Source organism: Lolium perenne, chromosome 4 (genome assembly GCF_019359855.2).
Source record: "Lolium perenne isolate Kyuss_39 chromosome 4, Kyuss_2.0, whole genome shotgun sequence".
NCBI lineage: Eukaryota > Viridiplantae > Streptophyta > Magnoliopsida > Poales > Poaceae > Lolium > Lolium perenne.
Window position 1 is genome coordinate 132,579,745 of NC_067247.2, and position 72,089 is coordinate 132,651,833.

The 72,089-nt window shown below is 41.8% G+C and overlaps 2 protein-coding genes, 1 long non-coding RNA gene and 1 pseudogene across 7 annotated transcripts in view; 2 read left to right on the plus strand and 2 right to left on the minus strand.

The window, feature by feature from the left end:
* Positions 1–27,648: 27,648 nt before the first annotated feature.
* Positions 27,649–35,481, minus strand: LOC127293949 (uncharacterized). 5 transcript variants are annotated; one of them, XM_071818786.1, is made up of 12 exons: positions 34,886–35,474; positions 34,410–34,677; positions 34,202–34,264; positions 33,198–33,253; positions 31,955–32,043; positions 31,655–31,866; positions 31,306–31,503; positions 30,995–31,094; positions 30,296–30,382; positions 29,471–29,681; positions 29,050–29,152; positions 27,649–27,976 (listed from the first exon to the last, which is right to left on the minus strand). In XM_071818786.1, exons 2-7 carry the CDS (start codon positions 34,667–34,669, stop codon positions 31,440–31,442), a joined length of 744 nt encoding a protein of 247 aa, XP_071674887.1. In that variant the 5' UTR covers positions 34,670–34,677; positions 34,886–35,474; the 3' UTR covers positions 27,649–27,976; positions 29,050–29,152; positions 29,471–29,681; positions 30,296–30,382; positions 30,995–31,094; positions 31,306–31,439. The 5 variants fall into 5 exon arrangements, with proteins under 5 accessions (XP_071674887.1, XP_071674888.1, XP_071674885.1 ...); XM_071818787.1 differs by lacking the exon at positions 27,649–27,976 and adding an exon at positions 27,990–28,469 and having other exon boundaries at positions 31,306–31,545; positions 34,886–35,481; XM_071818784.1 differs by lacking the exon at positions 27,649–27,976 and adding an exon at positions 27,990–28,469.
* Positions 35,482–38,696: 3,215 nt separating this feature from the next.
* Positions 38,697–39,510, minus strand: LOC127293950 (uncharacterized). Its single transcript, XR_007846271.1, has 3 exons — positions 39,322–39,510; positions 39,012–39,196; positions 38,697–38,930 (listed from the first exon to the last, which is right to left on the minus strand). It is a non-coding gene; the product is annotated as an uncharacterized lncRNA (long non-coding RNA).
* A 23,153-nt stretch (positions 39,511–62,663) lies between these two features.
* LOC127347197 (heat shock 70 kDa protein 17-like) lies at positions 62,664–64,573 on the plus strand (annotated as a pseudogene).
* Positions 64,574–67,249: 2,676 nt separating this feature from the next.
* Positions 67,250–72,089, plus strand: part of LOC127293951 (uncharacterized) — a 5,925-nt gene continuing 1,085 nt past the window's right edge. The window contains exons 1-10 of the mRNA XM_051323675.2: positions 67,250–67,406; positions 67,869–67,945; positions 68,048–68,123; positions 68,224–68,296; positions 68,388–68,439; positions 68,522–68,583; positions 68,795–68,858; positions 69,818–69,890; positions 69,977–70,063; positions 70,718–70,811. Of these exons, the coding sequence (XP_051179635.1) occupies positions 67,315–67,406; positions 67,869–67,945; positions 68,048–68,123; positions 68,224–68,296; positions 68,388–68,439; positions 68,522–68,583; positions 68,795–68,858; positions 69,818–69,890; positions 69,977–70,063; positions 70,718–70,811 (750 nt within the window). The 5' untranslated portion in view covers positions 67,250–67,314. The remainder of the gene's footprint in view (positions 67,407–67,868; positions 67,946–68,047; positions 68,124–68,223; positions 68,297–68,387; positions 68,440–68,521; positions 68,584–68,794; positions 68,859–69,817; positions 69,891–69,976; positions 70,064–70,717; positions 70,812–72,089) is intronic.

Consider the following 72,089-nt stretch of genomic DNA (forward strand, 5'->3'; position numbering starts at 1 on the left):
AAGTTGAAAGCAACCGCTGAAACTTAATCTTCCTTTGTGTTGCTTCAATGCCTTTACTTTGAATTATTGCTTTATGAGTTAACTCTTATGCAAGACTTATTGATGCTTGTCTTGAAGTACTATTCATGAAAAGTCTTTGCTTTATGATTCACTTGTTTACTCATGTCATATACATTGTTTTGATCGCTGCATTCACTACATATGCTTTACAAATAGTATGATCAAGGTTATGATGGCATGTCACTCCAGAAATTATCTTTGTTATCGTTTTACCTGCTCGGGACGAGCAGAACTAAGCTTGGGGATGCTGATACGTCTCCGACGTATCGATAATTTCTTGTGTTCCATGCCACATTATTGATGATATCTACATGTTTTATGCACACATTATGTCATATTCGTGCATTTTCTAGAACTAACCTATTAACAAGATGCTGAAGTGCCAGTTGCTGTTTTCTGCTGTTTTTGGTTTCAGAAATCCTAGTAACGAAATATTCTCGGAATTGGACGAAATCAACGCCCAGGGTCCTATTTTGCCACGAAGCTTCCAGAAGACCGAAGAGGAGACGAAGTGGGGCCACGAGGTGGCCACACCCTAGGGCGGCGCGGCCCAAGCCCTGGCCGCGCCGGCCTGTAGTGTGGGCCCCTCGTGCCGCCTCTTGACCTGCCCTTCCGCCTACTTAAAGCCTCCGTCGCGAAACCCCGGTGCAGAGAGCCACGATACGGAAAACCTTACTGAGACGCCGCCGCCGCCAATCCCATCTCGGGGGATTCAGGAGATCGCCTCCGGCACCCTGCCGGAGAGGGGAATCATCTCCCGGAGGACTCTACGCCGCCATGGTTGCCTCCGGAGTGATGTGTGAGTAGTCTACCCCTGGACTATGGGTCCATAGCAGTAGCTAGATGGTTGTCTTCTCCCCATTGTGCTTAATTGTCGGGTCTTGTGAGCTGCCTAACATGATCAAGATCATCTATCTGTAATTCTATATGTTGCGTTTGTTGGGATCCGATGAATAGAGAATACTTGTTATGTTGATTATCAAAGTTATGTCTATGTGTTGTTTATGATCTTGCATGCTCTCCATTACTAGTAGATGCTCTGGCCAAGTAGATGCTTGTAACTCCAAGAGGGAGTATTTATGCTCGATAGTGGGTTCATGTCTCCGTGAATCTGGGGAAGTGACAGAAATCTCTAAGATTATGGATGTGCTGTTGCCACTACGGATAAAACATTGGTGCTATGTTCAAGGACGTAGTTACTGATTACATTACGCGCAATACTTAATGCAATTGTCTGTTGTTAGCAACTTAATACTGGAGGGGGTTCGGATGATAACCTGAAGGTGGACTTTTTAGGCATAGATGCATGCTGGATAGCGGTCTATGTACTTTGTCGTAATGCCCAATTAAATCTCACAATACTCATCATAATATGTATGTGCATGGTCATGCCCTCTTTATTTGTCAATTGCCCAACTGTAATTTGTTCACCCAACATGCTGTTTATCTTATGGGAGAGACACCTCTAGTGAACTGTGGACCCCGGTCCAATTCTCTATACTGAAATACAATCTACTGCAATACTGTTCTACTGTTTTTCTGCAAACAATCATCATCCACACTATACATCTAATCCTTTGTTACAGCAAGCCGGTGAGATTGACAACCTCGCTGTTTCTATGGGGCAAAGTACTTTGGTTGTGTTGTGCAGGTTCCACGTTGGCGCCGGAATCCCTGGTGTTGCGCCGCACTACATTCCGCCGCCGTCAACCTTCAACGTGCTTCTTGGCTCCTACTGGTTCGATAAACCTTGGTTTCATACTGAGGGAAAACTTGCCGCTGTACGCATCACACCTTCCTCTTGGGGTTCTCAACGGACGCGTGTTGTACGCGTATCAGTGCTCAACATGCTGCTTTGCAGAAAATTTATAACTTTGACCAGGGAGATGGAGAGAAATTGCCTGAAGCATGGGCAAGATTTTGTTCTCTTATTAGAGCTCGACCTGGACATGATTTGGAAAAGCATGATTTACTTGATATATTTTATAGTGGACTAACCATTGAGTCTAGAGTATATTTGGATAGTTGTGCTGGTTGTGTTTTCAGGAAAAGAACTCCGGAAGAAGCTGAAGAATTATTGGCTAAAATAGGCCGGAATCATGATGATTGGGCTACACCTGAACCAACTCCGATGCCGATATTAAAGAAGAGGGGTTTAATTAAATTAAATGATGAAGATATGAGGGAAGCCAAGAAATCTCTTAAGGAGAAAGGTATTAAATCTAAAGATGTGAAGAACTTACCTCCCATAGAAGATTTATGTAAGATAATTCCCCCTTCATCAATGATTGAGGTAAACTCTCTTCAACGCTTTACTAGGGAAGATATTCCGTATTCAAAACCTCCTGCTCAATGCTTAGATGAGTTTGATAATTATATTGTTAAGCAAGAAAATTTTAATATGAGAGTAGAGAATCATTTAATGGAAAATTCTCAAGCTATTAGTAATTTGCATGATATTGTGGAGAGAACCTCCAATGATGTTAAGATGCTTGTTAAACATTTTCATATGGTTCAAACTCAAATTGGTCAACTTACTAAAGTGCAAAATGACTTGTTAAAAAATAATTCTAAAGAAAAACATGCTTATGAAGTAACAACTAGAGGCGGTGTTTCTACTCAGGATCCTCTATATCCTGAGGGGCATCCCAAAAGAGTTGAACAAGATTCTCAACGAATTGAACCTAGTGCTTCTTCTAAGAAAAAGAAGAAGAAACATAAAAATGTTGTAGAATCCTCTGAACCTGTTGATGATCCTAATAGTATTTCTATTTCTGATGCTGAAACTGAAAGTGGTAATGAACATGATAAGGATAATGATAAGAATGATGCTTCTGATAAAGAAGAGGTTGAAGATGAAACTGAAAAGCATGCTAAAAAATAAAAAGTTTACTAAAGAAGATTTTATTGCTAAGAAACATGGTAATGAAAGAGAACCTTGGGTTCAAAAGCAAATGCCTTTTCCTGCTAAGAAACTAAAATCAAAGGAAGAAGAAGACTATAACAAATTTTGCGATTGGATGAAACCTTTATTCTTGCAAATCCCTTTGACTGATGCTATTAAATTGCCTCTGTATTCAAAGTATATGAAAGATATTTTCACAAACAAAAGGAAAATTCCTAATGAGGAGATTTCCACTATGCTTGCTAATTACTCTTTCAATGGCAAAGTTCCAAAGAAGTTGGGCGACCCAGGTATACCGACCATTCCTTGTTCTATCAAGAATAATTATGTTAGAACTGCTCTATATGATTTGGGAGCGGGTGTTAGTGTTATGCCTTTTTCTCTTTACAAGAGACTTTATTTAGATAAGTTGATACCGACGGATATATCTTTGCAAATGGCTGATAAATCTACCGCTATTCCTGTTGGTATATGTGAGGATGTTCATGTTCAAGTTACTAATAACTGCTTGATATTAACTGATTTTATTGTGTTGGAAATTCCTGAAGATGATAATATGTCTATTATTCTTGGGAGACCTTTTCTTAACACCGCAGGGGCTGTTATTGATTGCAATAAAGGAAAAGTTACTTTCAATGTTGATGACAAGGAGCATACCATTTATTTTCCCAAGAGGATTGATAAAGTTTGTGGAGTTAATACCCTTTCTAATGTGAGAACTATCAAAGTGGGAACTATTGATTGTCCTATATATGAGCCTAAAGAAGGATATCAAAATATTATGATTGGATCCATATCAATACAATTCAAGGTAACATGATTGATTTGAGGTTTATTTCTTCTTATGCTATGTAAAATTTATTTGGTGGCAAGACTTGATCAACCTTGTTAACAAATACTTTTTATATGCATAGAGGAGCTAAACAACATCTCTTTCTTCCTCCACTTATTCTACTTGCTGTAGCACTTTTTGTTTTGCAAAATTCTTTAGTTAATTAGAGATTTTAAAATCTTTTTCTGCCCAGTAATAATAAATTTAATACCTAGAAATGTGCATTTTTCAAAGTTTTCAAAAATTCAAAAAAATTATACCGTTGATCTTATTTTTCGAAGAGGCACCTGGGAGCACCTGGGGATGACCAGTGGGGCACCCCAGGGTGGCACCCCACAGGCCGGCGCGGCCAGCAAGGGGGGCGCGCCACCCTGGTGTGTGGGCCCCTCCTTGCCCCACCACTTCATCTCTTTCTCCCATCTCATTCTCTCTCCCGAAAAAACTCGCACCAGCTTTCTCCCACTCGCGTTTCTGCTCAAGAGCTCAAGATTTCTCGATCTCTTTGCTCATCCCAGATTTGTGTCTGAAATTTGGCACATTTTCTCTCCGGTATGTGACTCCTCCGATTATCCAAGTAGAATTTTGTTTGGTTGAGTATATCTTGAATATTTTCCTGCTGTAGGTAACATGTTTAGTGAGCTTACATGCTTGTTCTAAGTTGTAAGAATTAGTTTTGATGCATGTTTAGTACTCTAGCAAGTTCCTATAGTAGTTTCCCTCAATTATATGTCACCAAATCAAATTTTATATTATTTGTTGAAAAATTTCAGAAAATCGAGTGGAATAGGCACCAACTAAACCAACAAGAATTGGAGGTGCAACAAGTTATGAGAGTTCACCGCGAAGAGGGAGTATACCCTTCTTACTACCCGTGCATAGATTTTATGAGAATTGTAGGAATCTTGTTCAAAATCTAATTTCTAGTGCAGGGTTGGATAGTTTTGTTGTTGGTGAACCATGCCAATATGCAAAACTGACTATGTCTGTAGTGCAGGATTTTGAATTCAATTGGTCTCAATCTAACCCCATGGTTCGGTACAAAATTTATAATAAAACTGTCAGCTTGTCTTTCGATGATTTTTGTGCAGCAATTAGAGTGCCGCAATGGGGATCATGCGAGAAGATAAGGGGACTACCGCAAGAGCTCTTGAGTCTCTACAAGATGATTTGTCAAGGAAGAAGCTTCTCAGAGGATGGTGGTAAAATCAGTAGTATTCAACTCCCAGCTATTCGTTACTTTGCTTATTTCATCACCAAGTGTGTTCTTGCTAAAAAGAATGCAAGTAAGTTATCTATCCAGGATTTAGCATTCCTAGCTGCTGCATTACAAGGTGATAGGACTTATAATTTGGGTGCTTTGATAGCCTATAGACTTGCTACTAACCGTGAGAAGGGAGGAATTTGCGGAGGTCTCATCGCCTCTCATTTATTAGCTATGCATGGTGTAGAACCTCACCATCTTGATATTCCGCTTTCCGTAGAGAAACTTGACATAGTCTCCATGATTAAGCATGAATTTGTTTCTGATTCGTCTAATTTGAGTAAACTGTGTTACAAGATAACATTTTATAAGAAAACTTGGAGAACAACTAAGAAAACTGAAAAACTAGTAGGATTGCCTGCACATGTTCTGTTTAACCTTGATTCCAGGGAGGATTGGTCAGTCACGGAAGGTGAACTGAATGCATACTTAGAGGGAGATGGCCATCATGCAAGAGACGGCACGGAGGAGGCCGAGGAACACCTCGACTCGTCATCCGATGCAGCAAGTTCTTCGCATCAACATTTTGGGCATGTGGAGCCTTCACCCTTTTCTTCTGCACCGGGACCTTATTATGACTACGCCATGCATGATCCACCGGCGTGGAACCCTGACCCTCGCTGGGGTTGAACTCCACTTAGGCCAAAAGCCTAAGCTTGGGGGGAGGTATACCGGCATCACTCATTCTTTGCATATTATAGTTGCTGGATACTTGTATATACTTGTTTAGTTTCTTAAAGTGGTTTTCTAATAAGAGGGAGATGATATTTGGGGAAGTGCTGCCTGAAAACAGATTCTGGACTGATACCAAAAAAATTCTCAAAAACAGCCAGAACATTATTTTGCGAAGACAATTTCTTTTTCATGTTCCCCAGGTTGTTATCTAACTTTCATTAGTTGAACACTTTTCGAGCTGAGCAGCGGAAGAATTTCTTTAAAATCGATTACTGTACTGCTGTCAAGTTTGATGAATTCCTGTTGCTTTGTGTTTATGTGACTCTTCTATTTTCGTTTTCTTGTTTTTTGCTTTGTTTCTTTCCTAAAACACAAAAAGACCAAAAATACTTTTGTTGTTTCTCTTCACCATTTGTTTATTTTGGTTTCTTGCTTTTATTTTGCTTTATTTGCTATCGATGGTTTGCTATAAGAAAATCCAAAAAGATTTTGCTTTGTTTGCTTGTTTCCTTTTGTTCTTGTTTCCAATTCAAAAACACCAAAAATATTTGCTGTTCTTATTTGGTTTTGTAAAGTTCATTATGGAGTTCAATGGTCTTCGGTGGCTGGAGCGTGGTTTTCATCCCCTATTATTCAAGCTACACAAGTGATAGGCAATAATGACGATCTATGACAATTCGACCGTGGTGAGAGGCTGGTATGAACTCTATTTGTTTTCATTTTTGTACATATACTCATCCATGTGAGCATGCTTAGCTGGTTCATGTGAGGTATATGTCATTTAAGAAAGTCTAGTAGTTCATGATCTCTCATGTTTAGCGCCAGTTTATTAATATGAGTAGCATGTCATGGATGTTTGCTTGCATTGTTTTATTCATAAATAGGTATGACATTGTGGTATCCTCCTCTGAATAATTCATTTGAATCGACTTGGCACATGCTCACGCATGCATATGACTGAACAAAAGTCAATTAAGCCTCGATGATTTACTTTGCTTCAGAGTTTTTGTATCACTTTTATGCCTTCGTTAATTTATTTTGCCGCAAGCATGATTATGACAGTTACTGCTCTCTTGATTGTCGCTCCCCAGTCTATTGCTAGCCTTCACTTGTACTGAGCGGGAACGCTGCTCGTGCTTCCAAACCCCTGAAAACCAAGTTATTCCAAAGTGTCCACCATAAATACCTATGCATGGCATTTCAAACCATTCTAAGTAAATTCTCATGCGCTACCTTTAAACCTTCAAAATGCTTCTCAATTTGTGTTAATGTTTAATAGCTCATGAGGAAGTATGTGGTGTTTATCTTTCAACCTTGTCATTTACTTTTGACATACTTTCATAATAAGAGATGGCAACGGGGTGCCCAGCCCCAACTAATAACTTCATTAATAATTCTCTTCACATGTTTTGCCCTGATTCATCAGTAAGCAACTTAATTTTGCAAATAGACACTCCTCCATGGTATGAGATTGATGGAAGGCACCCGAGGATTCGGTTAGCCATGGCTTGTGTAAGCAAAGGTTGGGGGGAATGTCACCCATAATAAAACTAAAGTACGTGTGTAAACAAAAGAGAAGAGGGATGATCTACCTTGCTGGTAGAAATAACGTCCTTCATGGGAGCCGCTCTTGAAAGTCTGGTTGGCGAGGTAGTTGGCGTACCCATTACCATTCGTTGACAACAACAAACACCTCTCAAAATATTTTTACTCCTGTTTTAAAAATGAAAAGCTCTAGCGCATGTTAATTCCTGCTTCCCTCTGCGAAGGGTCAATCTTTTACTTTTATGTTGAGTCACCATCCTTTCTTTGAGCACTTTCTTGAGAGCACAACTGTCATTCTTAGTATAATATGCTTGTCCCAAAATGTGATTGACTGTGGTATAACTTTGATGCTTTTATCTTTGACAATCTCTATTTCTAGTCTTTCCATGAACTTCAGAGGTGCTCGAGCATTTATGTTTTGCTGTACAAATACGGGCAAGCGAGATACCACTTTAGCATATCCTTTTATGAACATTGCAGTCCTGCTGATAGACATGATTCACGATGCTTATTATTAATTTGTTGGTACCTTTTCCATGATTGACATAGCTAGTAGATGATCTTATTTGCATGTATCTTATTATTAATTGCCTAAGTACTTGTCCATATCATGAGAATATTTACATCATATGAACAAATGTGTTCGAGTGAAAGTTCTTTTATCGCACTCAGTTGTTAACTGAATTGCTTGAGGACAAGCAATAAGCTAAGCTTGGGGGGAGTTGATACGTCCAAAACGTATCTACTTTCCCGAACACTTTTGCTATTGTTTTGCCTCTAATTTGTGTATTTTGGATACAACTAACACGGACTAACGCTGTTTTCAGCAGAATTGCCCTGGTGTCTCGTTTTTGTGCAGAAATTCAACTTTCAGGAAAATCCCCGGAATTTATGTCAAAGGGCCTATTTTTCCAGAAGAATCACGGAGCCAGAAAGGCAGACCTGGGGGAGGCCCAGGCCCCCCAGACACTAGGCCGGCGCGGCCTGTAGGGGGGCGCGCCACCCTAACGTGTGGCCGCCTCGGCCAGCCTCTGACGCCCCCCTCTGGACTACATAAGGGTTTCGATCTAAAAACACGAGGGGAGAAGTCGAAGTCGCCAGAAACCATCCAGTACGCCACCACCATCGCGAAACTCCGTCTCGGCACCAGAAACTCCGTTCTGGCACTCCACCGGGACGGGGAATTGGAGGAGATCATCGCCATCATCACCACCGACGCTTCTCCATCGACCAGCCATGCTTCCCCCATCCATGTGTGAGTGATTCCCCCGCTGTAGGCTGAAGGGTATAGTAGGGATTGGATGAGATTGGTCATGTAATAGCATAAGATTGTTAGGGCATAGTGCCTAGTGTCCGTAATTGGTACTTTGATGATATTGTTGCAACTTGTTATGCTTAATGTTTGTCACTAGGGCCCGAGTGCCACGATCTCAGATCTGAACATGTTATTGTTTCATGATGATATTCATTGTTTTATGATCTTACCTGCAAGTTGTATACACATGTCGCTGTCCGGAACCCGAGGCCCCAAAGTGATAGAAATTGGGACAACCGGAGGGGAAGGCAGTGATGTGAGGATCACATGTGTTCACGGAGTGTTAATGCTTTTCTCCGGTACTCTATTAAAAGGAGTACCTTAATTTCCAGTAGATTCCCTAGAGGCCCGGCTGCCACCGGCCGGTAGGACAAAAGATGTTGTGCAAGTTTCTCATTGCGAGCACGTACGACTATATACGGAACACATGCCTATGGATTGCTTAGTACTTGGATACCGTTTTATTATTATCTGCAAATGCCCTGCTTTGATTGTTACATGAGTTTCTCTCATCCATGCAACGCCCGTCATCCATCCCTGTGCCTACAGTATTCTAATCCTGCTGTTTACTATAATCACTGCTGCTGTCTTTGTTTCTCTGCTGCTGATATTTCACCACTGCTACTGCTATAAAACTGTTACTACTGATAAAGTCTTGCGAGCAAGTCTGTTTCCAGGTGCAGCTGAATTGACAACTCCGTTGTTAAGTCTTTCAAGTATTCTTTGTCTCCCCTTGTGTCGAATCAATAAATTGGGTTTACTTCCCTCGAAGACTGTTGCGATCCCCTATACTTGTGGGTCATCACTCCCCGACCGCCAACGCTCGCCGGAGTTAGGGTTCAGTCCCCGGCCACCTTGTCGAGGATGAGGACGACCCTCAGCCATCGATCCTTGTTTTAATCCTACGGCACGCAACGCTGCGTACCGTTTCGCTGGCTAAGACCCGCTGACAAGCAGGGGCCACAATCAGGCGGCCCGCTGCGTGCGAGGTGCGCTAGTTGGGCCAGCCCAGTCCATTTAACCTCTCCCTGGCCCAATCTCGTTTCCCGCCTAAGCCCAATGCTTTGAATTTGAATAAAATCATTTCAATCAAATTCAATACTGATGCTGAGTTAGAAATTGAATATTTTCAAATCCACTGGACCAATTTTGACAAACTTTATATATTTGGAAAGAGCATGAAAAGCTCCATCCAACCCCACTGGTTTGAACCCTAGATCTGTTGTAGAATTAAAGTAGCAAAAATAACAAGGCAGAGTGTTTTCAAAATTCAAATAAATTTATAAAATCAACCAGAAATGCTTTTGAGTTGATTCCAACTCCTATAAATCACATTTTATTTACATTAATTGTTTCTGCAAAAATATAGCATGGTTACTTTGAGTGATCATGGCCTAGTTTAATTAGAGGACTATATGGCTATTCTTAGTCAAAGATATTGTCCAAAACTATTTATAAATCATATGGGAGTTTTTCTCTCATTTAAATCTTGTCACAAACATTCAAAATGAGGTAGAGACCCTGGTCATTTAGGTCTCATATGAAATTGTTTGATGATATTAAATCACTTCTATGTTAGGATTAAATTGTATGAGGTGCTTCACCTCATTTAAATCATTTTCTTAAATGATGAGTATGAAGAGGTTGACTTTGGTCAACCTAGGTCATATATTCTTCATGAAGGAAATTAAATTGTAATAAGATAATTAGAGGAAATTATTTTTCTTAAATAAGAAAACAAGTCCACCAACCTAGTATTAATGTGTGATGCTAGCCTAAGTTGTGTGACTCATGTGTGTGCTTAGTCTAGTACCTAAGTTTGGTATGATGATTGTATACCTCGTATTCGTATTTTAGACGCTAGTACCGAGGAGTATCAAGAGGAGGAGGAGATCTACTTCCAAGGAGAAGAAGACCACTTTGACCAATTCCCCAACCAAGGCAAGATAATACTCTTGCAAAGTGCAAAGCTCACCCAGAGCAAGGCATCACCCCTTTTACTTTATGTTAATGATCCTATTTCCAAGTTTTTACTTTACAAGCTTTACTACTTTTGTTTTATCAAAGTACTTTTTGATTTATGATTCACTTGGTTAGCATTGGATTAGTACAAGAGTATCAAAGTTAGCCTATAAGCAAAGCAAATTACTTAGCACCCCTCATACTTAGATGCTAGTGCTAAATTAAAAATGACTACTCTAGCTGGGAACATGTGTTTGTGAAATGATGGTGAAAACCTTGGAATGATGAGTCATTTCCATTGAAAGATTTTGAAGGTGAATATGACATGAATTTGACTTGGTGAACTGGTTAAAAACTGATGATTGAGTTGGATGTGATACCATTCCAATTCTTGAGTACCCCCACAATACCTGATTATGGGTAAGGCTTAGCTGGAAATTTATGTGTCTTAGTATGGGTTCCCTCTAAACAAGCGTCATAGAGGTTATGCCGAGGCTGCCTCCGTTGAAAGTGAAATGACGTGAATTGAGGTGAATTGTACGGCCAAGCTCTATGCAGTTCCCAGGTGGACAGTTGGTCTTCACTGGGAGAATAAGCTCATGGGGAGAGGTTCCTATACTAGGATGTGTAAGTGAAAGGTTAACGGTTGATGATCCGCGTACTGAGTGACGATGATTCGGGGTTATCCCTGACGGATGTAATCAAATGTTGTGGCACAAGTGTGCAACCTCTGCAGAGTGTAAACCTATTCGAATAGCCGCGTCCGCGGTCATGGACAGTTGGAAAGGCCATACTGTTTCCGTCATCAGAATTTTATCTCCTTTTAACTTGTGAATTGAACTTGAAAGGTGACTTTGAATTTGAATCACAACAGAGTTGTGGAAATGACACTAATGTTCCCACTTGAGTTAGTTAGCACCTGAGGTGGCTTTATTGAAAATGTTTATGAACTAAAATTGGCTTTATGCAAATAACCCTAGAGCTTAGAACACTCTCAATAGAAATGTTAGTGCTTACATTAGTATTAGTTTGCGAGTACTTGAAAGTACTCACGGCTGTGTCCCTGGCTATTCAAATGGCCAGACTATGAAGAGGAGCAGAACTACCAAGGTGACGACCAGCAGGACGCCTACGACAACTAGGAAATCTTCTGACGTCAGACGTTGGCCTGTGGATTAGATAGTCCACTTCCGTTACGCTCCCGCCATGTAATATGTTCGTTGATCGTTAGATCAACTATTTGTGTAATATTGGAACACCTGATCTCTATTTGTAAGACGAGTATGGATGTAATGAATGATGACTTATGATATTCAACTATTATGTATCGCAACAACAATATTCCTGGGATTGCGATGTATGACATAATAGGTATCTGGACTTAAAAATCCGGGTGTTGACATATACCCTGGGTACCTATCGCTAATCGTGCCTCCTTGGCCTCCCTCTCGCTTGCTTGAAGTAGCCGACGTCTCTCTCCTCGAGCCCTAGCTGCTAAACGCTGCCACAATTCGACCTCGAGGAGCTTCACCCCCTTTTTAGTCATCCTCCAATATTCCATTCCCGATTGGGCTTCGGCAACAATGATCTTGACCTCCATAAGGTGTTCGCCAAAATACCCAAGAGTTAATTTGGAACCAATTTGTCCATTGAGTCTTATGCTCTTTGTTCATTGTGGTTGTCGTTGACCTTGACGTTTGGGAGATGAGCTCGACTATGGGTGATTTTTTTTAGATGACTCAGTGCCAAGTTGTGCATCCACTAAGATTTAGAGGATGATTATCTGATGCTTGCTTAGAGGGAAGTTGAGGGTAACATGAAGAGGAAGCATCCCAACCGGTGAATGAAGATTCCCTGAAACATAGAGAATCCATGTCTAGCTCATGCTTGACTACATTGTGAAGATCCTGCATACCCTCCATATCTCTTCTGGCTACGCCTGTGAATTTCAAGGGAAGCTATTTGTGCAGATTGTGAGACTATGAAAGGTAACTAAAGGTGCTTCACTTAGGTGAGGAATGTAACAGGATTTGGGTATAGTGTTTTTCTATAATGTATCGGCGGCAACGCGAGTGGTCACCGATGAAGACAAAAAATCCTGAAGTTTGTGAAGAAGTTTGCATAGTATGCGCTGAATATATTTGGATCTGAGTACCTGAGGGCATCTCATGTCGAGAATACATCAATAATTTTGGTAATGGATGAAACAAGAGAAAATATAAATCATGATCAACTAAGCCCTCTCGAGGGCTTGCTTAAGAATAAGAAAGAAGAATCTTATGGAAATAGCATGGAATAAGGTTTGATCCTATTCATGGGGATTCCCTAAATATTCCATTCCAAAAATCGAAACCGTGGTTAGTGATGCTTGGGAGCATTGAATACATAAACTAGAGAAGAAGAGCTATCCTATATCATAAGATGATAAGTGCATTGGGCATTCATGTCTTAAAGCTCAAACACATAGTTAATCAGTTAATCATGTTGTCATTAACACCCCAACCAGTTAGGTGGATTTGTCCTTCAATAGTAGCAATCACCCTACAGGTGGCATATCAAAATCCTCATTACTTGCATGGATTATATTCCGCATGCCACTAATACGTGACAATGGGTCACAGACACGCCACCAGTAACACAAATACTCATGGCGTATGTATATATAGTGGTACATCAATTATTTAATTTTTCAAAATTTTATAAATTGTCGAATATTTAATTTTACAACATTATCATGTAACAGAAGTATTATTAACACCATCAACAAACTTTGTTCAACATATATAAAGCTAGCTAATTGGTTCACCTTTGATTTCACTAGACGACTCTAAGAATAGGTTCAAACAACAAAACAAGCTAATTTGTTCACCAACAACAAAATAAATAAGTAGAACACCCAACTACTAGATTATGTCAATCACAAACATCACACTGAAGTTCTTGTGTGTGGTGGTCCTAGTAGAGAGTAGCACAACTTTTCCAACCCGCAACTCATATTGTCCCCTATGAAACTCCTTATGCCTCTCTTTGTTGAAGGATATGTGTCCATCGGCCTCCGTCTTGTAAGCAACAACGCCAACGTCAAGGGATCCAATATGTAGTCCCGCAAAGCCTTCACATGTGATGCTAATGGAGGAAGCCATCTTCCTAGGTAATTTCTAGGATTCTGACATGGGAAAAAATTCAAAACAACAAGATGTTAGATGACCGCCACAAGTTGTGGACACAAACACGGAAAGAATAGTAACTTTAAAGAACATACTATATTGTGTTTTAAAACATTTGTGTTTGTCAAATGGGTCACAAATAAGTCCACAATAAAGGAATTGGTCGGTGGTAGGCTATCGAAAAGGTGATCTTCCTCATCCTCGACAAGGTTCCATTTTTTGGCGATAATGGTAGATTTAAATGGGTCTTCCTCGCCACCACTGACATAGACAACCCTTATCCTCGGCCAAAAGAAAAACATAACAGTTCTCCACCTGTGAGACCTTCTGAGTAATGAATCACGCTCATCTTTCACCACCAATGCAGGCCTTTGTCCGTACTTTTCTTTTACATCAAAGTTATATGCGAGTGCTTGTTTTTGAAAGGGCTTACCCTCCCATGTTTTGTCATTGAACAACGACCTCGCATTGCATGGGATGATCTGCACGGAACAAAATAGGAACACATTACATAAATGATAAAAACACTAAGTGTATGAATAAAGTGTATTTCCGAAACACTAAAGTAAACACTAAAAGAGGAAATGGATAAAGTGTATGAATAATAATGGTTCATTACTATAAATCTTCGAACTCCACATACATATAAACACTATATCGTAATCCCTTCAACAATATAGATTCGCACTGACTATTGCAAACTCGTCACAATGACATATGTTGTCAAGAAAAAAAATTTAGCATGAACTTCACTAAATATTAGACATATTGAGTGTTATAAATTTGACAAAACATATATTTTGCCAAAACATTGGCACTCATTTCTACGTACATGCAAATCCACTGAATAATATATATGGAAACCTCTCATGATTAGTAAGACTACTCATTCACATTTGAGATATAAATTTAGCTAAAACAAATTAACTATTTCATGTAAACAGTTTAACCAATTTATCCACAATTTAAATAATTCATGTAACATTTATCTAATCATTTATCTCACAAATCATGTACATAATTTAAATATTTTATATAAAAAATAGTCCAACTCATCTAGCAATTTAACCAAAAAAATTAATCTAACACTCTTCAAATGATCTAAACGATTAAACTCATGCATGGAGGCGTGTGGCCAGTGACGGAGGCGTGCGACGGCTGAAAGGGCATGGAGCCCGGATGTGTGTTTTTGGTAATTCATAAATATCTTATCGACTAATATTTGCATTGAGTTTTAAGGGTTTGTCCATTGACACTGAAGTAACGACCAAAGTGACATTCAAGGTATGATCAAAAGAATTTCCATATAAGAGTTGAGTGTATTGGAAGCATGTCTTGAAGAATATTGTTTAGTGAGCATTCGTGTTCATCTTCAAGGTATAATCATAATAAATAAAGAAGATATGATACAAGTTTGATCAAGATAAAGTGCAAATATTTGGTTCAAGTTGATCAACAAAAAAAGCATTCATGATGTACCAAGTGGGATCAAGTGATCTCGCGGTTTGGTAGCAAAATTTCAATTGTGGGTTGGTAAGAATTTTTCAAATTTTCTTTGGGATCTCATGGTATATATGATGTTTCTAAATGGTCTTAGGTATCTCTACATGGACTTTTACCAAAGAGATAAACGCATGGCGGGTCACAGAACATAACAGAGATGAGCACTTTGGTCACATAAGATCTAATAACGCAGGCGATGGTCACTTTGGGCCAACTTATGAGCAAACTGGTCACTTCCGTCGCTCGGCCGCTAACGTTCCTGACGTGGCACGTTGACTGGCGTTAGAGGACGTCTGACCATCTGTAGTTTTGCACAAACCCCCCAAAGAAGTGAGGAAGTGTTCTTATCAGTCCAGAACAACTCTGCTCGGTTCGGCTCCCGTGGGATAGGACATGCAGGCGACGGGCGACTTTGCCGACGGCGACCCAGGCGGCGGCGGAAGCCGCGACGGGGAGCAACGGCGATCGCCGGAAGACGAAGTCCCTCCTCGTCGGCGAGATCCATGGATGGAGGCGCCAGACTACGGTGAGTGCGATGATCTGTGAGTAGATTTGGGGAAATTTTGTAGGGTTTGATCTCCTCGAATTTATATCAAAATTAGTGGTTGTTTTATGAATGTCGTGTCTTCTAGTAGGCATAAAATCTTAGGGCTAAAGTTGTAACGTCGAATTTTAGTTGATTTTGGTCCGTACCAGTTGGTTGTGTCTCTGCATTGCGCCCGTGGAAAAAATTGTTGATTTCTTATGAAATTACTTGATTTCTGTTGCAAATTAGGTCCAAGTGATGATCGATTCAGTTTAGAAGTTAACCATGGAGGCTTCTTCTGTGGCATGGGAAGGAATAGAACATATTTGGATACAAAAGTGGATGTTTTCGATGAACTCAGCCGGTGTACTTTCAGTTGTTACCATCTGGACTATATTCTCAAGGATTTGGGATACAACACTAGTGATACTAGCTTAAGGGTCTACTGGTGCAAGCCTGGGTGTACAGTTGGAGACGGTTTGGTGGCAATCAAGTGGGACAAAGATGCAGATAAGATGAAGCCATGCTCAATCAAAGAGAAGAAACTGACTGTTTATGTTGATCATGTGAATCTGCTGGAGAAACAGAGATGGGATGATGTTGTTCTTCAGCCAATGCCACTGCCGGCAGTTATAAGTCCATCAAAACCTGTGAAGAAGCGACGAATGGATGATGATGAGGAAGCCAAAAATGCAGCAAAAGGAAAATTGCCTATGTCTGTTGAAGAGGAGCTTGATGATGAAGCATATTGTGCTGCTGATAGTTCGGATGATGAGAAGGCATCTGTTCTATCTTCATGCGGTGGAGATTCAGATTTGGACAGTGACTTTGCCGATTCAGATTATGATTTTGATGAAGACGATGATCAGTTCAAGAAGCATGTCGACGAAGATGTGACAGATGATTTAGTTGCGAAGGGTAGTCAAAAGTTTGTGAGCCAACCTGAGCTGGATATTGGAGAAGAAGAGCTCGAGCTGCCCGAGGAGATGAATGGAGGACTGACATACAAGTGGAAGACTTTCAACAAGCTGACAGATATGCACAATCCAACTTTCAAACTAGGAATGGTTTTCTCTGATATGAAGGAGTTGAGAGCTGCAATTGCAATGTACTGTGTGAGGAATAGAAGGCAGCTAAAGAAGAAGAGGAACAACAAGATAAGAGTTGAAGTTGGATGCAGGCCCAACTGTAATTGGAAATTGATTGCGACTAAACAGACCAGAAAAGATGGGTCTTTTGTTGTGACCAAATTAATTGACAAACACGACTGTGAGAGGGTATGGGAGGTGAAGGAGTTGACTGCTCCCATGATTGCAGAAGAATACTTGGATGAGATTAGAGATAATGAAAATTTGTCTCTCAAATCCTTTGCTAAGAAGGTGCAAAAGCAATGTAACATGCGTCCAAACAGATTTAAATTGGCTAGGGCTAAACTGGCATGCCTGAAGAAGATTAGAGGAGATGAGATAGCACAGTATGGTCAGTTGTGGGATTATGCTCAGGAACCGAGGACACAAAATCCAGGCAGCAATTTCATCTTGAAGACAATAGGGCCTGTATTTAGTTGCTTGTACATGTGCATTGATGCATGTAAGAGAGGTTGGTTAAAAGGTTGCAGGCCTATAATCTGTCTAGATGGCACACACATCAAGACTAAATTTGGAGGCCAACTTCTGACTACAATAGGAGTGGATGGTAATGATCAGATTTATCCTATTGCATGGGCCATTATAGAAGTGGAATGCTATAGCAGTTGGAAGTGGTTTTTGACAACACTTAAACAAGACCTGGGCATCATGAACACATCTCCATTCACTATTATGAGTGACAAGCAAAAGGTACATTACTCTTTTTGTTTGATTATATGCAACAAATATGAAGTGTGTTGGAGCTAATATAAGATGTTAACTTGCAGGGGCTAATAAAAGCTGTTATGGAGCTGTTCCCGGACTCGGAGCATCGATTTTGTGTGAGGCACCTCTACAGCAACATGAACCAACTTCACAAGGGAGAAGTTGTGAAGAATCACCTACGGACATGTGCAAGGGCTAGTAGTCCGGCAAGATGGGAGGAGTGTATGGAAGCATTCAAGAGTGAATGCCCTGCGGCACATGCTTGGCTTGAAGAAATGCCACCCAATACTTGGGCAAGGGCTTTTTTCTGAATTTTCAAAGTGTGACCTTGTGCTCAACAATACTTGCGAGGTTTTCAACAAGTAAGGTTTACTTGGTCCATTTCTTGTTTTGTTCTTCAATCAACTCCATGTTTATAGTTGCTAAGCAAATATGAAATTCTTTTACATAGGATGATATTGGCTGCTAGAGAATTACCTGTGATGAGCATGCTAGAAGATATGTTCGGTCAATTAATGTCTAGGTATTACCAGAAACCCAAAGAGGCACTAGAATGGACCGGCCAGATCTGTCCCAAAATAAAGAGCAAACTGAACAAGATAGTTGACTGGGCTGCTGATTATGAAGCTGCGCCAAGTGGAAAAGGGGTATTTGAAGTTTCTGCGAAACAAAGAAAATACATTGTTGAGCTAAACTTGAGAAGTTGCACTTGTAGACGATGGCAGCTAACTGGCATACCATGCACTCATGCATGTGCTTGCCTCAGACACGAAGGAGTGAGACCTGAGCAAATGGTAAGCAAATGCTACTCTATCAACACATACATGCAAGCATATGGTTCATGCATTAGGCCCTTGAGAGACCAATCAGAATGGGCTAAGACAAATGGACCAGATGTGCAGCCACCTTTGTATGAGAAGAAGGTTGGTAGACCAAAGAAGAACAGGAGGAAAAATCCAGAGGAGATAGAGGGATGAACAAGGCTGAGCAGAGCTAGTGTTACTGTGCATTGTGGGTATTGCAAAGATCCAGGCCACAATAGGACTGGCTGTCCTAGGTTGATTGCTATTAGAGAGGCAGAAGCAGCTGAGCAAGCAAGGAGAGACGCAGAAGAAAATGTGTCTGTACCTAATACTCCACCTGCTGAAGACAATGTGCAGGAAAATCGACCTAAAAGGAGGAAGAGGAGGACACTCCATGAGCAGGTCTATGTGCCAAACCCTACCAGAGGTCCAACATGTGTTGATAAATATGGAGATGCAGACACTCCAGAGATGTTGGATGTAAACACCATGCCTACTTACTTGTTAACTTGATCTCTACATTACTTTCATCACTAACTAACTTGCTTTTTTATGTAGCACATTGATCATGTGGATCTGGATAAACAATTTGATCCCTCTGAGTTGGATGATACCATGATCAACCAACTAAATCAAGAGGTTTGTCCCTGTACAATCTTGCTTTCCATGTTGCACATATTTGTCCTAATTCAAATTTGATGTCTTGTAGGTTCCCACTATGATTTTTGATGAAGAAGAACCATTCCCGGAGGAGTCGGCATTTGTTGCATCATACAGGCACAGCATTCCTGCATCAAGAGCTCCATTTACTACAGCAACTATTGCTGGGAGAGGTAGAGCAAGAGCAAGGCCAAGAGGCGCAACCGCTCCAAGAGGAAGAGGGCCAACTGCTACAAGAGGAAGAGGGGCAGCTGCTCCAAGAGGAAGAGAGGCACCACCTGCAAGAGGAAGAGGGGCAGCTGCTCCAAGAGGAAGAGAGGCACCACCTGCAAGAGGAAGAGGGGCCAGGCTAGGCACTACTGGCAGGAGAACAAGGGTACAAGAGGCAAGCGCACCGCAGTACCCGGAAGAAACCTTGACTGACATTCCAGCAAGAGGGAGAGGAAGAGCAGAGTGGTTGCTTTGGGGAGAGGGACAAGCTACCGATGTCGATGTCGATACATCGCAAGCACCACCAGCTGATTTGTCCTAGCCTTGATCACTAAAGAGAAGACTGATGCATGTTGGAGTTAGTAGGCAAACATATTGGGCATCACTTTTTGATCTGTTTGATAACTAACTTGTAGACAAAATCATGCATTCATGTGTGTGCAAACTGCACCAACACTCCTTTTGTGCTAATCCTTTAGAGATCTCCTCCTTTTATGTGCTATTATCTCCAAGAGGAGCAACATTCCTCTCTCTATGCAAACTAGAGCAAGTCATCTATTAATCTATGTGTTATGCTGTGTTATGCTGTCCATATCTATTACAATGCACCTTGCTGTCAAGTTTTTGTTGTTTAGTGAACAAAAATGCACTAGAATGGACCATGATCTTGTCCAGGAAACATATACATGCAAGAAACTGCAGCAATACATATGTTCTTCCGTTAACAGCATCAATTGGTTCAGCACACTGCTCGACAAATTAAACTGATAGATATTAGGCCAACATTGGCACATTACAGACATATGGTTCATAAATATTTAGCCAACATTGGCACATTACAGACAGAGATCTCTTACAGACATATGGTTCACAAATATTAGGCCATTGGGACATTACAAACATATAGATAGGGCACACACAGATAGATAGCTTCAGTTCAACATCTTCAGTTCAACATCTCCATCTCCATCTTCTCGGCACTGGCAGACCCGTTGCCGTTGTGCCCGCCATAACAGTGAGCGCCGTCCCTCACGCGCGCCGGGATGGTGCCGTCGATGCACCCACCGAACCAGGTGAACTCGTGCGTGCGTGTAGTGTCCACGGTCAGGTCCTGGTACTCCACGGGCAGGTCGGTGAAGACGGGGCCACGGTCCACACCTCTGAGACATGAACAAGCACATCGTGGAAAACTGTCCTCTTCATCGTTGGAGCTCTTGGCGGTGACGGAGTTGTCGGGTCGTCGGAGTCGGGTTCGACGGGAGGCAGCTCGTCCGGCTCCGGCACCTCCACGACGAAGCTCTTGGGCACGTCCGACGGGTTCTTCATCCAAGCGGTCACCGACAGGTACCAGCTGTCGATGGGCTTGAGCATCTCTTCCAGGTGCCCACCAAGTCTGTTGATGAATCGGCCGACGGCGTCGCGCTCCCATGCCTCCCGAGGGAAGCGCTCGAAGGTGAGCTTGGATAGATACTCCAGCTCAGAGGACCGCGCACCGCGACCACGGTGCCAGCGACCAAAGCTGACCGTCGCGCCACCGGCGACGAAGTGGCGGGAACGATGCAGCACCGCCGTGCACTCCTCCTCATTACAGAAGCGAAGAAAAAAGTCGACCGGTGGCGCGCTTACCTCGACCTTCATGTCGCAGCGCCTCACTCCACAGTGCGCAAACAGCGCCGCCAACATGTCCTCCGGCGACACCGGCGGCCGGAACCCCTGTTCGGTGGCCCAGACAGTGGCCTCCAGGGCGCGACCGCGCATCTTCGCCTCCATCCTCAGCATCCCAGGGGTGCGCGACAGCACGAAACGCCCCTGCTCAGGGCGTAGCTCTGGCTCGCCGATGCGGAACAACTCCTCCGGGAAACGGCGGTTGCCAGCCATCGACGGCGACAGTGGGGAATTTGGTTGGCAAATGGGGAATTTGGGATCTAGGGTTCGACCCCTCCCTTTTAACCCGTGGCCGTATTTTCGTTTCGGTCCACACTTACAAACTATGGGGTTGTTTTCGTAAAAATACGGTCCCTGGACAACCGCACGAGAGCAGCACGTGATCTCCTCCAACGCCAGTCAACGCCACGTCAGCAACGTTAGCTGCCGAGCGACGGAAGTGACCAGTTTGCTCATAAGTTGGCCCAAAGTGACCAGCGCCTGCGTTATTAGATCTTGTGTGACCAAAGTGCTCATCTCTGTTATCTTCTGTGACCCGCCATGCATTTATCTCTTTACCAAAAGAAATATCTCATGTACCATGAGATGATGACGTCAAGGTGTGGTTGTCATCCGGTTGAGAAGCCAAGATCAAGATTATTCATTTAGAATATATCATATGCTTGAAGCTGGCCGTCCATTTGGGGGTAACGTACATGTGAAAATGTACCTAAATAGGCTCTCCCATAGTGGTGTGTGAGGGAGTAATCCGCAAGATTTTGCAAAATAAAGCACAATTAAGAACAACATTCCATCTTAAGTTGGACACGATCGCTATCATCAAAATGAACTAGAATGCGCAGGGCAAAGGTTTTAGTTGGCAGACGCGGTTATACAATAGATAGTCGTACTATCAATTAAGGGGGGTCTCTTGAGTGAGTAACTTGATCATATCATTTATATAAATATCAAACCTTTGTATAGCTGGCATCATATTTATTGGTTTTTATTTAATTTTATCCATATGAGGATCTATAGCTTGTAGTTATCTTCATAGCAAGCTCAATTTCATCAAAATTGATTTCTTATGGAAAAATTATTGTGTTTGTTGATATTGGAGGTGTTATTGGTTCTCTTTTATACAAAGGTCAAACCTTTCATCTTGTGGTATTATCCATGTTTGTTGGACTGTGATGTTCCTCTGCATGATAATGAGCTTGTTGCTATCTTCTAAACGAGCCCCTCGTGGAAATCCGAGTTTATATGCTCAAGTAATGGTTGTTTTCGTGTCGGTATTCCTCTAGTTTTGGGGAGGCCGGGGTCTCTGGCGTAAAACATCAAAACTCCACCATGTGTATTTTGACCTGCACCAATTAGTGCGACTCGCATTGACCAGTCTAGAGACTCTGACCAAAAAAATTGGCAGTAAAGGTTGGATTTTAGGGAATCTATTTAAGGGTCCTTCTTCCCCAATGGTTTCCCGTCCTTCCTTGCAAGTTTTCTCCTCCATTGTTGATCTTCTTGATGATGCTATCTCTCAATTCCTCCAAATACTTTTTCATCGTTTTGAGGAAAAATAGAGAGGTGATCTAGATCAACATTTTCACCAATCATTGTCTTCTCTTAATGAGGGAAACCTATTGGATCTAGATCTTGAAGTATTTTTTGAATTTCCTCCTTTGTTCTTCCTCTAATATTACTCCACAACATTAGTTGTTGTGGTGGGATTCAGGAGGGAAATATTTCAGAACTTCTTGCATTTGGTGCATAGATTTGACTTATCCATGCAGATTTGTGGAAGAGAACTTGATAAGCTTGTTACACTTGGGTTATTGTACCCGAAACTTAATCATCTTGTGGTATTGGAACCCTAGACGGATTAGTGACTTGATGGTGTCACAGAGCTCAATCATTGTGGTGCAAAGGTCGGTGGCGATTATTGGGTGTTATATTGTGATCCAAATTCATATACTAAAGAGAGGCTAACTTCTGACGAGCGGAGCGAGGTCCATCGCCGGTAGGTTTATCAGATTATAAGATAACCCACGGCGTTTGTAAACACTCCCTGATATAGTGAAGTTTTGATGGCTGGCGCCTGTGGTTTTTTCCCCTTCTGTGCTGGAAGGGGTTTTCCACGTTAAATCCCGTGTCTCCGCTGCATTTTCTTTTATCGTTCTTCGTTATTTGCTTGTCGTTTTTATAACATTGGGGACGTCCAATTAAGTTCTGGAGATTTCTCTAAGCTTGTATAGGTTCGGTGACCACCTTCAAGGGTTTCATGGTGGATTGTGCCATCCTGCATTGTGCAAGAGCTCGAGAAGAATACAACGAGCCATTCATTGGGGGGTGGGGGGGGGGGGGCATTTGGTCTCTACATAGCTCCAACGGGGATTAGCTTCCTTTGTGACCTGAACTTCGGGATACATCGTCATCTCCTTGTACCTCGATTATTTATATACTTGAGCTCTTCACTTATGCATTTTACTTTATGATAGTCTTTGTGATTGAAGTTATATATGTTCCTATCACGTAGTTGCTTATCTAGTTTACCGTAAGTTATTCACGCACATAGTTGAGCCTAATGTATTTAAGTTTTGTATTTGAAATCTTGGGGTCAGTTATATATCTTGTCATAGCTTAAATGTTTAATCCGAGTTGGCTGTTGTGATGGCCGATCCATTGGCGTACGCTCTGGTTGATGAGTTCATGATGCATGGTTCTTGCGGGCGGATGAATGGAAATGCTAGTACATCTGGTAAGGTGTTTGCTCTACGAGGTTTCTAAAGTCTCTCTTCAAGGAGACGTATGTTGATCATTCTTGTTACACGGTGTGTAGGCGGCATGTTGATGGGCTGATTTTTGTGAAAGGTGTCCATACGTAAGATAAAAATTGTGGGTTGTTTTGTATCACATCGCCTTTCTGAAGAGATATCAATTATCAAACCCATATTAACGTTCAGTGATGTAATAAGACCAATTTAGTTAGTACATTACCAAGGGGCCTGGCCGTGCAAAGGTAGATTTGCGGCCGTTTGGAGCTTCTTCGTCGGAGTAAGATACTGGAGGAGTTGATGAAGTGACAGAGTACATGAACTGCCGCTTCAAGGCCGGCCACATAGTCATGCTCTGAACCGGTACGTGAGCGGAAGAGGCGATTAGGAGAGGCGGCAGCCAGAACCCATCTAGGGTTCCATTCTCCTCGCCGGCGATGCTGTCAGTTCGCTCCGCCTCCTGTGTCCTTGGGGCCTTGGAGGTGTGGCGGACCACCTCGCCGGCGGGAAGTTCCCCTTTTTTTAGGAAGTTTTTCAGTGTCTTTTTCGGGATGGTGAATCATGTAATCAAAATAAGGTACTCTCCGCTCTATCCTCGTTTCGGTGGTGCATCTAGCGCTAACGGAGGATGCGTGGAGTTGTGTGCCCGGTGGATCTTCTAGGATCCACTCGGTTTTCGTATTAGTTGGTATAGTTTCATGTCAGTCTTTCCCGATCTACGAATGACATCATTGGCGATGGTTGCTGCTCTGGTGCGTTGGTTCTTTAGGGTCTTAGCACGATGCCCGTCGGCCTACTACAAGAAGCTCTACTACGACAAGCTTTGCCCAACTCCGATGATGGAGGAGCGAGGACGATGACGCTCCTTCGGCTCGTGCTAGTGTTTGTAGTCTTCGCTGGGTGATTCAAGTACATATTTGTAATTTTTATTACTTTTTAGGTTGTTTGTACTATTGTTGATGATTATTAATATAGGTGGAATTTCCCAAAAAAAAAGTACATGAACCGTCGGCATCTCTCTACATTTCGTTTTTCCTTAAAGTATGAAGAAACATTAGCTCTACCGTCATCTATAAGTCACATAATTTTCGTTTAAACATGATTGGAACGTTAATAGAGTCTATATGATTTTCCAGTTCAAGTATAATGCGGCGAGATATTGGCTCCAACTGATTAGAAAACAATGAGTCAGCAAGCGGAGCACCACATAGGCACCTGTTACGGCGAAACAAAACACAAAGATACAATAATGAGCACGATAAGTCGGGACGCCCCATGAACTAGGCCATGCACACCAACCAACCCTGAGACGGGACCCCACAATAAGATACAATAATGAGCACGATAAGTCGGGACCCCACAAAGATACAATAATGAGCACGATAAGTCGCGACGCGGTAAAATGCACATGTCTGTCCGTAAATAAGTGAACGTTTAGCCTCAAATTTTATTCTTAAAAGACTGTACTTCTACTTTTTCAATGTACTTTAATGTAGCAACAATTGCTTCTGTTTCATTGCACGAAAATCAAACCCAATAATATTCGTCACGGAGTAAGCTAGTACTCTCATGTGTGTTTCATATTAGTTGCCGGTGATTTCAACTGAGTGAAAACTAGCAAACCGGCAACTAATATGAAAACTTGAAACAACGATACTGTCAATTTGTTTTTACTTATTACACATGTTTAAAGCATGCCTCATCTACCGTCGTGGGTATTCATAACGTGAACGCACACTGAGATTCTTAATGTCACCCATATGTGTGAATAATACTTTCCTATTATATATTGTGCTCCAATTTCAACAGATTAGATTTCATATCACATAGGTAGAACCTATGAACGGGGGCAAAGAACCAGAGAGATGTAAACACACATGAGAATCGGAGACATCGGGATGGTAGCAAATCGCTGTTGCAAACAGCTCTGGAATGTCTGGCCTCAAAGTTCTCCGCGGATTCCGTGATCCATACCTTGTTGTGCTAATCGACTGGCTTTGTGAAAGTTTGCATGAAGCAGAAGCGCTCTAGCACGTCCCGACTACATTGTGGGAAAGCATGGTCAGATGGCGTGGGCATTGCTCTGAAAGGGAGCGTGCTTCCTGCAGGAGACCGGGAACCTCTTGGAAGGGATTGTGGACTCCATCAGTGGCAGCGCGCCTACACGGCCGAGGAAGCTTCGCCCAGATGGGCGGTCCGGCACCTTGGATAAGCTTAACGGCGTCGATGGCTGCTGTTGCGTTCTGTCTTGCAGCAACGTGTATGGGCGTGCACAGTGAGCGGGCCGGGTGGGCCGTGGCCCATCCAGATTTCTGGAAAAAAATTGATGTACCCCAAATATTCGTGGCCCAGTAGCTTCGCTTGTCATTGTCAATGATGAGCATAGCAACCTGAGCGGAGCTTCCTTTGTCCCCATTTTTTCGATAAAGAGTATATATTAATATCGTGGAGATACCAATTACATCTAGCCTCTGCAACAATGTCATGCCCTAATTAGTAAACCGTAAAACTCAACCAGCTAGGAGCTTTCTCAGCGTTTTGATCTTATGGTCCGTCCGATTCAATGTTTGAACGTCTCAGATCGTCTCGTTGTGTCTTTCGTGGCCATCTCCACCGTGCCATGCTCCCGTCTTGGCCTGCCCATAGGCTGCTTCTCCGGAGGTTGACCTAGGCAATCTCTCATTTGTTGGGCCAATTGGGCCAAACATGCTGGATATGACAAGGGTTCGTGTTCAGGCTGTTTTTTTGTCTCTTCGTTGCCGAGCGATGCGAATTCGATGGGGGCGGAGATGGGAGGCAACCCTAGACGCGCTCGGGGCGGCGGTGTCTGCAGTGCTCTCTCCCTCTCCACCTTCTGCTCTCTTGGCAGCAGGCAGTGATCGGGCTGAAGCTTTGTCGTTGGCAATAAGGAGGAGGCTCTTCAGTGGGGGTGCACGCGAGGGCCATGAATCCACAACGTCGGCTGCTACGCTTGATGTAGGTTCCCTTCTTTTGCTTGGACATATTTATTTCTCTCGATCTCGTCATGTTTTCCATGATTGAATTGGTTCTAATTCATGCTGATATTTGGTTATTTTGCTGGGAATATGGTGACCACGGCGATGCGGAGGAGGCAAGGCGATGGGTCAATGCATATGAGAGGAGGAAAAATCTATGGATCGAGGATGCACAGGATACAGAGGAGGTTTGAGCTGCGATGGCCTCTCGATGCTGTAAGAGAAGGAGGAGGCGGGCTATGAATGCTGGACCGCATCCTCCATGACGCTGTGTGACAGTCCACAACAGTCGGGTAGAGCCCTCTATAATTCTCCCCCCCCCCCCCTCTCTCCCCATTTCATATTGTTGGGCACTTAGGTAGGATGGCCAGGCGAGGATCCTTCCGCCTAGCGCACCAACTCAGGAGGATGATCAACTGCTCTGATCGTTCGATCTGCTTTCGTACTTTCCTTATGGTTACACAGCTGTTATTGGAGATCTTTACCGAAGTTGTGAAAGTCAGCTCTTTGGTAGATGGATTATAGCAAACCGAGAGTTATCATGAAGAGTTATATCACACTAGATGACCGGTTGCGCTATCGCGCAAATGACAGAATCAACTCAGAATTTAAAACATAAGTTTTAACCTATCTTACTATTAAGAACTTAATAGACAAAGTTAAGTATGTACAAAATCACCGGTAGATACATAGTCTTTACTCTTATGACAATGTCAAAGAGCTTGATTTCCCTTCCAAATCAATTCATTCCAACAAAAAAAATATTACCAAACTGTAGCAACTTTTGTATCATTTGGCAAGATCTGCTCCTGACAACATAATCTACATGAGAAAAAAATGTCTTAAATTTTTAGTTTTAGTGCCTAACATTACTAACGTGGACTTTTGGCTCTCGAGGTGCTACACACCCACCCCAAAAATTGTAGTAATTTAAAAAAGCTAAAAAAATGAATCTTCGTGGAAACAAAGGATGATCAAGTTAATACTCATAAAAAAATGTTTGGAAAAGAAATGATTCCTATGATATTCAGGGCAAAAAAAATTATGACGGATATAAAGTGAATAGTACCTAGTCATGGGGCATTTCGAGTTTTTTTTTACCCAGGATACAATGAAAGTAATTCCCTAGGGAAATATTTTTATACAAGTACGATACATGATCATTTTCTATTTCAATTTTTTTTGATTTTTTTACCCTTTTTTATTTTATTTTTCCAAGTATGGGGGTGTGTAGCACCCGAGAGCCACAATGCATTTCTCCTAACATTCCTCGCTATTGACCTTCCTTCTAACACAAAAAATGTGGAACTGATCAGTAGATATACAATCCTGAAGGAACAAGAGAAACAAAACAATTGCTGAATGTACTAAGTACATGGTTTCGTAATTGAATGGAGCAGGTTCAATTCCACAAAATGACTGATTCACAAACTATGGTAGGCAGAAACATAAATGACATGTTTCAGCTTACCAATGTGGAAATAATATCACTATATCAATATTCTGAAAAAAGGAAAGCAATAACAATCAACAAAGCTGAATTCAAAGACAAAGGGGCACACCCGCACAACTGAGCAGCATACATGATCAGGTGATATCACCAAAAAAATCCAGAAGTCAACACAGAGACCAAGTTAGGGTGCGTGAGTTTTAGATGATTTTGAACAAACTCAGGAGCATGCAAAACTTTTGAACACCCCATGGCTCCACACCCATACTTCTATCCACGATTCTCATCCATAATTTTCTTCACATAGGGTTCTATAATTTCTGCATCAGTTCTGCACATAAAAGAGAAGAGATTTACAAACCTATGGCTTAATTTTAGATCGCTCAACTGTTACTATGAGAGATTTAAAGACTGCTAATTTACAAACATGGGGTGCAGCTCTAGTGTGTTAAGAAAGGGATTCTCTTTTAGTATGTTAGAAATTACTGCTAACACAAGTTGCATTTTATGAAGAATTACTGAAGACAATTCTATCTATTCCTTTAAAAAACATTAAATATACACTGCTATAGAACTATTAGCGCTAGATAGTGCTTGATCAGAAGATTCAGACAAAAAAGAGTCAAAGATCGCCCGGATAGAAGATGATATTCTCATACACAATCAGAGAGAGCAGAAGATGCATATGGTAGGGTATAATAAGTCATCTTAGCATAATTAATCTTTTCAAACCACAAGTAAAACTACAGGTTAAAAGAGAAACAAATTCTTAATGGATATGCCCTGTGGCTTTAAAACTTTCGGCAAACAAGAGCATCAAGTGGCTTTTAAAATGCACAACACATGATAATGTGATGAATTAAAATGTGTAGTGTAAGCAGTAAGTTGAGGCAGTATTGGCGTACATTTACCTTCCCATGTCACCGAAAATAATGGAGTAGTAGTATCTACAGGGAGGTGCTGTGAAGATTTAGGCTTGCCCCATATAACTTTTCCATTATATAGTAGTAGTATCTACAGGGGGAAAATTGCGTTGTCATAACAATAGTGATGGCAACTGAGATAGCTATTTGGAAGGCAAAATTTGTTCCGTACACAACGAAAGGGAAATGGGCTAAAATACCGCCTCATCAATTCGGAGCTCTTTATACGTGCAACATCAATTCCCTTGTATACTCTTTGAAATGAACAATGCATTTAGTAGTACAAAGGAATTTAATCACTGGAAAGGTTAATTAAATTGGCATCCTTGCCTTTTGTTAATGTGCAGGTTGCATAAACAGATCAGATGCCAGTATATGGGCAACAAAAGGATATGAGACTGGGTTGTACCTTGTTTAACTGAAGAAGCCTGCGATTTTTCTCGGCAGCAGCAGCAAGCAGGAGCGGTGGCTGGCGGCTTCAGCTCGGGGAAGACACGTATTTTGCTCCGGCAGCAGTAGCTCCCCGTCGCCAGATAAACACTGTAGTACAGGCCCATAGGATAAACTGATCCTAAGGTAGACTCCAATCCTACGATAAGCATTTGTTCACCTAGAACCTCCTGTGCAATTCATAAAGTTTACATACACAAAGTAAGCATGGTGAGTGATTGCCTTGGACTCCATACTGTCTTTTTATCTTGGAGAAGAATAGGGCACTAATGTTGTCCTCAATTTAGCAAATATGCCTTGCATTAAGGTTAACTACATCACGAATTGCTTGTGTTTCACTGTTGGCGTCGACTATCGACTCAAGGCGTTGCCGTATTTGCCAATGATCACATATTTGCAGAAAAAAGCAATTTTAATATCATTAAATTTATTTTTGGCATTCCTCAAGGGAAATCCCATGCTTAGTCCTACCAAATCATCATGCCAAGGGTGGCACTGAAGCAACACAATAGCAATATGGATGAAATGACATAAATCCCATGTAATATATTAACCAAAACACTGTAAATAAATGAAAATTGTGAAGCACAAAACGAATCATGTAATCAGAAAGCTCCATTACATAGCATAGAAAAACAGTACTTGTCCGCATAATACGAACACCTAATTTCTACCTAACTTTTGTACAACTATGTTTGAGTTTCTTTTTTTCTAAGAAACACAATTTCCATTTAATATGATCAAGAAACAAAGTTAGCAAAGCTGGAGACATAGTTTATCTTACCAACATTGGGTGAATCTGAGGTCTTGCCGGTACAGAAAGAATCACTGTCCATAATACTTGGAATGAAATGCATATCCGCATTAGCACCTGGATATTAAAATAACAAGTTAAATACTAAGTAAGATACCTGGATGACTGGATGCAAGTCAAAATCACTGTCCATAATACTTGGATGCAAGTCAAAATCAAAGAAACTCACAACCTATTTTAATGGTCACATCCTCTCAGTTTAAAATCCTTTACAAAAGATAAAAAATACTAAGAACCCTATAATACACCTAATACTAAGGGTACGTTTTCTTCAGTTATTTCCTGTGTGCAGACAAGCTAAAGATTGAGTTAGAGTACCAAGTTAGATGAGCCCTTATGCAACAAGTGATCCAGGAACATACACTTCTACCACAGAACAACACATTTAAATCATCGAAAATAAAAGAGTGAAAATATTTTTTTTAGATTATGACTACGAAGGCCAAATGCTTCTGATTCTGACAATGCAAAGAACAGCTAACCTGCACATCTACTCAGTTTCTAGAAAGACATTATAACAGGGAGTGCAGATGCAAATAAGCAGCGATGCAACCTGTGCATGTAAGCAAGAATAAGAAGGGTCTACTACACCAGCGGTCACATTCCGCTCTCGGAAAAAACCACAATACCACACATAAACCTAGATATGAGCACTCTACGAGTATATACCTTAGTCACTCCAGAGAAATAGCCAAGCACCAAAATCCTAATCATAAAAACCCGCCACCATTGACAGCTCAGCCAACTCTACACCACCGTGCTTTTCAAACTGGAGAACACAATAGAAGGCAGGGTCTCAATAGTCAGTAAGATTATGGAGTCATGATTATTGCGGTTGATTGGTAAGAACAAATTTCAAAAGAAGCTAGGTTTTCCACGATGCAAATCTTGCCACTGAATTAACAGAACAGGCCACGAAAAAACTAATGGATCAAAATTATGTGGTGCTTAATCTCAAAAAGAAGATGGGAAAAACATACGTGAAATCCTCATGGTCAACACCTAGTATTAGATCACCAGCATGAATCGGCAAGATCACCATCGCTGCTCAAATGCACCCTCAGGTATACGCCGGCGTGGACGCCGGCGTCCACGCCGGCGTCCACGCCGACATTCAGTTGAGGAGCGCAGACAACAAGGATGACAAGATGTCTGAACCAAGCATGTGGTGGGAAAACCTACAAGCATTGAGGCCACCTCATCTTAGCCATGATCACATCCTGAGATACAAGAGAAAGAACACAACCACAAACTAACATCTCAAATCGAGATGAATCCTTCTAAAAATCAAGAAATAGGAGAGGCGAAGGGGCGGTGTTTATTGCCTACCTTGCCCCTGTGAGACCACCAAGCCCTGCCATGAGTTGGAAGAAGAAGCTCAGCTCAGAAGGGGTGAGGAGGGAGATGTGCTCATCTTCGTGAGGGACAGAGCCGGGCCAACATAGCCCCTCCCTGATCCTCCAACTCCGTCGCTGCACCGCTTCTCTAGCTCCCTCCTCCCTGCTCGACCTCCAGAACCACCTATCTCTCCCGTACAGAAACTGATATAGTCTAGACATCAATCAGTCTAAACACATGAAAAATAAAGTTGGAAGGGATGGGAAATGGCAGCCCATGTGAACTAATTACCTGGCTGATATATTTTTGATGTTGATATATTCTAGGCTGCAACATAAATTTAAGAAGTTGATATGCTCCAGTATACTGTACTTGATAATCTGCAGAGTCCAATATTACCATTTGTATTAATATGCAGCAGAAGGGAAGAAAAACGCATGAAAATAGCAGAAGGTATTTCAAGGACATGAGACACACACTACTTAGAGGACAACTAAGAAAATGATATCGACCATCATGTAGTACAGAAACCAAGTATTCTCTTGATATAGATCAGACAAATATAGAAAGAAGCAGACAATAGATGCAGCGGAGCCACATAGTCAAGAGAGAATAATGGTATCTTTGCCATCTTTACTCGCATTAAAAAGGAAGATAAAGATGGGAATCCTACTCGATCCAAATATCAAGAATACTTTCAGCTGAGCAAGTATATTGGACAACCAACTAAGAGCATCAACAAATCAAGCAATTCACTGACAGAAAAGAGAGAGAGGTGTAGTACAACTCCAACATAAAGACGCCAATGGGAAAATTGGGGAGCCCAGTTGTTGCTGTGAACATCGCTAAAAAAATGGCTCTGGAAAAAGGAGCCTGTTTCTTTTCCAACCAACTTTGGTAGGACAACAAATTAATTGAAAATTATTAGGTATCACAACCTTTCTACTAAATCAACAAAACAGACGTGCATGTACCTAGCAGGGTAAAATTCCCTTTTCCCGCGGATCAATATAACAAAGGCAGCAAGAAGCCGATGCATGAAGCCACTGTTACTCGCCGGCATGAAAATGAATAAGCACTAACTAATACATGATTACTTACAATAGTGAAGGAGCAAACTGAACCTGCGGCAAGGTGAGCTCATCAGAAGGTTAAATGTGCCAATTTGAGCTCCTTGCATGGAAGATGAGAAGAGGAAAACTGACATGCATACATTTTGAAGTGCCACCAAGTGCAAACATTCTCCATATTAATGCTTTCAGGGACTGTTACTCAATACAAATCTGAATGCAAAAAGATACAATTGGCGGTCAGCTTATTTGACTCTTTGAAATACTCCTTATATGCCACCTAGGAAAATCCATCTCTTCAAATAACCACACATGCCAATGTCACTCATGAAACTCTATGCGGCCTTATTACTGTTGCAACCCGTCAACACACGAAAGAGGATATCAGGTTACCAATATCTAAAAAATTAGACAAACATGTAAGTGATAGGAAGAATCAATCTTGGCCCACTGACAGAGCATACCAAAGAAACAAGATGTAACAAAACTGCTTGCACTTCTCAACCCATGGAGAAAAGACCTGAAACGGTATTAAAGTGCATATACAAGTAAGAGCATGTAGGATTACAAAAATAGCACATAAGCTGCTGAACATTCACCAAGATATACATGATAAAAGAGGAGAAAAATAAGACGAGTAAACCACATGGTACCTATGCGTCGCTGACACCAGGAAACATGTCTCAAATAGATTAAAACAAGGAAACGACCGTCAATGCATGAAAAAGGAACAATTCAAAATTACTTACAATACGGATGTGGACATAACAGTACATTCTCTAATCTCTAATGTTGTAAAATGGCAACCCGGATGCACCGACAAGCCAGACAACCGCCGGTGGTAGTTGCCTTCCCCACCCTATTTTTCAGGCCAAATGCATATGACATTATTAAATATGAAATGTCTGGATACACATATAATTACTGAACTATGCTTCTTAAACAAAGCATGGCATCCACTTTTCAGGAAATAATTGTGCCTATTATTCAGAAATTCCATCATACAATTTATACCTAAGTAACATGACGTAGGTGATGGTGAGCCTTCTCGCTGGAACATGAACTTTTCATGCTGGCAGAGATCCTCCGAGAGAGATCTGTCATACCCGAGGGGCTCATTCATGTCCGAGAAGAAATCGAGCAGCTATGGCCAAAAAATCTAAAGGTAACCAGACAATAACTACTTTGTCCAAGGTGCTATGGCGTGCAAAATGTTGGCATGAACACAAAAAAGCACAGAACCAACCTTTATACAAGGTATGAACAAAGGGTGGGCTAATGCTATGCAACGAATAGTTTAATACAGTATTATTTTAGTTCAGAGCTCAATAAAACAGATGACAATGCAACCAAAAGCGTTCTCAGTAGTAACAAATCTGGGAGAGAGAAACCATACTATTCATATGTCCTTGAAGTATTAAAATCATGCGGTATTATGGAAAGAAAATTCAAGAATCTGAGTGCTGACCTAGGACTAAAAAAACCTCTATCGCTGCTCAACCCTTCCACACCACTCTGAAACATACACTCTCTGCAGCAAAAACAAAAGGTAACCAACCAAACTGAGTACAGCCAATAAGCCCAAATGAACACCCGATAACTGAGATATTCCAAGCCGTAGGAAAAAAAATCTGAGCCTCAAAGGCTACAAGTTGCCAAGAAACATAAGAAGAAACCTCGGCGACAGTAGCAGGTTGTGGGCATTGTGTTTGACGAGGATGACGCCACGCACAAAGTCGACGAGCCTGCAGTCCTTCTGGTGGGCAATGTACGCCGCCATGAGTGTGCGGATGGTGACGAGGGATATGAGGAGGCCGGACCTCCGAGCCGCCTCATCTCCTAGTGCTGGAGGCGGCATAGCGGGCTTGCGCAGGACATCTACCAGACGGTGTCCTCCATAAGATGGCTGAAGCTCGAGATCAGCGAGCGAGGGCATGTCATCACCTGATCCATTGATTGAACAAACAAATCATACACCTTTTTTTCACCAAGTTGATTCTCACAAAAGGACCCTAATGCAACTGGATCTCTTCTATCTAAACCCAAATGCAGCAAACCACCAAATGCAGCCCAAGAATACTCGCCGGTGTGAACCGAATTAGCATCACCTCCAACAATAAAAAGCCAATAAACGGAACAAATCCGGTGGTACCTTTGGTCTGTAGCAAAGGGGAATAGGGAGATCCATCTCCGCCACCTCCTGGTCGTCCTCCTCCTATGCCCTGCTGTGTGCGATGGGCAAGCTAGAAGACGAGCAGGACAGCAGACGGCTGCGCACGGAGGCGACCAGGTCGGTGAACGGAGGCAGCAAAGATGAGCAGGTAGGTAGATCCACACCCGACATCCACCTGGCCGCGAGCTACTGCTGCTCCAGCACCACAACTCTGCCTCCAGCTGCCGCTCGTGCTGTACCCGGCGCTCGACCTCCCTGCCGCTGCGAGGATGCACGTAGGGGAGCGGAAGAGGAGATGACAGGAGGCGGCGCAGCCACGGCGAAGGAGAGGAGCGGCAGCGCATCCTCCTCTGCGCGCGCGCTCCTGCAGCGCATCTTCCCGGTCTCCCACGCGCGACCTCTTCTTCGTATCTTCTGCCACGGAGATGGTGGAGACCGAAGATCTCGATCTCCACCGGCGCGGAGATGGTGGCGACGAAGAGCAGCTGAGGAGGGGTCGAGGATTGGGGAGGAGAGGAGGCCTCGAATTGGGGAGGAGAGCACGTCACGGATTGGGCAGTGGCCATCCCGATCTAGGGTTTTCACTGTTTCACGGAATAACGACTGAAACGAGCGACGCGGACGAGCGCCGGCCGCTGTCTCTTGCTGCCGGTCCCGCATAAAAATGGGCCCAAGCGTCATAGACCATTTACGAACTGCGGCAGGTAAAAGAAAAGTTAGTGCAACGGACGGCTGAGGTGAAAAGTGGGGGAAAGATTTTACTGTGCAGGGTAAATTGGACGACCACGATGGTTTTGCCCCTTTTGAGGCCTCCTGGAGGCGGGTACTCTAGGAACATTTATAGAAGGAATTCAGCTTTCAAACCATTTTCCACTACTGGGTGTGGTTGTAGGTGGTGTTCAATCAAATGGTGTGAATTTCTTGTAATTATTTCCCCTGGTTAAAGTTCACAAACTCGAGTGCTGCAACAACCTGACATGTACACACCCACCTCCCTGTTTTCAATCCAATACTTAAAGCTTGGGCCTTAAGATCCAATTAATGGAATGATCCAACCATAGGAAGAACGCAGGGAGGAGCGAATTCCCCAAATACATTGCAGATCCGTAATTCCGCACCAACCCCATGAGATCTACTACCTAGGAAAAAACCATGGCTATCAGATAAATGACACGAAGAAATGAATAGATTAAACCTGAAAAACGAATCCTGTGAGTGAGAGCGAGAAGCTTGGGCGTTGGGTGCGTAATCATGTAGCCTGTCGCTCAGTATTTTTGGTGTTTATGCAACTACTGAAGGATATTGTGACAGATCTTGAAGGGGAATGCAATAGGTTGCGTGGGGAGATCGCCCAGTGGCAGAAACTCCAGAAGGAAACCTTGGTGTGCTTGGAGCTGGGCAATGCTTGCTTCGAGGATGCGGTTGCCAAGAGGCACGAGCTACTGCTTGACTGCGAACGTCTCCGCGAAGAGAATCTAACTCTAAATGGAAAGCTCAATCAGGCTATGGATGACTCCGTGTAGAAAAATAATATGAGTTAAACTAGCAAAGAAATAAGCTAAATTAGGAACGCCGAAAGAAATGATGATATTGCTAACCCTTGCATAGAATAAAGGACCCACACAGTTAAAAAAGAGAGAAGAATTACAGAAAATAAAGAGATCGAAAATTTGAAACAACGACACTGACACCACCAAGACAACACCAGAAGATCAGATTTTCCATAAGCGACGTCTTCAAGAAAGAAATAGTGCCCAAACGCTGTCGTCGCCCGATCATAGATATTAGGTTTACACCCTGAAGAAAGGTCTCCCTCTCAAAATAATGCCTTCAACAAGAACATTGCCACGCACAACCAATTAAAACCAGACTTTGGATTTTCACCCTGAGAGATAGAACTCTGAACTTCTCCTGTGCAGTCGCCCCCACATACAAGTCGATGTTTGAAGTCCCGAAGCTCCAAGCCAATTCCACCTCACCACCAAGATCCGACCACCATTGCTCTTCCACCGATCTCTGCTTTTATGACCTTCTCCGCCAACACCATGGAAAGAAAACGAGCTCCATGGTATGAAAAGCTAGCAGAGCTTCGAAGCACTCCCTCTGAAACCAAATGGTCAGATAAAACATGAGTGCGCCCGACCAAAAACACCCAATCCAGAAATCTTCGGGCATTGATCGTACAATGAATTTCGCCGGTAGGACCTTCCGAAACACAACAATCCAGCCAACCCGGTGGGAAGAAGCTTCCGACCGATCTTCACTTGGCGCGAGAGAAACCCTAGGATAGCTACCTTTATTAGGCAGAACGGCAGCCCCCCCTCGCCGCCGCCCGCAAGTCGACCTCATCAGCAGGAAGAGGAAGCCGCCACCGACCACAGACTCGTCGACGAGCCATCCGCCGCCACCCCCAAAAACCGAAGAAGGCCACCAACGTGAGTCGTCAGAAGGAGGGGGTGCAGAGGACTCACCGGCCACCATCAGATCTGCAGCCTTCGGGGTCACCCCCGCCAACCAGCGCCATGGAAGACACGGAGCCGAGATTCGACCACCGTGCTACCCGCGCAGCCACAACTTCCGCCTCCTCTACCGCGAGATCCTGGGACCGCCGCCCCGACGCTGCGCTGGTGACCAACGCCTCCGACTAGGCCGGCATGACGACCTCCACCGCACCACCATGCCTCCAAGACAGCTCACCCCCACATCCTTCGGCGGCAAGGGCGCCGCCGCCACCACGTCGATCTCGCGGCAGTGGCGGTAGGATGTGGCTCGAAGGGGAGCCTTCCGGCGGCAGTTAGGGTTTCCTCGGGTCACCCCATGCGGGAGCGACGCGGGGTCAGGGCCCCTTTCACACTATGGTGTACCATGTGATCTTCTGCTCCTACCATCCGTCCCCATGTCTCCAAGGATAGCAGAATGTGGAAAATGGCGACCAAAAGCCTAGCTCCCGCTGCTGCCCCCTCCTGCCAGGCCCTCGGCCATACATACCCCTCACCGTCTTGCCCCCTTCCGGCCTCCCCCACTGCTCCAATGCGACTAGGCCCCAGTGCCCAGTCTCCGCCCTCCCGCTCCGTGCCTATGCTCCTCCGCAACTCGCCAGATTCGCTTGACCGCTCCCTCGAATTCTCAGCCGGCCACCGCCCAAGAAAGGTGCCCGTTCTCATCCAAACATCCAAGGCCACAACTGTAAGGACCAATAGGGTAACATGCAACAGCAGTTCAGCATGTATGCTATGTGTGTTAATGTAAATTTGTGAGAATGTTATTGGTAATGTGAAACTGCCTCTATAGAATATCAAATTGCCCTACTATTTGTGTTGATGTAAAAAATTATTGGCAGTGAATTAAATTGTTGTACATAACTAGATGACACCCCTCGCGTTGCGGCGGGAAATTTAATCCAACATAAAATTCATACAAATTATGCATGTATAAAGGCATCACCGAAGCATAGAAGAATATGGGAGGGAAGAGTAGACGAAAGCTGCAGGTTACCAGATGGAAGAAATATAAACATAACCAACTCCTGACCTTGACGTTCGATGTAAGCAAAATTTTCAACAATTTTGGTAGGTATGTTGACCTGCTATATTATGCTCTTTGTACACATGGGTATATATACAGATAAGACGATTAGTTGTGAAATGCAACAGTAAAGACAGAGAGAAGCCTTGGGTATCACTGCTTTTAGTCATGCAAATATGCGATGTTCGTAAAGTGTGCAGCGATATGAAGGAAATGCAAATAAATTTAAAGCGGATTATTTCACTCTTAAATTTTACATGGAAAATGATACACCGCTGATAGCCAAAGAGTGGCTGTAATTTGTCGTTCAGACATAATTTCCAGAAGGGAGTTGACAATTTGACAATGTGCTTCTTCTTCTGATCTCCTCACTCATGGAATGCACAAATAAATCAGGAAAGGTAGATTCCATCAACCGTACGTTGGCGAGAAAACACAGCAATCTTGCCCAGATTAATCATGACCTAATGTAATTTGATTTCTCCAGTACACACCATATCTGAGTAGGAAAAGACAACACGTAGTATGATTACTTGAAAAAAGATAACAATAAAAGATAGGGGTAAGACTGGAGCATCACCTAGAATAGTATCCTCGTGGAGACATTGATCTGGTCGTCTCCTTAAGCTAGAGAATGGTGGCAGTCAAACAGAATGAAGTGTGATAGACGACTAATAGTTTAACAAAACCCACGCCTATAAGGATCTTTACATGTTTTCTCAGCATTACTACTCCCTCGCTGCACAGTGCGGCATACTGTTTTTCCTACATGTTGAATGCAATCAAGCAAATACTCGAGCAATTAAATTTTAGTCCATATGCAAGCAAATAAGAACGATCAAAGGAGAGGAAATTAACATTTTGAAACTAAGATCAGGAGAAGGTGGAACCTCTAGATCACGGAGATCACGGAAGCAGGCTTGAACGCTTGAGCCAGCTGCCAAGGCCGTGAGCGGATATTATTTGCCATGCAAGATGCAGGTATGATTGGAGGGTTGAAATCTTGAAATAGAGAATCCGGAGTGGATCCTGATGGCGTGTCCATGGCAGGAATAACCAAGAGAAGTTTGATTGAAGAAAATGAAGGAGAACGGGTACATATGAGCTGGGTACGTGAGAATAAAAAGGTGTCCGGCCGATGGCCTCTCGCTTGCCTCAGCAGTTGCGCTCACCACTATATCACTGAAATGGAAGATGAAGCAATAGGTGGGGTAGGCGATGCGTTCGTTGAGTGTTGTTTGGTGGGTACAAATTGATTAACCAGGGAAGATATTAAATCATGGCGTCATCTGGAATGCAATAGCACGAATTAAAGTCGGCATGACTTTAGTTTGCTTTCGCTGAGTTGCCGCTTTGAATAAGTGTAGATGATTTGCTTTTTAAAATATAAGAAATGGAAATGATGATGTGGCATAACTGCATGTTGAGAGAAATAGGTTAATGGGGATGAACTTCTTAGTTATATAGGATTAGTGATTTATGTTTATAAGCAACAACCAATTCTTCACACACACACACACACACACACATATATATACTTCCTCCATTCCAAGGCTTAAGGCTTATATTTTTTTGGAAAAATCAAAGCAAGTAAAGTTTGATCAAAATTTTAGAATAATCTATCAATAAATATGATATTTTGTAGATAGCACATGAAGAAATATTTCATTATCTAGCTAATAATATTAATTTTGTATTTGACATGTTAATGATTTTTTATAAAAACTTAGTCAAACTTAATATAGTTTGACTTTCTGAAAAAAATATAGGCCTTAAGCCTTGGGATGGAGGTAGCACACGCTATTTGACTTCCTGGAGGCAGAATATTATTTTGCTCCCTAGCCAGACTTGCGTAGGCGCATCCGTACCACCCACCAGCCCGTGCGCTGAAGCGGACATAAACTTATGTCGCATGCCATATACAACTAGTTGAATACCCGTGCGTTGCTACAGTTCAACAAAATTAGACCATACATTAATCAAAATCATTTTTAGTAGGATTTTATTAATTTGCATATACTCTTCCCGGTTCATACTAATTGACTCAACTTTGGTTCATACTAATTGACTCAACTTTATCTAGATACACATGTATCTAGTTAACAAGCACGCTGTATCTAGACAAAGTGGGATCAATTAATTTGGATTAGAGAAAGTATTATTTTTTGGCATCTACTTGCTCCCGTTGACTATCACCCACACTCTTCAAATTTGTTTCCTCTTTACACATTCAAAATAATGCTAGTGGAACTTACATATATACTCATGCTTGTGTAGGTTTGTGCTGATGCAACCTCAATTTACATCCTTATGTTTTAGTATATGAGTCAAATATAACCATTTTTGCTTGTGGATATACTGTGGCCTTGTTCTTATATAGATTCCAATATTCTTTTAACAACAGATAATTTGTTGGCCAAGAAAAGCAAAACACGGGAAAACTCATATATGAAACGATAAATGAAGCTACTGGATTGAACCAATAGTTTCCATTTCAAACTTTGACATTATACATGTTGAGTGATCATAAAAAGTAATAAATTTTCCGAAGAAACCATATAGCAAACTCATCTGTAGCTATTACACCAGTGGATATATATGCCCACTATGGCATCCTATATGGATAAGGAAAACAATGCTTCAAGTTACTGTTGTAAGTAAGGATTATGAACCTTATCAATCATTGACCATCTAGTGACCATCAAGTGCCCATAACAAATCTATTAAACATTAGATTCTTACTACCGTAATTGTTGACGTGGCAGCTGAAATGTCACCAATTTTGTGACTGGCGATCTCATAGGAATCATCAATCTTTGTAGAGCATCTTACTTCATACCGAGGGGGGATGATCTTGGAACCATTCCTTATCATGAGTGCAATTGATACTGGGATGGCTAGATCAGCTACCATAACAAGATCCCTTTCGTTGCCACCATTTTTGTCATCTAAATGCAGAAGAATGATGAATAGTTAACTTTGTAGAAGTGCGACAAAGCTGAATTTGTTCATTATATCAATTTGAGTGACAAATAAAGTTGCTCCCTAGACATGTGAAAGAAATGCTAGTACATTTTAACAACCCTAAAAAATCCAAATAGTTATTCCAAACAACGTTTAGAGTCTTCTTTATATGAATGTATTCTACTACTTATTCCTTGGCAGAATAGGCATGTGTGATTCACCTTGTCAATGTACAAAATAAGTGAATAACGGAGGGTGGGTGTTAATAGAGTTATGCACATCTTTGAAGTATAATTGTGCATGTTGTTGCATCCATAAGTAGGACCCATGTCCAAGAGTTAATTACATGCATGATAGAAAATATTTTTGTTCAAAAAATTATGTATTTATGTTCTCTTACCTTTCCTTTGCGGAATAAATGCATAGCACATTCGGTCGATGAGGAACCTTTTATAGACAAAAGTCTCATGTTTCCTAAGTGATTTCAACACTGACATTTCAAAGGAAGTGGAAGATCTATTTAGTCCTTCCAAAAGAGAACCATTTTGTTTTCTCCTTTTAAAGTATAATTCCCCATCATCACCAATTTCATAGTATTAATATTGCTAACACTAACATAGCTTTGCTAAAACCTGAAAAATGTAATTCAGACAAGTTGACTAATTAATAAGGGAGTTAATTTATGAAATCCCACGCCACCATAAAAAATTACTAAAATTATTCTTGAAGAGATAAAAGGAAGGAGAAGAACCATACCATGCATTAACAATAGTATGGGATGATAAATGTGAGACGAGAAGAATACATTCCATTTGGTGATCCCGATTAACCGGTCCTCATAAATAAGCTCCAAAATATGGGTATATAAATCCATCCACAAATCTGAACCTATCCAGAGCTATTATTGTGGATAACATAAAAATAATCATGCAAAGTTTATCCTGCAAAACAGTACACATATTTCTAAACTGCATGATACTCCCAACACACAGTTCAGGTGGTGTCTAGATAGTCGTGTGCTCAAAACTAAAAAAAATACTAACCAAGACCTAAATTGGGGCATGGAGTGGAAGGAAGCAGAGGTCTCGTGACCTCGCTTGATAGGAACGTCACATGTGCCTCCTTAACCCGGAGAAGCTTCAGGAACCAGGACCTCCCAGGCGTCAGCCTCAAGACACGTGTTGGCCTCTTCCTTAGTGACTACCTCGAGCTAAATAACTGATGATGAACGAACTTGATTTTACCTGATACAAATAAAGCCAAAATTAAAAATTAAACAACCATAAGCCCCATGCGTCCAGTCCTTATTTATAAACGTAGTGGGCATATCCTAACGGAAATTACCAACAACACACGAGTACACCAAATGATTCAACCCCGCGCAATCACTTCTTGAACATCCCTAATTGCAACTCTTCACCAATGAATTTGCAAACCTAAGCCAATGCAAAAAAAAAGGCAAATCATACAAGCACCATATCAAGGAACATGGTTTAATGATATTGGAATCACCAGTTTGCTCTTCCCCATCACCACTTTGGCTGCTCGAGTTCACGGGACGAGCTCACAACTTCTTGTGGCGGTACCCGCTTCGGCAGACGAGGGCCTAGCTACTCGTACGTCGTAGTAGGTTGTGGTTGCGAGGAGGAACCAAACCGGCACGGTAGGAGGCTCCACTCCTCTTCCACATCGGAGGCTAAACTTTGTGGCCTCCCAATCCCTTCTCACATCTGGCGTGAGCACCATCGTTGAAAAGGTAAATTATACTGTAGCAAGGTGATAAAGGAGACATTATTTCTAGGTAATTGATTGGATATAATTGATTTTGCATGATGTGCGGCCAACTTGTGCGTTACGCTCCATTGGAATCGGATCCCAGTGCAAAACAAATCGGTGACATAGAGAAGATCCACAAATCAGCGCTGAAATCGGACGCAAGGAGAAAAGAGTTCTGAAGAAAAGCGATATTTTTTGGTAGGATGCATGCGGATGTGGTAGGATTAGTTAGGAAAGAGATTAATTATATGTATCTTATTAATTGTGTATCAAAATCCTAGATTTTTGGGGTTGTGCGGTAATTTTTGGTGCTTGATTACAACGATTGATACCCCCATTGATATGTGATTGATAACTAATAAATGTGACTGATTTTTTAAGAGTCTTTGTGTTAAAAGGAAAGAGCAGATTGTATCTCGATTTTGTTTTGGCGGTGGAATAGACGAAAGAGCGAATGGTTTGGATGCTTTTAATGACGACCATCAAACATGTTGAGTGTTGGAATCTAAGATTAGTGTAATAGTACTCTAGTAGAGTCTAGAATGCTCTAGGGGTATTGGAGATTAGTAGTAGTCTCCTAGGAAAGTCTAGAATATTCCAGTAGTGTGCTAGAATCTAAGTTAGTTTATTAGCAAAGTCTAGAGTATTCTAGGGAGTGTTAGTATAGTAGTAGTGTCTAGACTATTCTAGTGTATGAGTTAACATGTAAGCCTAAGTTGAGCTATATATATGAGAGGGTGTGGAGGTCCAAGTGACCAACCCATCCACAATTTCCCCAAAAGCCTACATGGTATCAGAGCTAGAGGCAGTGATGGTGCGTGCTACGGGCTGCCTGTGGTGATTCGGTGGAGTGAGGTGGAGTTCCGCAAAATCCAGGGGAAATACAACAGACGGGCAGAGGAGTGGAGTGCTGCCTAGGTAGAAGTGTTGATGTGAGCTGCTGCAGAGGTGCGGAGCCAACCATCTGCAGCGTTCGGAGTGGTGGTGAAGGGAGCAGCTGGGTGAGGTGCAGCTGCTTGTGGCTTGCAGTGAAGAGGGAGAAGCAAAGGTGCTGATTTCTGCGTGTGCGAGTAGAGGACAGAGGAGAGACCTAAGCTGCGTGTGCATCCAGAAGAAAGATCCAGAGGGGTCGAGAGATCTGCAAGAGTAGGTCAAATATAGCAGAGAAGAGAAGAAGCACATAAGCTGGTTTGTTGGTGATTTTCAGCAATATTGATCAATGGGGGAGAATCAAACAATTGAGAAGCTACTTGAGAAAATGACTCAATTGCTCAAGGAGATTGAGAAGTTGAGACAATCAAGGGAGAGTGCAGAAATTCCAAAACAAAGTGGAAAAACAACTATCCTAGGAAATTGTGTGAATCTTGCACAAACAGAAGAAGCAATCTCAAGTCAGGCTCCTGCATTAAATGGAACTTGTTCAAATTGGATTCTGGATTCGGGAGCATCAGCACATGTCACGGGTAAGTGGAGTGAGTTTGCATCATATACTCCACATCCACCCATGCATAAAGAGACAATCCAAACAGCCGATGGAACTTATCAACCTGTGAAAGGGGTCGGCACAGTGAAATGCACTCCGTCCATTACATTGTCTTCGGTATTATATGCTCCATCGTTTCCGGTGAGTTTGGTGTCTATGAGCTCTTTGGTTGATGATATTGATTGTCGAATAATTGCCGATCGATATAATTGTATAATTGAAGAGAGGAAGACTGGAAGGAGGCTTGGGATAGGTGTGAGACATAAGGGATTGTGGTACTTGGATAGAAGGGAAACCGATGAAGCACTGTGCACTGCTCTCACAGTTGTTACCAATGATGATGAGGCAAGGTTGATACTCCAACATTGTCGATTGGGCCATATGTCCTTTGATACTATGAGTAAGATATTCCCTGAAGAAATGAAGAAGGTGGACAAAGAAAAACTTGTGTGTGATGCATGTGAGTTTGGAAAACACACCAGGACATCATATGTGAGTCGTGGACTGCGGAGCACGTTGCCCTTTGTACTGATTCACTCTGATGTATGGACTTCCCCGGTGGTCTCTGTTAGCGGGATGAAGTATTTTGTCACCTTCATTGATTGCTACTCCCGAATGACTTGGATATATCTTCTGAAACATAAAAGTGAGGTGCTTACATGCTTCAAGGACTTCTATGCATATGTCCAAAATCGCTTCAACGCTAGTATTCAAATTATCAGGACATATAATGGGACGGAGTATGTGAACAATGAATTTGGCAATTTTCTTTCCCAAAAAGGAATACTTCATCAAACTTCATGTCCTGATACTTCTCCACAGAATGGAGTAGCTGAAAGGAAGAATCGTCATCTACTGGAGGTGGCTCGATCACTTATGTTTACCATGAATGTGCCCAAATTCTTGTGGAGTGAAGCGGTTATGACTGCTACTTATCTCATCAACCGGATGCCCTCAAGAGTGCTTGGGATGAAGACTCCATATGAAATGATCTATGGCCAAAATGAGTTCATCGTTCCGCCAAAGGTGTTTGGGTGTACTTGCTTTGTTAGAGACCATAGACCTTCGGTGGGAAAATTGGATCCTCGTGCTGTGAAGTGCATCTTCATTGGACGCCCATCTGTACAAAAGGGCTACAAGTGTTGGAGCCCTAGTGAGCAGAGAACATTTGTTAGCATGGATATGACATTTAGAGAGTCTGAGCCGTTCTATGGAGAGAAGACGGACCTCAGCTCGTTGTTTGACTTTGACTCTCCTAGCACAATCGAAGCTAGTCGAGAGGGGGAGAGTGAACTTTTGAGGACAAAGGAACATGAACCATCCAGAGTTGTTGTTGGTTCAATTCCATCTCCTACGAGTGAAGAGAGATGGACAAAGCCAAATGAGGAAGAAAATCTAAGGGTGTCTATAAGGAGACAAGCTACAAGTGAAGAGAGATGGAGAAAGCCAAACGAGGAAGAGAACTTGAAAGTGTATACACGGAGAAAATTGCAGCATGAGCAGCAGCAACAACAGGTTCCCACGACAAGTGACACACAGGTGCAGGGGGAGCAACATGTGCAACAACAGGCTCCCACGACAAGTGACACACAGGTGCAGGGGGAGCAACATGATCCAACAGATGTTGAAACTGATGAATTGTCTGATGACGCAGGTCCATCTATTACGAGGGATTCAATGGACTTGCCCATTGCCTTAAGAAAAGGAACCCGAGCTGCAGCTAGAAAACCTTTAAATTGGTACCAGGAGGAGCATGATATTGCTAATTATGTATCATATGCATCTCTATCTACTAACTACAGGGCCTTCATCGCATCATTGCAATCTGTGGTGATCCCAAGAGATTGGAAAGAAGCAAAACAAGACCCAAAGTGGTACGAGGCCATGTTGGAGGAAATGAAAGCTCTTGAGAAGAACAATACATGGGATCTTGTTACTCTTCCAGTTGGAAAACGTCCAGTTACTTGCAAATGGGTGTATTCCGTGAAGCAATCCCCAGAAGGAAAAATAGAACGATACAAGGCAAGGTTGGTGGCAAGGGGTTACAGTCAAACATATGGGATTGACTATGATGAGACCTTTGCGCCTGTTGCAAAGATGAGTACTATAAGAACTCTTATTTCTTGTGCTGCTAACTTTGGTTGGCCCTTGCATCAGCTGGATGTCAAGAATGCTTTCTTGCATGGAGATCTCCGGGAAGAAGTTTATATGGACATTCCACCTGGCTTTAGTAACTCCAACACCCAGGGGAAGGTGTGCAGATTGAAGAAGTCTTTGTATGGTCTCAAGCAGTCACCAAGGGCATGGTTTGATAGGTTCCGGAGAGCCATGCGCAATATGGGTTACAAGCAATGTAATAGGGATCATACCGTGTTCTATAGGCATTCCGAGCGTCGTATTACCATCCTTGCAGTTTATGTGGATGACATTGTTATCACTGGAGACGATAATGATGAAATAAGTCGGCTGAAGATGAGATTGAGCAGAGAATTTGAGGTTAAGGATCTAGGACAACTCAAGTATTTCTTGGGTATTGAGATTGCGAGATCTCCTAAAGGAATAGTTATCTCTCAACGGAAATATGTGTTGGATCTACTCAATGAGACTGGTATGCTTGGGTGTCGGCCTGCTTCAACTCCTATTGAGCAAAATCACAAGCTATGTGCTCAGTCAGGAAATCCATTTAATAGAGAGCGCTACCAATGGCTTGTTGGTCGACTTATCTATTTATGCCATACTGATGACCCACAAGTATAGGGGATCGCAGCAGTCTTCGCGGGTAGTATAACCCAATTTATTGATTCGACACAAGGGGAGACAAAGAACACTTGGAAGCCTTAACAGCGGAGTTGTCAATTCAGCTGCACCTGGAAATAGACTTGCTCGCAAGTGTTTATCAGTAGTAACAGTTTTATAGCAGTAGCAGTAGTGAAATAACAGCAGCAAAGTAACAGAGACAGCAGTAGTGATTATAGTAAACAGCAGGATTAAAATACTGTAGGCACGGGGACGGATGACGGGCGTTGCATGGATGAGAGAAACTCATGTAACAATCATAGCAGGGCATTTGCAGATAATAATAAAATGGTGTCCAAGTACAAAGCAATCAATAGGCATGTGTTCCAATTATAGTCGTACGTGCTCGCAATGAGAAACTTGCACAACATCTTTTGTCCTACCAGCCGGTGGCAGCCGGGCCTCAAGGGAATCTACTGGATATTAAGGTACTCCTTTTAATAGAGTACCGGAGCAAAGCATTAACACTCCGTGAACACATGTGATCCTCACATCACTACCATCCCCTCCGGTTGTCCCGATTTCTGTCACTTCGGGGCCATTGGTTCCGGACAGCGACATGTGTATACAACTTGCAGGTAAGACCATAAACAATGAATATCATGATGAAACAATAACATGTTCAGATCTGAGATCATGGCACTCGGGCCCTAGTGACAAGCATTAAGCATAGCAAGTTGCAACAATATCATCAAAGTACCAATTACGGACACTAGGCACTATGCCCTAACAATCTTATGCTATTACATGACCAATCTCATCCAATCCCTACCATCCCCTTCGGCCTACAGCGGGGGAATTACTCACACATGGATGGGGGAAGCATGGCTGGTTGATGGAGAGGCGTCGGTGGTGATGATGGCGATGATCTCCTCCAATTACCCGTCCCGACGGAGTGCCAGAACGGAGACTTCTGGCTCCCGAGACGGAGTTTCGCGATGTGGCGGCGTTCTGGAGGCTTTCTGGCGACTTCGACTTCTCTCCGTGCGTTTTTAGGTCGAAGGCAATATATAGTCCGAAGGAGGGCGTCGGAGGCCGGCCGAGGGGGCCACACCACAGGGCCGCGCGGCCCCCCCCTGGGCCGCGCCGCCTTATGGTGTGGGGCCCTCGGGCCTCCACCTGACTTGTTCTTCTGGCTCCGTCAGTATTCTGGGAAAATAGGGCCTTCTGCATAAATTCCGAGGATTTTCCTGAAAGTTGGATTTCTGCACAAAAACGAGACACCAGAGCAGTTCTGCTGAAAATAGCGTTAGTCCGTGTTAGTTGCATCCAAAATACACAAATTAGAGGCAAAACAATAGCAAAAGTGTTCGGGAAAGTAGATACGTTTTGGACGTATCAACTCCCCCCAAGCTTAGCTTATTGCTTGTCCTCAAGCAATTCAGTTAACAACTGAGCGATAAAAGAACTTTCACGAACACATTTGCTCATATAATGTATATATTCTCATGCTATGGCTAATACTTAAGCAGTTCATAATGAGATACATGCAAATAAGATCATCTAACAGCTATGTCAATCATGGGGAGGTACCAACAATTAATAATAAGCATCATGAATCATGTATATAAGCAGGATTGCAATGTTCATAAGAGAGTATGATAAAGTGGTATCTCGCTTGCCCGTATTTGATCAGCAAAACATAAATGCCCAGGCACCTCTGAAGTTCATAGGAAGACTAGAAATAGTGATTGTCAAAGATAAAAGCATCAAAGTTATACCACAATCAATCATATTTTGAGACAAGCATATTATACTAAGAATGACAGTTGTGCTCTCAAGATAGTGCTCAAAGAAAGAATGGAGACACAACACAAAAGTAAAAGATTGACCCTTCGCAGAGGGAAGCAGGGATTAACATGCGCTAGAGCTTTTCATTTTTAAAACAGGAGTAAAATTATTTTGAGAGGTGTTTGTTGTTGTCAACGAATGGTAATGGGTACACCAACTACCTCGCCAACCGAACTTCCAAGAGCGGCTCCCATGAATTATTTTTATGTTTGTGTGGCACTCCTTCCAACCTTTCTTTCACAAACCATGGCTAACCGAATCCTCGGGTGCCTGCCAACAATCACATACCATGAAGGAGTGCCTTTTTATTTTAGTTTAATTATGATGACACTCCCCCCAACCTTTGCTTACACAAGCCATGGCTAACCGAATCCTTCGGGTGCCGTCCAACGATCACATACCATGGAGGAGTGTCTATTTAAGTTAATTAATTTGGGACTGGGAATCCCATTGCCAGCTCTTTTTGCAAAATTATTGGATAAGCGGATGTGCCACTAGTCCATATGAAAGTCCGTCAAAAGTAAATGGCAAGGTTGAAAGTTAAACACCACATACTTCCTCATGAGCTATGAAACATTAACACAAATTGAGAAGCATTTTGAAGGTTTTAAAGGTAGCGCATGAGAATTTACTTGGAATGGTTTGAAATGCCATGTATAGGTATTTATGGTGGACACTTTGGAACAACTTGGTTTTCAGGGGTTTGGAAGCACGAGCAGCGTTCCCGCTCAGTACAAGTGAAGGCTAGCAATAGACTAGGGAGCGACAAATCAAGAGAGCAAAGAATCGTCATAATCATGCTTGCGGCAAAATAAATTAACGGAGGCATAAAAGTGATACAAGAACTCTGAAGCAATATAAATCATTGAGGCTTAATTGACTTTTGTTCAGTCATATGCATGCGTGAGCATGTGCCAAGTCGATATAAATGAATTATTCAGAGGAGGATACCACAATGCCATACTTACTTATGAATAAAACAATGCAAGCAAACATCCATGACATGCTACTCATATTAATAAATTGGAGCTAAACATGAGAGATCATGAACTACTAGACTTTCTCAAATGACATATACCTCACATGAACCAACTAAGCATGCTCACATGGATGAGTATATGTACAAAAATGAAAACAAATAGAGTTCATACCAGCCTCTCACCACAATCTAATTGTCGTAGATCGTCATTATTGCCTTTCACTTGTGTAGCTTGGATAATATGAAATGAAAACCACGCTCCAGCCACCGAAGACCATTGAACTCATGATGAACTTTACAAACCAAAGAAGAACAGCAAATATTTTTGGTGTTTTCGAATTGGAAACAAGAACAAAAGGAAACAAGCGAACAAAGCAAAACCTTTTTGGATTTTCTTATAGCAAAATAGCAATAGCAAATAAAGCGAAACAAATGCAAGAAACCAAAGCAAACAAATGGTGAAGAGAAACAATCAGAAATATTTTTGGTCTTTTTATGTTTTGGGAAGGAAACAAAGCAAAAACAAGAAATGGCAAACTAGAAAACTCACATAAACACAAAGCAGCAGAAATTCGTCAAACTTGACAGCAGTACAGTACCCGATTTTTAATAAATTCTTCCACTGCTCAAATCGAAAAGTGTTCAACTAATGAAAGTTAGATAACAACTTGGGGAACATGCAAAAAAATTGGCTTCGCAAAATACTGTACTGGCTATTTTTGAGAATTTTTTCGGTAACAGTCCAGAATCTGTTTTCAGGCAGCACTTCCCCAAATATCATCTCCCTCTCATTAGAAAACCACTCAAACAAACAAAACAAGTATATACAAGTATCCAGCAATCATAATATGCAAAGAATGAGTGATGCCGGTATACCTCCCCCCAAGCTTAGGCTTTTGGCCTAAGTGGAGTTCAACCCCAACGAGGGTCGCTGTTCCTCGCCGGTGGATAATGCATGGCGCAGTCATAGTAAGGTTCCTGTGCAGAAGAAAAGCGTGGAGGCTCCACATATCCAACATGTTGATGCGAGGAACTTGCTGCATCGGATGATGAGTCGAGGTGTTCCTCGGCCTCCTCCGTGTTGCCTCTTGCATGATGGCCTCCTCCCTCTATGTGTGCATTCAGTGCACCTTCCGTGACCGACCAATCTTCCCTTGAATCAGGGTTAAATAGAACAGGCGCAGGCAATCTTACTAGTTTCTCAGTTTTCTTAGTTATTCTCCAGACTTTCTTATAAAATGTCATCTTGTAAAGCAGGTTACCCAAATTAGATGAAGCAGAAACAAATTCATGTTTAATCATAGAGACTATGTCAAGTTTTTCTATAGAAAGTGGAATATCAAGATGATGAGGTTCTACATTATGCAAAGCTAGTAAACGGGAGGCGATGAGACCTCCACAAATTCCACCTTTCTCACGGTTGGTAGTAAGTCTATAAGCTATCAATGCCCCCAAATTATAAGTCCTACTACCTTGCAGTGCCGCAGCTAGAAAAGCTAAATCCTGGATAGATAGTTTACCACCACTCTTTCTAGCAAGAACACATTTAGTAACGAAATAGGCAAAGTAGCGGATAGCTGGGAGTTGAATGCTAGTAATTTTACCACCATCCTCTGAGAAACTCCTTCCATGACAAATCATCTCGAAGAGGCTTAAGAGCTCTCGCGGCGATCCCCTTATCTTCTCGCATGATCCCCATTGCGGTACTCTAATTGCTGCACAAAAATCACTGAATGGCAAGTTGACAACTTTATTATAAATTTTATATTGAACCATGGGGTTAGATCGCGACCAATTAAACTTAAAGTCCTGCACAACAGACATAGTCAATTTTGCATATTGGCTAGGTTCTCCATCAACAAAATCACTCAACCCTGCACGAGAAATTAGACTCTGAACATCTTCCAGTATTCCTGCGCTTCTCATGAAATCTGTGCACGGGTAGTAAGAGGGGTATACTCCCTCCTCACGGTTCACTCTCATGACTTGTTGCACCTCCAATTCTTGTTGGTTTAGTTGATATCTATTCCACTCCATTTTCTGAAATTTTTCAACAAACAATATAAAATTTTTGATTTGGTGACATATAATCAAGGGGAACTACTATAGGAACTTGCTAGAGTGCTAATCATGCATCAAAACTAGTTTATACAACTTAGAACAAGCATGCAAGCTCACTAAACATGTCACCTACTGCAGCAAAATATTCAAGATATACTCAACCAAACAAAATTCTACTTGGATAGGCGGAGGAGTCACATACCGGAGAGCAAATGTGCCAAATTTCAGACAGAAATCTGGGCTGAGCAAAGAGATCGAAAAATCCTGAGCTCTTGAGCAAAAACGCGAGTGAGAGAAAGCTGGTGCGAGTTTTTTCGGGAGAGAGAAAAGTCTGGGAGAAAGAGATGAAGTAGTGGGGCAAGGAGGGGCCCACACCACAGGGTGGCGCGCCCCCCTCCTTGGCCGCGCCGGCTGGTGGTGTGGCACCCTGGGGTGCCCCACAGGTCATCCTCTGGTGCTCCCAGGTGCATCTTCGAAAAATAGGACCAACGGTATAATTTTTGTGAATTTTTGAAAACTTTGAAAAATGCACATTTCTGGGTATTAAGTTTATTATTACTGGCCAGGAAATTTTTTGAAATCTCTAATTAACTAAGGAACTTTGCAAATCAAAAGTGCTACAGCAAATAAGACAAGTGGAGGAAGAAAGAGATGTTGTTTACCTCCTCTATGCATATAAAAGGTATCCGTTAACAAGGTTGATCAAGTCTTGCCACCGAATAATTTTTACATAGCATAAGAAGAAATAAACCTCAAATCAATCATGTTACCTTGAATTGTATTGATATGGATCCAATCATAAGATTTTGGTAACCTTCTTTAGGCTCATATATAGGACAATCAATAGTTCCAATTTTGATGGTTCTCACATTAGAAATAGTATTAACTCCACATACTTTATCAATCCTCTTGGGGAAATAGACGGTATGCTCCTTATCATCAACATTGAAAGTAACCTTTCCTTTATTGCAATCAATAACAGCCCCTGCGGTGTTAAGAAAAGGTCTCCCAAGAATAATAGACATATTATCATCTTCAGGCATTTCCAACACAACAAAATCAGTTAATATCAAGCAGTTATTAGTAACTTGAACAGGAACATCCTCACATATACCAACAGGAATAGTAGTAGATTTATCAGCCATTTGCAAAGATATATCAGTAGGTATCAGCTTATCTAAATATAGTCTCTTATAAAGAGAAAAAGGCATAACACTAACACCGGCTCCCAAATCACATAGAGCAGTTTTAACATAATTATTCTTAATAGAACAAGGAATAGTAGGTATACCTGGGTCGCCCAACTTCTTTGGAACCTTGCCATTGAAAGAGTAATTAGCAAGCATAGTGGAAATTTCCTCATTGGGGATTTTCCTTTTGTTAGTAACAATATCTTTCATATACTTTGAATAAGGAGGCAATTTAATAGCATCAGTCAAAGGGATTTGCAAGAATAAAGGTTTCATCCAATCACAAAATTTATTATAGTGTTCTTCTTCCTTTGATTTTAGTTTCTTAGCAGGAAAAGGCATTTGCTTTTGCACCCAAGGTTCTCTTTCATTACCATGTTTCTTAGCAATAAAATCTTCTTTAGTATACTTTTTATTTTTAGCATGCTTTTCAGGTTCATCTTCTACCTCTTCTTTATCAGAAGCATCATTCTTATTATTATCATTATCATTATCATTATCATGTTCATTTCCACTTTCAGTTTCAGCATCAGAAATAGAAATACTATTAGGATCATTAACAGGTTCAGAGGATTCTACAACATTTTTATGTTTCTTCTTCTTTTTCTTCTTAGAAGAAGCACTGGGTTCAATTCGTTGAGAATCTTGTTCAATTCTTTTGGGATGCCCTTCAGGATATAGAGGATCCTGGGTAGAGACACCACCTCTAGTTGTTACTTCATAAGCATGTTTCTCTTTAGAATTATTATTTAGCAAGTCATTTTGCACTTTAGTGAGTTGATCAATTTGAGTTTGAATCATTTGAAAATGTTTAACAAGCATCTTAACATCATTGGAGGTTCTCTCCACAATATCATGCAAATTGCTAATAGCTTGAGAATTTTCCATTAGATGATTCTCTACTCTCATATTAAAATTTTCTTGCTTAACAATATAATTATCAAACTCATCTAAGCATTACGCAGGAGGTTTTGAATACGGAATATCTTCCCTAGTAAAGCGTTGAAGGGAGTTTACCTCAATCATGGATGAAGGGGGAATTATCTCACATATATCTTCTATGGGAGGTAGATTCTTCACATCTTCGGATTTAATACCTTTCTCCTTGAGAGACTTCTTAGCTTCCCTCATATCTTCATCATTTAATTCAATTAAACCCCTCTTCTTCAATATTGGCGTTGGAGTTGGTTCAGGTGTATTCCAATCATCATGATTCCGGCTTATTTTAGCCAATAATTCTTCAGCTTCGTCTGGAGTTCTTTTCCTGAAAACACAACCAGCACAACTATCCAAATATGCTCTAGATTCAATGGTTAGTCCACTATAAAATATATCAAGTAGATCATTCTTTTCTAAATCATGTCCAGGTCAAGCTCTGATAAGAGAACAAAATCTTGCCCATGCCGCAGGTAATTTCTCTTCATCTCCCTGGTCAAACCTATAAATTCTCTGTAAAGCAGCATGTTGAGCACTAGCAGGAAAGTATTTTCGAAAGAAAACATCACGCAAATCAGCTGGACTTTTAATAGAACCAGGAGACAAATTATTATACCAAGTTTTAGCATCATCCTTTAATGAGAAAGGAAAAATTTTAATGACAAAGTAAGTACGCATCTTGTCATCATCAGAAAATAAGCTACTCATAGAAGAAAGTTCATTCATGTGTTCTACAGCACTTTCTTTTTCAGTACCACAAAAAGGTGCTTTCTCTACAATAGCTATATGAGATAGATCAAGAGAAAAATCATAATCTTTATCCTTAATACATATAGGAGATGTGGCAAATTCAGGATTAGGAGATAGCTTATGTCTAACAGTATATTGTGTAAGAAACTTTTTAATGTTTCTTGCATCAGCAGTAGCATTGCATCTATTAATAAGATCATCATTAAGCTCTACATAATCTTCATCAGGATCATCACTAGAATAATCAAGTTCAGGTGAACTAACAGGTGTAGTGGCATTTTCATTAGGAGTTTCAGCATTTTCAATTTGTCTAGACCTAGCAATTGTAGCATCTAGAAAGGATCCCAATGAACCATTATCATCAAGCACAGCAGAAACATTATCAATATTATGAGAATTTTCAGATTCAGCAGACGTACCACCAAGCGAAGCTTGTGGCGGTGAAACAAGTTGACTTATCACAGATGGTGAATCAAGAGTAGCGGAGGTACTCAGAGTTGTACCTTTTCTTGTAGTGGATGGTAATATGGTGACTTTAGAATCGCGAGCTTTACCCATGATGGAGAATTTGCAGCGAACAATATCAATCCAAGTGAACTTCCAAATAAAGCTATGCTCCCCGGCAACGGCGCCGAAAAACTTGATCTTGATGACCCACAAGTATAGGGGATCGCAGCAGTCTTCGCGGGTAGTATAACCCAATTTATTGATTCGACACAAGGGGAGACAAAGAACACTTGGAAGCCTTAACAGCGGAGTTGTCAATTCAGCTGCACCTGGAAACAGACTTGCTCGCAAGAGTTTATCAGTAGTAACAGTTTTATAGCAGTAGCAGTAGTGAAATAACAGCGAAAGAAAGTACTTGAGAGACAAACAGTAGTGATTATAGTAAACAGCAGGATTAAAATACTGTAGGCACGGGGACGGATGACGGGCGTTGCATGGATGAGAGAAACTCATGTAACAATCATAGCAGGGCATTTGTAGATAATAATAAAACGGTGTCCAAGTACAAAGCAATCAATAGGCATGTGTTCCAATTATAGTCGTACGTGCTCGCAATGAGAAACTTGCACAACATCTTTTGTCCTACAAGCCGGTGGCAGCCGGGCCTCAAGGGAATCTACTGGATATTAAGGTACTCCTTTTAATAGAGTACCGGAGCAAAGCATTAACACTCCGTGAATACATGTGATCCTCACATCACTACCATCCCCTCCGGTTGTCCCGATTTCTGTCACTTCGGGGCCATTGGTTCCGGACAGCGACATGTGTATACAACTTGCAGGTAAGACCATAAACAATGAATATCATGATGAAACAATAACATGTTCAGATCTGAGATCATGGCACTCGGGCCCTAGTGACAAGCATTAAGCATAGCAAGTTGCAACAATATCATCAAAGTACCAATTACGGACACTAGGCACTATGCCCTAACAATCTTATGCTATTACATGACCAATCTCATCCAATCCCTACCATCCCCTTCGGCCTACAGCGGGGGAATTACTCACACATGGATGGGGGAAGCATGGCTGGTTGATGGAGAGGCGTCGGTGGTGATGATGGCAATGATCTCCTCCAATTCCCCGTCCCGGCGGAGTGCCAGAACGGAGACTTCTGGCTCCCGATACGGAGTTTCGCGATGTGGCGGCGTTCTGGAGGCTTTCTGGCAACTTCGACTTCTCTCCGTGCGTTTTTAGGTCGAAGGCAATATATAGTCCGAAGGAGGGCGTCGGAGGCCGGCCGAGGGGGCCACACCACAGGGCCGCACGGGCCCCCCCTGGGCCGCGCCGCCTTATGGTGTGGGGCCCTCGGGCCTCCACCTGACTTGTTCTTCTGGCTCCGTCAGTATTCTGGGAAAATAGGGCCTTCTGCATAAATTCCGAGGATTTTCCTGAAAGTTGGATTTCTGCACAAAAACGAGACACCAGAGCAGTTCTGCTGAAAACAGCGTTAGTCCGTGTTAGTTGCATCCAAAATACACAAATTAGAGGCAAAACAATAGCAAAAGTGTTCGGGAAAGTAGATACGTTTTGGACGTATCACATACGAGACCTGATATATCTTATGCCGTGAGTGTGGTGAGCCGCTACATGCATGACCCAAGAAGTGGACATCTAGAGGCAGCTTATAGAATTTTACGCTATCTGAAAGGAAGTCCTGGAAAAGGTCTATGGTTCAAGGCCAATGGGCACTTGAGTGTGGAGGGATATTGTGACGCTGATTGGGCAAGTTGCCTTGATGACAGAAGGTCAACATCAGGCTTTTGTGTCTTCGTAGGAGGAAACTTGGTATCTTGGAGGAGCAAGAAGCAGCATGTGGTCTCAAGATCAAGCTATGACGAGTATAGAGCAATGGCGGTGTGTTTGTGTGAGATGTTATGGATGAAAGGCCTCCTATCAGAATTGAAGCTACTGCGGAGAGGGCCATTGAATCTTTGGTGTGACAACAAGTCAGCAATAAACATTGCTAACAATCCCGTTCAGCATGACCGAACAAAGCATGTGGAAATAGATCGATTCTTCATTAAAGAACGGCTTGACGAAGGAACCTTGAAGTTAAGCCATGTAACCTCTAGAGAACAAATAGCAGATTGTCTAACCAAAGGATTAGGTAGTAAGGAATGTTTGTTGGCATGTAACAAGATGGGAATGATAGATATCCATCGCCCATCTTGAGGGGGAGTGTTGGAATCTAAGATTAGTGTAATAGTACTCTAGTAGAGTCTAGAATGCTCTAGGGGAATTGGAGATTAGTAGTAGTCTCCTAGGAAAGCCTAGAATATTCCAGTAGCGTGCTAGAATCTAAGTTAGTTTATTAGCAAAGTCTAGAGTATTCTAGGGAGTGTTAGTATAGTAGTAGTATCTAGACTATTCTAGTGTATGAGTTAACATGTAAGCCTAAGTTGAGCTATATATATGAGAGGGTGTGGAGGTCAAGTGACCAACCCATCCACAATTTCCCCAAAATCCTACATTGAGTGACAAACGACCAACTCCCATATCTATCTACAGTACTTAAAAGGAGGAACATGTTCTCTATTCTCCCCGCCTCTCACTACGTCAAAATCTTCCTCCTACGCTTCATCGAGCGTTCCTTTTCCGCACGGGCTCAACTGGGCCGAAGCCTAGTGATGACGCGTAAAGCACACGCCCGTTGGGAACCCCAAGTGGAAGGTGTGATGCGTACAGCAGCAAGTTTCCCTTAGTAAGAAACCAAGGTTTATCGAACCAGTAGGAGTCAAGGGCCACGTGAAGGTCGTTGGTGACGGAGTGTAGTGCGGCGCAACACCAGGGATTCCGGCGCCAACGTGGAACCAGCACAACACAATCAAAATACTTTGCCCCAACGTAACAAAGAGGTTGTCAATCTCACCGGCTTGCTTTAAACAAAGGATTAAACGTATGGTGTGGAAAGTGATGTTTGTTTACGAAGAATAGTAGAGAACAATGTTTGCAGTAGATTGTATTCAGATGTAAAAGAATGGACCGGGGTCCACAGTTCACTAGTGGTGTCTCTCCAATAAGAAATAGCATGTTCGGTGAACAAATTACAGTTGGGCAATTGACAAATAGAGAGGGCATAACAATGCACATACATATCATGATGACTACTATGAGATTTAATTGGGCATTACGACAAAGTACATAGACCGCTATCCAGCATGCATCTATGCCTAAAAAGTCCACCTTCGGGTTAGCACCCGCACCCCTTCCAGTATTAAGTTGCAAACAACAGACAATTGCATTAAGTATGGTGCGTAATGTAATCAACACAAATATCCTTAGACAAAGCATCGATGTTTTATCCCTAGTGGCAACAGCACATCCACAACCTTAGAACTTTCTGTCACTGTCCCAGATTCAGTGGAGGCATGAACCCACTATCGAGCATAAATATTCCCTCTTGGAGTTACAAGTATCAACTTGGCCAGAGCCTCTACTAGCAACGGAGAGCATGCAAGATCATAAACAACACATATATGATAGATTGATAATCAACTTGACATAGTATTCCATATTCATCGGATCCCAACAAACACAACATGTAGCATTACAAATAGACGATCTTGATCATGATAGGAAGCTCACAAGATCTAACATGATGGCACAAGAGGAGAAGACAACCATCTAGCTACTGCTATGGACCCATAGTCCAAGGATGAACTACTCACACATCAATCCGGAGGCGATCATGGTGATGAAGAGTCCTCCGGGAGATGATTCCCCTCTCCGGCAGGGTGCGGGAGGTGATCTCCTGAATCCCCCGAGATGGGATTGGCGGCAGCGGCGTCTCTGGAAGGTTTTCCGTATCATGGCTCTCGGTAATAGGGTTTTCGCGACGGAGGGAATAAATAGGCGGAAGGGTAGAGTCGGAGGAGGCACGAGGGGTCCACACCATAGGGCGGCGCGGGCCCCTCCTTGGCCGAGCCGCCTTATGGTCTGGCCACCTCGTGGCCCCACTTCGTATGCTCTTCGGTCTTCTGGAAGCTCCGTGGAAAAATAAGACCATGGGCGTTGATTTCGTCCAATTCCGAGAATATTTCCTTTGTAGGATTTTTGAAACCAAAAACTGCAGAAGACAGCAACTGTCTCTTCGGCATCTTATCAATAGGTTAGTGCCGGAAAATGCATAATAATAATGTAAAGTGTGTATAAAACATGTGAGTATCATCATAAAAGTAGCATGGAACATAAGAAATTATAGATACGTTTGAGACGTATCACCTAGATACCTCGTCGTGATGGAACGTGAACACAACACCCGAAACTCTCGCTCCTGAGCTCGTCATCCTCCTCCCCTGCTCCACGACCCGAGCCACTGTGCTGCACGAGCTTGCCCGTCGGCGTCGCACGTGTCTCCCCAGTGCAGCTGCCTCAATCCTGCACGCCGGTGGCCAGCACGAGCCAGCACGTGAGGCTGCTACGCGAGCCTGCCCATTGCCCAATGTCGCGAGAGTCTCCCGGCGATGTCGCATCATGCAAGTCTCCCCGGCGCCGCCGCCTCGATCATGCACGCCATGGGCCGCCATGAGCCAGAAAGCGAGGCCACCACGCGAGCCTGCCTTTCGCCGTCGTGCGACTCTCCACGGCGCCGCGGATGTTGCGCGAGTCTCCCTGATGTCGCCGCCTCGATCTTGCATGCCATCAGCCCCCACGTGCCTGCACGCGACACCGCCACGCGAGTCTGCCCGCTGCTATGTACCGCAATCCGCTCCGTTGACGAGCTACACCGGCGCTATCGGCTGACGAAGGAGCTTGGACGTGTTCGGCACCCGTGCGTGCTGACGCTCTGAGCTGCTTCTCCTTGGTCTGGAAGAAGGCTCTTCCCCCTTCCACTGTTAGTCAGTATCAAATCCCCATGGCCACCTTGTTTCCACTGCTGCATATGGGACGATTGACATGCTGTACTCCACTGACTAAAATAGAGCAGATAGTTTCAGTTCAAGTTATTCAGTTAGATAAGGTAGTTTTAGCCAAACTCAGAGGTAGCACAGATTGATAAATGGAGCATGGTGGCTCGGCTGATCCCCCATTAGGTTTCACTCTCCTTTGCCTTTGTGAGGATTCCATTTTGTTTCCAGATATTTTCCTTGATCAACGATGTTTCTTTATTCTCTTGCTTCTTATTATCGTGACTAGGTTTACTTTGAATCAACCGAAACTTGCTGATCATGAATATGAAATGGTTGGTCATCTATCCTATTGTGCATTCATTAAATCAGTATAAACTTGTAGTATTAGGATATGGTAAGATTAGTATTTCAGTTTTATTCTGTTCGAGAAAAATGGAGATTTTTATTCTCGTTGGATTTTATATGGAATCTTGTATCTATCTGAAAGCGTATTTGCACATGTACAACGATTATTTACAATAGCTGAAACACGATGGTTTCATTATTTATGGTCAATTCATAGCACTGACCACTTCTTAGTGCCATCCTTTCTTGTGTCTAGGAAGAGCTCACTCTAATATCACAAGGTAGGATGCAAGATCTCATTTTACTAATGGACGATGTTTATTTCTGGAGCTATCATCAAGTTTTCCTAATTGAATCATAGTTCCACGTAGACAACCTTTCAATACATAGAGCAAAATATGACTCTTTGTTTTCAACTTTCCATAATATGCAGATTATCAATCAGTACCCTCCTGTTATGTAGATAATTTAGTTGTCATATGGGTTTTGGGGTATGTGTTCTGAATAGGTTGAGGTTCTGCAATGATTTGTGCCCTAATCAGAAAATTTATATTTGAATAACACAATTCAACATGCTTAATCAATATGACAATTTCTATTCGAATAAAACAATTCTTGTGTTCGTTTGGATGGCTTGAATTATTTTGAACATTAATGTTCCGATGTATATGTTGCAAATGAAAATGCTATAATTTTCTAAAACATCTCAAATCACTGAATATTACATTTCTCTGTTTGTACATGGCAAATATTTTAATCTGGTGCTTTAGCGGCAAATGGTGGTCCATACACCGGATGAGATAAAGAAGTATGAGGATTCAAATCCACTTGGCCTACGAGGTAGTGGCACAGTCTTGAGGCCTTTTCAATTGCATTTGATTAAGTGGCCTTCATTTAGAGATATATCTCTACTACTTAAAAAGAACGAATTACCTCTTTTTCTTCCGGTCGCTGGTGAGGGGATTCCCGTTGGTTTGCATGTTGCAGCATTTTTGAGATTTATTTAGGGCAGATTTCCGTTGTTTTATGGTCTGTTTGGAGGTTTATATTGCTTTGTCATGTAGACCCTTTTATTCACGATCTGAATCGACATGAATAGTAGAATTGAAGGTTTATGAGGACGTGCCTAACCTGAAATCCCACATGATTTGTTTGCACCATATGCATTTTTCCAAGAGGTGCTGATCAATATAAATTATCTACGGATAAGGATGCATAGGAATAACTCATACACACAATTTCTACAGATTACAATGGAGAGTCAAAAGACCGACATACTACTTTTGTCGAATGCATGCAAGAGCACTATAGCTGCCCCATTATATTAGAGGAGAAAGAAATACACTACAAGAATATAAAAGCTATTCATTGCTACATATTTCCTTCTGTTTGTTTCAGATTATATTTCTTTTCTTGGGTGCACACAGTACACTGATCATTATATTAAAAAAGATGTTCTTTTACAAAAAGAATCCTAGAATCCATGAATAGTTTGTGCGTAATATCTATTTGAGGTTTGATGCTCTGATGGTGCTATGCCTGCGAGATATGTGAACAAAAAGAGATGAGTTTTGAGTTTTTACCATGCAAGTTAATTATAGTTTTTTTTATCAAATTACATTTCAATTAGATAAAATCTGATCTTATTATTCTTAGATATTATGTGGTTATTTTTTTCTATGCTCTCTGAGTCATGTTTTGAGTTTTGACACTTATGTTATGATTTTTTTGTCAATATCGAAATAATCTCGCATGCTAATTGCAGAACGGCAAGATGTTACGAAGTACTAAATCTCACGATGTTGCCGTTGTATGTTCGAATTGGTTGGAAGATGAACCACTTTCAAGGGTATGTTAACGTTGTTACATGTATTCTTAGAAATAGGCTTTCGCCCCGCTTTATAAATAAAGCCGCAACGGCCGAACCATATGTATTCACCATATGTTTTGTTTGAGTGCATCAATTTAACCATGTGCATTTTTCAAGCAGGTATGGAAGCCGCAACTTATCTGCACCCATCAAAGCAAATCTACAATTTTCTTAGAGTAGGTGGAATTACTTCTCTCGATAGGGCAGAAGCAGTGATTGAGATGACTGAATGGGTTGAAGTTCCAAAGAAGAACTTGACTCTGGAGAATAATACCACGGATCAGACTGGTAGTGCAAAAGATAGTGCAAAAGATAGTAAGGAGGATTTGAGCTCAGGAAGTGATGCAGATAATTCGAGCAATACGATGATGAAAGTAATGCGCAAGATAATATTACAGAAAAGGTGCTAAAGAAAAGAACCTTCAGGTTTTCACTGAAGGTAAACCATACTCGGTTGGTAAATTGATGCTACTATCGACAGACATGGTGTAATTGTTTTTCACCTATTTGAAAATAGGTTATTGAAATGACGGCTGGTGCTGGATCAATTCTTTCAATAGAGTTGTATGCTGACGCAAAAAGTAGGTTAGAGGTACTTAATAAGAAGAATGCTGAAAGGAGGAAAATTGCCGAATTGAATTTAGCATATACGGGAGCGGTGTTTTGGAACATGGGTGCATATGCTCCCTATATTTCGAAATGCATCTTACATACATTTTAATTTTTTTTTTAAATTGAAACTAAAAGTTCGCACGTACATCTTCACGTGCTACGTGCTCACAAAGTTGTTTCATAAAAAATGAACTTATCATGTGACGTGTGTAAAAAAGATAAAATTTAGTGCTAAAAATAATTCTTTTCACAAGATAAACTTTCTCTTTTTTATATAGACCATACAAAATATTGGTTTTTTCGTGAAACTTGACGAACGCACGTATATTATGGAGATGTACATGTAGAATTTTTTATCCAAATTTTTCGACATTTCGAAATATGATTTTTTGGTAGAAGGATCATACGCACCCGGGAGCCGAATTGAATTTAGCATATACTATATATGAAGGAAAAGGTTGCCTTTTTTTCTCTCGTTGTGTCTAAAGATATTTTTTAGCTTGTTGTGATGTGAACATAGATCTAAGTCATTTTGCAGTTAGCTTGGATGTCAGAAAATCGTATGATGAGTGTTTTTTCTCCATATAAGATATACAAAATCTGTCAATGTTCTGGCATACTGTACTATACATTAAGTCTATGATGATAATCTCCATATCTATATAATTTGGCAAATGCAGATTACTGATAATATACGAATAGCACAATTACTATTGTTTATGTGATGCACCTTATTTGTTTTTTTGAAGTCTCATTTGCTGCCTTGATACATCACAGTTGGAAAAAAACACGGACATGTTGACTGTCTAAACTAAACAGGAGAGGGAATCTTTTGCAGAGAAACTCAGTGAGCTGTTAGTCAAACAATGAATCTTGTTTCATTTGTCTAGGATATGTCCTATGCTGAAGCTCTTGTTGGCAAGTGCATGTGCAAGATTGGTTGTATATGTATGGTGAAGAGGCTCAAGCAAAGGAATTTCAAGAGCGCCTTTATCAGCTTAAGGCCATGGGCAACCCATTTCTTTTCAGGTAATTACTTCTTATCAAGTTACGCTCATATCACTCGGTGACTGAGATTGTTCCTTTCCTGGTTATATATACAGATTGAGTGACTTAAAAGCCCGACCTGCAGCTTGCGGAAGTGCTCGATTGTATCTTACTGAGCTACAAAAGGTATCACGCCGAGACACAATTTTGATTTTTTTAACTATAGTAATCTTTTCTTGACACAATGCACTCGGATAATCCCTTTTCTTATAAGAAGCAAGAAGCTTCACTCTGCACCTAAAAGTATGCTTGTATGAAAAGATAATGCATCTCACCATTTGAGCAGAGAAGCCTAGTGCAATTGCACATTCTTTTGGGAAAGGTTATTATTGGCAGAAGTGTTGTGTAATGAACAGAACCTCTTAGCATGGTTCATCCTCCACCTTGTCACTCACAGACTTAACTTCCTCATGTTGAACAAACGCATATGGTCATTCTTTATGTTTGTGGGTTCTCATTGTGAAAAATCTTAGTCTGGTCATTCTTGAATTCAAAATCCATGGGTTGCACCTGCATATTTTTATTTATCTGCATCATAGCACCCTTCAGTAACACACACAATTGATGAAAATTTTGTTGGATTTTGATAGGATGTCCTTAGAAAATGTATACCCGGTGACAAATACATTGTCTGCAAGTTGACCAATGTTGCAACATGCCCGATACCATGTGCTATTACCATCACTCTTCTTTATAAACGAATCAGCGAGGTGCCATGGGTGCATATTTTCTGTAGATGGGCAACTATGTAGACGCCTCCCAGAACGCCATCATCCTCGAGACTTGGGTGTTGACGTGTTTGTCGTGGCCATCAGAGAGTAGGGAGGTGTGGTGAAGTTCGACATTGGCACCTATATGCGGGCGCAACCAATGGAGATGCAAAGTTGTAGAGCATCTGAAGGAGGCGAAGTATTTAATAGTGGATGCTGATATATAACGTGTGTACGACTGGAGTTGTGGTGCCGATCTCAGTGGCCGTCATAGTCTTCATGGATGCATACAAGATTAAATTGGCCTGAGAACGAGCACACAATAGAGGTAGCAGTTGTCATCGCCTTCATGCCTGCCAGAGGTGCACAGAAGGCAAAGCCGGCTGCAAGTTTGATGCGAGCTACTTGATACATTTGGAGCGATTTCTCTATCCAGATGTTCATTCGAAGGTTTGTAGGTTGATCGTCAATATCAGACAACTAGATTTATTTGTAAAACAAGAAAAAAGTCCACTTTTGGTCCTTGAATTCTAGTGGAAGTTCACTTTTGGTCCTAGAACTTTTGTTTGGTTCAAAACGGCCCTTAAACTCTAAGAATGTTTCACTTTTAATCCTTACCTCGGTTGAGCTAGGCAATTATCTGCCACGGGTGGCAGAAGACTCAAGGCGACGCTGCATGAGCACAGAGGCATGACGATGTTGATAGGCAAAGCAAGCATGCCTTCAAGTGAATTGGGAGAGAGAGAGAGTGTGTGTGATATATCGAGCGAGAGACTGGTTCGGGGACACAAGGGTTTCTATTTTTTCATTAAGATGTTGATTTCGACATCTCAACTAGCTTGGGCTTGGTCTAGTTTAAAAACAATTTGGTTGGTTGATTGTCTCTTCTTTCCATATCAGCGATTTTCTCAATTAAACCAAAAAAGGATGAAAAGTGAACTATTTCGAGAGTTCAAGTCCCGTTCTAACCAAAGATAAATTTTAGGACGAAAAATGAACTTCCTTAAAAATTCAAGGACGATAAGTGGACTTTCTTCGTAAAACAATATAAATATTTTCTATCGGCTGCCAAGTTATACTAAATAATTAATTATGCATAAAATATGTTTTTGCATTGTTTGTATTACTCACGACGTAGATTTTTTCTAAGAGTTGACATGGCTTATAAAAGAGACATTTGGTTCTTTTGGTCTGCAGTTCAAAGTGGGACTCACAACACTTTAGAGGAACATTTGCCATGAAGCAACTCGCTTAGAATATTTGGCATGATAACATTACCCTGCGAAGTAAATAAAAACAATTTTATTTTATATCTACAATTTTTTGAGCATTAAGCGTTTTGCACGTTGTTGAGAAGGCCCTGGCTCAAGATTTGACAATGATGTTTAAGGCCCATAAGAATCCTAATTTCCTATGAATTCCAAATTTACATGTTTGGCACGAGTGGTGTGAAACCATTTGAATATTTATACATCTTACAAAGCACGAGCAACACGAGCATTTAATTATGAATATCAAAGTGTTGTTTAGACTAATCAGAAAAGAAGTATTTTTTCAGTTATACATGTGTTTGCGGCATTCATGTTTTGTGAGACAATAATACATCGAAAAGGAGAGATTCTTGACTTAACAGTTATGAACCATGACACATGTGTGAGACTTACCCCGAAAGAGTATTATCATATTGTATTACATTATAATATCCCTGATTTGTTTTAAATTTTCGTAGTAAGTTATGAATTATGTATGTGCATTGAGGAGAACTGAGTTCTAGCTCAGTGGCAAGGCAAGCGAGTGCGCAGCCAGTCTACCCGGGTTCGAATCCCCATCCGCGGTAATTTCTTAGGAGGGGCGAATAAACCGGGTTATCATCCATCCGCGTCCATCCGCGGGGAGAGTCTCATCCTACCTAACAACGTATAGCCAAGGGAGGGATCATTCCCCGTTGGTGAACGTTTTTATGTGCATTAAGAAATAAAATTTGAAAATCCATGACAAAGCACGGGCATTTGTACTAGTAATAATATAATATAGATTAAAAGGAACCACTTTTGTGAACTTAAAAAAAAAATTCTGACCACAATAGATTGGTCTGGCATTACTGCCCTGGCCACTTTCATCCCTGTCGCTTGCCACTCTGTTTCAGCTTTCAGCGAAACAACTCGACGCACACGCGCGCATCCGTACACCGGCGACGCGGACTCCGACCGGATGGCGAGCCCGCGCCTCCTCTTCCTCCGCAGGATCCTCTACGCCGCCGCCGCCTTCTGCGCCTGTCTCCCCGCCCCCGTCTCCGCCATCCGGTGAGCGAGATCCGTTCCCCGCCTCCCCCCAGTCCAGCGTCGCGTCCTAGAAACGCAAATACTCTCTTCGTCGCTGTTCGGAGCTCTAAATTGTTAATTTTTTCCGTCGGTATCGATTATCCGTGATAGTTCTTTCGTGTTTTCCTTCGGTCTGGCACGATTGGCAGCCTTGCCTGTTGCCGTGCGGCTTAATTTGCAGCACCGTAGATGCCATACAGGTGTACAGCATATACTGTATACGATTTCAGTACTGTCACAAAATTTGACTATACAGGAGAATTCAATAAAATGACAAGCATTGAGCTAAATATAGGGTAACAATTCTTTTCAAATAGTGCTTCATGCCGGGGCAAAGATATCATCAGTGTTTCTCCATTCTAGTGTTAGCACATTCAGCTACTGCCATTCTAGATGTAATTCCACTAAATCTGATGACAGAACCTGATTTTGAGTCCTGTTCAGGAAGGACATTGGTTTGGCTGAACCCATTATGTGCAGAAGAACCGTTCAAGGGCGGCATTTGATATCAGATGATAATGGTACAACACATGGGCCATGGCCTCTCTCTCTGGCCTATCCTGTCTTCTGAACTTATGCTCCCTCATAGCCTTTTCTCCTCTAATAGAACACATTCTTTGTAGGTTATGTATGTTCCGCCCTTTCAGTCGATCCATGGTCTCGCTGCTGCCCAAGAACAGGAGCACGCTTTTCCTGTCAGTGAGTTTCTTACCCTCCGTTGCACAAATATCAGTAAAAGCATCGCATCGTACAAAGCGGGCAACATTGTAAACCTAACACGGTTCATGACACCATCCAGGGGCTGCAACCTTGATTTACAGTGCTGCAACTCTTACGAGTATTGTGTTTCTTGCTGCTTGGATCCTTCTAGGGTAAATTATTACTTGTAATACTTGATTTGACAGAAGAATTTTGAATAAATGACTCATCATTTCCTAAGTCATTTACTCATCCTTGTGACAGACCAACGAAGGAGATGTGCAGAAGTTGAAGGTAGCCAAACCAGTTACTGCTGGTAAGATGCTTGTACTTATTGTTTGGTTTACCTTGAATACTGTAATGTGTCGGAAGAATTTTACAGATTATTATTCTTTTAGGAACGTACACCGATATCTTCGATTTCTGCATGGGAAGATGCCGCCATAGTTCTGCAAGCGTGGTACTTGTTCCTTCTCAGGCTAATATGATTGTTTCAGGACACCTTTAACATGCATATGTGAAATAAGAAACACAGTGGTTCTGTGTATTTTCATCATCACAGTGTCTTATTTCGCTGGGAATCTGTCATGTTACAAATACAGCAACTACAAGTTCAAATTATATGGTAAACAACTCTTTCTTTGAATGTAAGTTGTCCTTTGAATCTTCAGGTCCATGAAAATGCTTATGTGAGTGATTTCCATCACTGCTTCATGATGCAGCAAAATTCATCTGGTAAGCATTATATTCTTGCATCTTGGCTAAATCACCACATTCTCTAGTTATAGCATACATTCTGATCATTTCTGGTACACCTAAGCTATCTTGTTAGTGCTATCTATTATTTCCTCATGAGATTTGAATTCAACCGCCCACTAAATGTCGATAGAAGCCAAGCTCTGCTTGGATCAACTTGTTGCTAAATACTATTAGCCATAAGTAGTCGCTAGCCCGGTTCAGAAAGGCCAGGCCAATTCACTTCGGTTCGTGGGCTTGACTGCATATCAGCAGTCAGCAGTAGCAGTAGCCACACTGAAACCAAATATATGAGGAGATGCTGCAATTGGAAACTGTCACTAATGCTGGTGACGATAACTGTTGTGCAGTACTTCTGGATGTGAAGCTAGCAAATTTCTGAATTTATGTCAGACTCCAAAGATAAAATATTTGGATCCAGACTTAATTTCAAGATCTCAGTTTCAGTTTTAGCTTCTCTAACCATTTATAGAGAAATATTGGGAGTATAATTTTGACATCAACCAAATAACAAGGGGTCACCACATCATGGGTGTAACTGAGCCCATAGAGAGAGAGAGAGAGGGAGATAGATGGAGAGAGGGAGAGAGGGAGAGAGTTCACATTTTATCTGCTTCATTGGATCAGTTCGTTAGCGCCCTATCTGTTAGTTAGATTCAATCAATTAGTTATCTTCTGTTAGAGATTTATATGCCGAGCTTGATGTGGGGTAGGGGGATTTTTTGGAGATTGAAATACATTATGGGAACCTGAGATATCCTGGTATTCGTGTGGAACTCTTATGTTTTTTGACTTCTTGGGTGTGTGGGAGTTAACAAGAATTAGACCTCTGGTAAGTTTCTTTTTAGTTTCAGGCTTAGTCTGTGCTGATCCCACTGCTCACGTTGTGACATTATTGTTTATGCATTAGAAAATGATTGTGTGTAGCTATTTAACAGGGTCAACTGAATCAAACTGTGGATCAAGAGACTGTGGTTCAAGGTTGGCTGGCATTAATGTCCTTTTGGGGAGGTAAGGAACTTCAGTTTAAGTTCTATATCTAGGACTGTGAATGAAACCCATGGGAATTGCTTTATGAAATCATACTTGAAATTCAGGCAGGGGGAATCGTGTAATTCTGTGTGCGGAGCGAAAGGACAATCATGTGTTCCAAGCAAGCTTTCTGAGCTGAACAAATGTGAGATGTAAGTCTATTTAAAACATCTAAACTTTCTATGATTTACATTCTAATTTTTCAATGTAATTTATTGCTGTGTGATGACTGGTCAAGTAGCCAGTTTTATTGCGAGCACTTTAAGGAAATAATGACTTTTTTGCCCAGTTAATTGTTATGTTGAATAGTCTGCACTAGATAGTTCTTTAGATGAAAGTTGACGATGAAAGATATTTCGAACTTGATACAAACAGGTATTCTAAAGTTAACACTAACAGGTATTTTAAAGTTGAGCCAATATTTACACCGGCTTTGGGCCAGCCAGTGCCAAAACTAAAGCACTGAATCATGTTTCAACATAAAATGTAGCATTACAGTGCCTATAAATAATCACCGACAGCAGTATTGTTAACCTGTAGATTCTTAAGAAAATAAATGAATTATTCTGTGCCAAATATGAGACTTTGCTTTTACCAGTTTGATTTAGGTTCTGTCAGTAACTTAGTTTATGAATCAGAGTTATTTGGCCTTGCTTATCATTATTTTTCCAGGATTTCCAAATATCCGTACGCTTGCTTATGGGTCTTATTTGATATGTACTTATGTTGACCTTTTTGCCTGATTAATTATCAATTTAAGAAAAATAATGAAAAATCGCTTGCTCATGTTTTATCGTTGAAACCAGTTTGCAGAAATATATGAGATGCAAAAGTGGTTGCTTTCCCAGTCTTGGACCTGACCAACCTGCTGAAGTTGTAGATGAAGCTCCAAGAAATTTGGTACGACTAGTACATATTTATGTTATTTGACCACATGAACACTGTTAAGAGGCTCTTCTGAAAAAAAAAAGTTTCATTACTCAGTTTTTATGCAAATACAATATTTTTTGTGTATAGTTCTTGCCATATCCCGACTAGAAAGTGTCCGTAGCTGTTCTAACCATTCCTTAAAATAGTCATTGGACATGTTAATTCAATATATTTATCTCCACAATGTTATTTCTCGGCCATCTCCATGGAAGATATGCTGGAATTGACTTGTATGCGTGTAAATTAAGAAGGCTGATATTAGCTACTCACCATTATACTATTAACAATTCTGTGCTGAGAATTAGCCCTATTATCATTTTCCCTGAGGCATTTTGATCTCAGCTAAGTGGAAGACTGATCTAAGCAAAAGGAATCAAGCATTAGCAGTTTAGTGCAATACACATGAGTTCCTGACTTACAATCTCATAGTTGTATCTTGCTATGGCTGCAGATACACTGTTTTTTTTTTTGATGATCAAAATCATGGTTATCTACAAACCTTAATCTATTTATGGGGGTAAACACACATGGGCCACACTCACAAACTCATCTTTCTCTAGACCTGTTGGTGTTCAGATTTCAGAGGGAACCAACACATCTAGTGCCATGACCTGCAAAATAAACATACAATAACACTCAAACAGCAACACTCGCCTGCATCCATCTGTGAGCCTAAAATGAGTGGAAAACATGCGTTGTTGCCTTTGAGAAATTTCTGCCAAATGATCTGTGTTGAACTAACTAAATTTAGATTCCTAGTCATCGATTTGAAGTTTCCTGAACTATTAGGCATTTGAAGGCATACTCAACATTTCGGTGATGGCCTAGATATGATGATTGTGTTGACCCTAGAGAAATGCAGTGTTCATTTTGGTTGCATAGAAACATCAAGAGCTGAACCGATGAGGCCATACCTCGCCTACGATATATGTACACAAGTTGACCTGGTTGGGTGTTCATCCAACCTTCCATTGCCCAGAAATCGGTCAGCGGAGAAGATTTTGCTGGCTTCAGTGGGTACCAAGAATTATTCTCTCAATCTCGAAGCTCTATCAGTTCAGTGTGAGAACTTTCGCCAACCTGTCACATGCATTGGTTGGTAAATATCAGGAAACCAGGGATAGGACACTTGCCCTTATCTACCAGTAATCAGGGCCTAATCGATGTTTGTGGTTGGAGAGGCTATTATGCTTTAGTTTGTGTCTTTTGACAATCAATTCCTTAATCTTTATGGAGTACATGGTGTGG

What these genes read in the sequence shown, in the direction of transcription:
- LOC127293949 (XM_071818786.1), bottom strand. Translation starts at nt 34,669, where the DNA reads ATGCCCTCGCTCGCTGATCTCGAGCTTCAGCCATCTTATGGAGGACAC. An exon ending in AACCTGCTACTGTCGCCGAG is followed by an intron (nt 34,265 to 34,409) that starts GTTTCTTCTTAT and finishes TTTTTGCTGCAG; the next exon opens with AGAGTGTATGTTTCAGAGTG. An exon ending in TGTTACATCTTGTTTCTTTG is followed by an intron (nt 32,044 to 33,197) that starts GTATGCTCTGTC and finishes TGGACTCTGCAG; the next exon opens with ATTATCAAGTACAGTATACT.